This window comes from Capra hircus, chromosome 21 (assembly GCF_001704415.2).
Source record: "Capra hircus breed San Clemente chromosome 21, ASM170441v1, whole genome shotgun sequence".
In the NCBI taxonomy this organism is placed as follows: Eukaryota; Metazoa; Chordata; class Mammalia; order Artiodactyla; family Bovidae; genus Capra; species Capra hircus.
Window position 1 is genome coordinate 60069612 of NC_030828.1, and position 71441 is coordinate 60141052.

At 47.9% G+C, this 71441-nt stretch overlaps 1 protein-coding gene across 1 annotated transcript; it reads left to right on the forward strand.

Annotated features, from left to right (window-relative positions):
• Nucleotides 2525–58749, forward strand: LOC108638480 (translation initiation factor IF-2-like). Its single transcript, XM_018065932.1, has 6 exons — nucleotides 2525–2549; nucleotides 3043–3266; nucleotides 3308–3451; nucleotides 3669–4008; nucleotides 4270–4611; nucleotides 56266–58749. The coding sequence occupies exons 1-5, from the start codon at nucleotides 2525–2527 to the stop codon at nucleotides 4449–4451; spliced, it is 915 nt and encodes a 304-aa protein (XP_017921421.1). The 3' UTR covers nucleotides 4452–4611; nucleotides 56266–58749.

Below are 71441 nucleotides of genomic sequence, written 5' to 3' on the forward strand. Positions count from 1 at the left end.
ATCACTTTGTCTTTTCTTCCAACAATAGTATTTGGAAATCCCCATAAGATGGGGTTTATTAATTCAAAATAAAATTGCAGGTCTAATGATAATAGCGATCAGTCAGTTCAGTTCAGTTGCTCAGTCGTGTCTGACTCCTTGCAACCCCATGGACTGCAGCACGCCAGGCCTCCCTGTCCGTCACCAACTCCCGGAGTTTACTCAAACTCAAGTCCATTGAGTCACTAATACTATCCAGCCATATTATCCTCTGTCGTCCCCTTCTCCTCTGCCTTCAATCTTTCCCAGCATCAGGGTCTTTCCCAAGGAGTCAATTCTTTGCATAAGGTGGCCAAATTACTGGAGTTTCAGCTTTAGCATGAGTCCTTCCAAGGAATACCCAGGGCTGATCTCCTTTAGAATGGACTGGTTGGATCTCCTTGCAATCCAAGGGGCCCCCAAGAGTGTTCTCCAACACCACAGCTCAAAAGCATCAATTCTTCCGTGCTCAGCTTTCTTTATAGTCCAACTCTCACATCCATACATGACTACTGGAAAAACCATAGCTTTGACTAGATGGACCTTTGTTGGGAAAGTAATGTCTCTGCGTTTTAGTATGCTGTCTAGGTTGCTCATAACTTTTCTTCCAAGGAGCAAGCATCTTTTAATTTCTTTTTTTTTTTTCTTCTTCTTCTTAAGCCTGGCAGATAAAATAAGGAAATGGTTAGAACATGGATTCAGGGGTCAGGGAGACCACGTTGCAAATCCCAAGTCCAATTATTTGCCAGCCGCCTGACTTTAGGGAATGTATATAAATTTTCAGAAACTCCTTCAGAGAAGGGTTGGGGCTTCCCCGGTGTTTCAGTGCTAAAGAATCTGTCTGCAATGCAGGAGCCACAGGAGATGTAGGTTCGATCCTTAGGTCCCCTTGAAGATCCCCTAGAGAAGCGCATGGCAACCCACTCCAGTATTCTTGCCTGGAGAATCCCATGGACAGAGGAGCCTAGTGGGCTACAGTCCATCGACTGGCAGAGTCAGACACTACTGAGGCAACCTGGCACACACGCACGCAGAGAAGGGTTAATGAGGTTAAAAGGAGCTCTTATAGATAAAACCCTTAGTATTAATACATGGCATGAGTTAAGCCCTCTAAAGATGTCCTGAGGAAGACCCAGAGGACAGAGGGCTTATCTAATTCATCTTTGCATCCTTGGTGCCCAGCATTCTGCCTAACCTCCAGGGGACACTCCTGACAAATTTAGGGGGGCGGTTCCTGCACTGCAGTGCAGATGGACTTCATGGAAAGATGTGGCCCTTGGGACTCACGAGCTTCCTCAGCCTCAACGTGTTCATATATTCCCCACCTTTACTGAGAAACGCGTGAGGAATAACAATATGATGCAGAGGAAGCCCTGCCTATTGCCTTCTTGCTCCCCTCTGCCCCCACCACACACACACTGTAAAGGATGAATGTGCTGGCTTTGTCTTTGACACAAGCCAATTATTTTTCAGATCTTTGTGAACAGTGAATGAGATGCTCGAACTGTCAAATCACATTTCCCCACAGGCTGCCTTGTTTCTTGGAACAGGGGGGCCCCGGTACAGGCTGTGCATGGAATGTAAGCCCTGAGCCTGTATTTATTGTCGGCACTGGGCTCCCTGACCAAATCAGATGTCCAATTAGAGCTGCATATTGGAAAGTCTAGGCTGAAGAAAGAGCCAGCTGCCAATATGGCACCAGGAAGCAGTCCTTCTGGAGTTTCTGTGGACCAGCTGCCAGGCTGCCACCACCCATAGAAACTGATTGGAAAGTCAGAAATGTTGCTCTCAGTTGCACTGGAAGATGCTGGATCTCAACTGTGGGGCATGGGCTGCGATGCCAAGTGGTTTTCTCAGAAAAGTGCTGCCTTTGGGCTTCTGTTCCATTATTTATTTATTTATTTTTACTTATTATTTGCAGCTGTTCTGGGTCTTCCCTGTGCGTGTGAGGGCTTTCTCTCGTTGCAGTGAGCGGGGGCTACTCTGCAGCGGTGCAGGGGCTTCTCTTGTTTCAGAGCATAGGCACTAGGCACGTGGGCTCAGCAGTCACGGGGCACAGGTTCTATTGCTCCACGGCATGTGGAATCTTTCCGGACCAGGGGTTGAACTCGTGTCCGCTGCATTGGCAGGCAGATTCTCAATCACTAGCCCACCAGGGAAGTCCTTGGATCTCTGTCTCTTAAGATACAGGATGGGTGTGCAGGGTTTTTCAACAAGAGTTAATGGCATCTCAGTAATACTCACGATGATGATGGCAGTACTAATAACTAGGAAAAGTCTTGTCACAGGGCCAAAAAAACCCACTCGGGGCATGGTATTTTCTAAAGCCCCTCAGGGGTGGGATCTTCCCTGGTGAGAGCCCCTGCTAGGATGTGGGCACTTTCTCCGACGGGGAGATCCCTTCTCCTCTGTGGGTGAGCTGCCTCTTTCTCCTGGCAGGCACACCAGAGAGGACAGTAGGGTGGAAAAGGGGTATGGGCTTGGTCCAGGAGGGAAGGCAGCAGAAATGAGGTCGGAGGAGGAGGAAGGAGGTGAGGCTGCCTGCACCTAGCGGCTGAAGAGCAGCAGTGGGGATGTGGGTGCTGGGACATCAGGAGGCCTGGGCTCTGCTTGCTCTGAGGCACCCAGTGGACCTGGACAAGTCATCTGTTCCACCTGGGAAAGCGGTTCCTGCCTGCGATGAGGTCTTTCACAAACTCTTGCCCACTTTCCCTGGCTTTGGGATGAATTTTGGGGGCCTCCCAGAGGATCAGGCTGTAGCTTTACAGCTAACACGTGTTCACATTTACGGTGCACTTTAGGTGTTAATACTTAGCTACCAGGTCTGTGGAGGAACACAGTTTTGTGAAAGGTGGGAAGTAATTTAGGACACATTCCGCATAATGCAGGCAATTGGAGGGGCCCCAGATCTCAAAATAAGAAGGTACCCCAAGTCAGATTAAAGGGCCCTCCCCCAATGTCCGCAACTGGATACAGGGAGGGGGCAGGGTGGGGAACTGCCAACACCGAGCTTGGTTTGAACAGCACGAAGCTGTTCCCTGTTCCCGACATCTGACATCCTGGGTCATCTGCTGGGCGTTAAGGAAGGAGGAGCTGAAAGCAGCGAGCTGAGTGACCCGGGCTTCCAAGAGGAAGAGACAGTCAGCGCAGCGCAGGAGCAGAAATCCAGGAAGGAGGGAGAGAGACCAGAGGAAGGAGGAGGCTCCTCCTCCGCCCGCGTCCCCCAGGTCCCCAAGTATGACACGTGGGTGGGAGCGTGTTGCACACACCCACGCGCCCACTGCCACAGTCCTCGCGTGCCCGGCCCGGCCCTTGTCTGAGCGCCTTCGGGCGCCGGGTCTCCACGGGCCACGTCGCCGCCACCTGCTGCTGCAGCCCTAGCAAGGGGAAGGTGCATCTCCGCGGCGCCCCCCTCCCCATCCGCCCCAGCTCGGTGCGGGCCTTCCCCCACCCCGCATCCTCCAGTGCCGGGCTGTGGACGTCTTCCCTGGGGCCCCCTCCCCAGCGCAGAAGGGGAGGCGGAGGGAGGAGCTCCGGCCGCGGCCACCCGCCCCCCCGCACCGCCCCCCCCGCACCCCTCCCCTCCCCTCCCCTCCCCTCCCCTCCCCTCCCCTCCCCTCCCCTCCGCTCGGTTGCCGCAGCCCCGCTAGTCGCGCGCGTCAGCATGGGCTCCCCGGAGCGAGTCGCTAAGTAACGGGGGCTGGCTCCGCAGACCCCGGGCCGGGGAAACCCGAGCGCGCGTCGTCAGCAGCGGCGCCGCGGGGCGGGGACGGGGGCGCACGGGCCCTCCCCCATCCGGGCCTGCGGACCGGGGCTGGCACGCCGCCCGCCTCCCCGGCTCCCTTAAACCCGCGCGGCCGGTCGCCGCCGAGGTGCCCCTCCCCTGCAGGGACCTCGACGCCGCCAGCCCTTCCCTCCTTCCCAGCCGGTGCGCACAGTTCCGCGCGCGGCAGATTGGGCACCCCGCGGCCGCGATCGCCGTCGTCGCCGGTAAGCCGCTCTCGGGGACCTGGGCCGGGGAGGGGAAGCGAGATGGAGGTGGTGGGGGGAACGGCCGCCGGACCGGCCATGTGCTAAAGTTTCTGGGGCTCCGTGCCCCACCGGGCGGGCGCGCAGAGCCGGGCGCAGCGGCGCGGTGGGTGGGGCAGCGCGGTCCTGCCGGGCGCCCGCCGCCCCCGGACCCGCGGGGCGCAGCTCTGCGCGCACTCACGCTCTCTCTTCCTCTCTTTCCCTCCGCGCCGCCTCCCCGAGGTCCTCCTGCCGAGCCCCGCGCGGGGCATGAGGAGCCCCGGGGCGCCGCCCGGAGACAACCCGGCTGCGCGCACACCTCGCCAGCGGCGGACGGGGACATGAGCCGCGCGCACGGGGTCCGGCGCCGGGCGGCCAGCCCCAGCAGGCGGCGGCCAGCGGATCGGCCGTGCCCGGGAGAATGAGGCGGGAGCCGGCGGCCGCCTCCTGGTTCTCCACCTCGTCTTCCTCTTCCTCCTCCTCCTCTTCGCCTTCCTTCGGCTTGGGCGCCCCGGGCTCCGGCCGGGCTGTGGCTCTGCTGCGTGCCCCGCGCGCCCCCCCGCCCGCCTCCGGATGCGCTGCTCGGTAAGCCAGGCCCTCCGCCACCGGAACAAAGCCCCTTTGCCACGGACCCCGGAGGCTGCCTCTGAGCCCCTGCCTGGCCCCCACTCGCCCAGAGCCTGCCCGCGGCGCTTCCGATTGAACCCCTGTATTCTCCCATTCCCCAAGCCTTGCCTGGAGGCCGAACACTGTCGGGCTGCATTCGAGACCTGGTGCCTCCCTGGGCCATCAGGGAGGTGGATACGGGCTTGACACGCAGGCAGGAGACCTGTTTGGTCGAGATAATGACATAGGCAACCTGGGTTCAGTCTCATCATTTGTGGGAAGGAGACGACTCATATACAGTGACCTGGAAAAGGGTGTCCAGGCTGTGCAGGGCAGGGAGCCTCCAAACCACCCGAGGAAGTGGGTTCCCCTTCTTCTCTGGCTCAGATGAGGAAACTGAGGCCCAGGGAGGTTGATGACTTAGTCAAGGTCACAGGGCCGGGAAGTGCAAACCAGGGAGACCACAGATTGGCAACCAGGGAGCTCTTTCCCCCGCTCCCTGGAGAGCTGATCCGTTTGTAACAAACACACCTGTCCCAGTACTCCCGCTACCTGCTTTTGTCTGGAGTTGCTGCGCCTGTGTGAAAATGCTTGTGCTGATGAGTATCTGCTCGAATGCCATAAATCGCTGGTGGCAAGTATGTTTTTATCCCTCCCTTCCTCATGCAACTGCTCAGCCTTAATGTGAATTGTTTAGTGCTCGGCCACTTCTGTTCAGGTGGGAGGAAGAGATGTTCCCCTGGGTGCTCTCTTTCTTTTATTCTTTTTTCTCCCAGACCACTTAAAGGAGAAAAAGGTGGGCATTGGGATCCTTCTGTGTGCTGCTTCTGCGCTGCATGTGCCTAGCACATGCTTGGCCTCAGAACTGAGTTCTGAACCTTTCTAAAGGGTGAGGGCTCATCAAGGCTCTTGCCCTGGTTGTGTAAGTCCTGGAGATGGTTACTTAACTGGCTGATCCCAGATGGCCACTGTGTAGGAATCAGCCCTGTTGGAAATTTCATCTTGGCTCATGTTTGCCGACCCTCCTTGTCAGCAGAACTTCCCACAGCTCAATCCAGAAGAAAAGGAGAGGGGGCTTTCATGTAGATTGGAAGCCTTGCTTGCTCCCAGCTCTCCGGTTTTGCCGCTCTTAACTGTCAGCTTAAGTGCACTTAGAGCGACCCTCAAGGGGGAAGCCACACAGAGTCGTTTGGTCCTCATCTGAATGCCGTGTTTAATCGGTTGAGTCAGCAAGTGTTAGACTTGGTTGTCTACAGGACTTGGATGGTCCTGGTGTCAGGGCAGGGAAGGGCCATCGGTTTCCCTGATAGTGAAATGTCAAGAGTTACACTGGGTGAACCCTCAGATCCCTTCCAATGAAATGATTCTTCAAGTGGGAGAAGGATGGGTCACAGGCCAGAGCTGAGGTGTGTGAGCTAGTCAGACACATACGTTTGGATGGATAGCTCCACACTGAATAGGTGTTGATCTCCAAGAGCAGGACGTAGTGCCCGAGGGAGCTGCAAAATTCAGGTTGCATCCACAGGAGGTGAAGCCCGGGCCGTGCTTTAGTGGATTATTTATTGGGCTAAAGCGTGATAGCTGTCAAACGTCCCAAGGTGCCAGATTGGGGTTACGGGGCAGGTTAGGCATTGCATTTGGAGAGATGACATTGATCTCTAAGAACTGATGGAATACAGCACATCAGTTGGATGTCCAGCCAGCTTGAAAGCGGCCAGCTGGTGAGCCTGGCTGTTCTTTCCAGAAGGAATCCATCGTAGTTGCAAGGTAAAACCTTCTCCGACTAACCCAGTAATGCCAGGAAATAAAGTGATTTTTAGACGCTCTTCTCTGCACTGTTTGCTGATTGTATTAGCGAATGGTGGCGCTTGCTTCAGCAGGTATTCAGAGGGTTTGTCACATGAAATGGGCCACAAGGCTGTTTAGACCTTGACTTAGTCTTTGCCTGTTGATTACAGCTAAATTCATCAACTTGACCTATGGGCTCTTAATGGAGTTGTCATAGGTCTTTTAAAGATCTGGATTAATGAACCTTTTAAAGTGTTACTGAATCTCCAATGAAGCAGGCATGTCCCACCTTTTTCCCCAGAAACTAAGCTCCCAGTGGGTTTTATAACTGTTTGTTGTTCACAGAACCAGAGCAGAGCTTTTATTTTTGACAAGCTCGCAGGGTCTGTGAATGGCAAGTAATGCGTCTTGTGTGGGCATATTAATCTCCCAACGTTGTGTGTTTTAGCGCCTCATGTCTAACGGGTGAGGTTTTGAATAAAAATGAATGCAGAGAAACAATTTTCATGAAGTTCCTTTTGAAAGTGATAATGTAATTATGAGAGAACAGGTTTTGTGTCATATATCATGCTGTTGCTACCCAAAGCCGAGTTTCACAGGAAAATGTTACCCTTGTTCCTCATCTATAGTTTTTAATTCATCAGTTCTCTCTGTTTTTGCTCTTTTTTTTTTTTTTTAACCTTCCTGGTGGGAAAGTGTGCGACTGAGAACAAAATCTCCTTTTTCGATTCTGCTTTGTCTTAAACCCATTTCTTTTCTGGAAAATCTCTAAAGCGGACCTCTTCCATACCATACCTATAATGGCCTCATGTTCAAATATATTTCAGTGCCTCCTGTTTCTGTTGAGAGGGCAGGAGGGGTCTTATCACAAATGAATGACAAGACGTTTTCTCATGAGTGTCCCATTTCTAACTGGAGTGTTTAGACCAGGAACTCTTGATTGGGGCTGACTAGCCCCTGCCTTGTGAGAACCCAGTTTGGACACTGTGGTACTTGTACAGGGTTAAGGAGGTACACAGGTACTTATGGGGCGGGGCGGGCGTTTCTAGAGAAAAGAAACATTTTCTAGAGGCCAGAAGACCTGGGAATTATTTTTGACTCTGATCATTGGCTTTGTGACCTTGGACGAGTCATCCCCGTTCTTGGGGTCTTCATTTACGTCTGTGCCATGAGCTTGTATGTTTATGTGTCTCTGTGTCCCTGGGCATGTGTGTATATTAGTGCCGGGAGGTCCTCTTCAACTCTTAAGCCCGAAGAGTCTTCGGAATCTAGATGCAGCTGGTTATTAATAGCTCCAGAATGCTCTGTGCTTTAAGGTTACATAACGTTTCCTATTAAACATCCGTATAAACAGTAAAGAATGGGCCATTACAAACAATCGTCTTGATTATCCTAAGGGGGAGCACTACCCTGAGTATGTGATGAAACAACTTTTCATCTCAAAAACAGTGATGCCAGTTTCCCCATCAGGGCGCCTTGTGGGGTGGAGTCTCGGCACGCATCCGAGAGGGCTGAGCCAGGACCCTCTCTAGGGTCCCTGTGCCAGGAGCCGCAGGAGCCCTTACGTAATTTGGGCCCACGGAGTATGAGAAATGTCACTTCTAACTGTATAGCTTGAGGTCCAGGGGCCGTGGAGGTTTCTCCGTAGTCTTTTCAGGCTGTTCCTGGAAGGTAGGAGGGTAAGTGTGTAATTACCGTTTGCAGTTGTTTTGAAAATGGAAAGTACTTTAATTAGAGCCTTGAATTCAGCTGAAGCTGAGAAATGGTGAGAAGTTTGTCGATTTGGCAGTGGTGTTTTTGCTGGGTTCCCTGGGCAGGCTGGCTTGTCACACTTAAGCAGTCTGCGGTCAGAGGTCAGCATTCCTAGCGAAGCTGCAATTGTTGTCAGATAAAGAGGGTGGAAGAAAGGAACCACCAGTCTTTACACATTTATTCCTCCCGACTCTGCTGCAGAGTAGATCTTCTGAACCCCTGTTCTAGATTCAGAGCCCGAACTCAGAGAGCTGCAGTGTGTCACTCAGGGTCACACAGTTGTGGAATGGCAGAAAAAAAGCACAACTTCAAGGGCTGGGGTTGAAAACACACCCCCGCCCTTGCCCCTCAGACTTCATTTCCATGGGTGCTGCAGTGTGTCTGGAAACCAAGTTGTGTTTTTCTTGTCGAATTTCCAAATAGCACCATGACACAGAGAGAGCATGAAGCTCTGATGTAGGTAACGTGGGTGGTGGTGGGGAGCTATCCAGTTCTTGAAAAGACTTCTGCATTCAGGACATCGAGTTTCTTTTAACTCTGTGTCGAATGTATTAGATTCGAAAGATCATTAGAAGTAAGTCAAGTATTACCCTATCAAGGTTAGAGTTGGTGGTTCTTTGGAGGAAGCTAAAACAACTCTGTAGATCCCATGTCACCCTGGGAGCGATCACAGGCTGACACGTGGGATATTTTGAAAGGCAGTGCCAGCGTGCACCTCACAAAAAGGGACACGGACTAAAAGTTATGTAACAGAAGCTTCCGAAATGAGTATGACTCCGGTTCCAGGATGCCACATGGGTTAATCCTCCCCCACACGACAAAGGAGAGAAGGAAGTAGGAGGAACATGTAAAGGTCCACCTCCAGCTCTTAAGAATTTCCAGGGCTTGGAGGAGGGAATGTCAGTTTCAAGAACTTTTCAAGCCCTGGAATAGAGATGCAGTTGTAGCCAAAACTTGCTGGAGCCTGCAGAAGCCCACCCACGTTAGTATAGCTGTTGCCGTCTTTGCTGATAGCTCCACAGATCTGGAAGAGTGTCATCCATACCCAGGACAGGAGACTCCAGAATCCCATCTGCAACGCACAAGTTTAAACAGTTGCTAAAGGGAGCTCGTTGAAATCACCCATCCTTACATGCTAACAATGATACTCAAGCTGACTGTCTTCACCAGCAGTTTAAATTCCTTTCAGCACCGATTCTGGCCTTGCCCACATCAGAGCAAGTGATGTCTTAACAAAAAGGACCCTCCCTCCATCTCCTCTGGATTCCTAAATGGCTTATATGCCAAGAGCATCGAGATTTGTGGTAGGTGATTAATGAGAAAAAAGCAGACAGAATGAGTTGAAAAACTCAATTGTGATTCATCTGTCATCGGTAAAGTACCAAAATGTCTTAGCAGCCAGCACAGTGTTTTTGATTTGGTGAACTAGAAATTACATGGTTTGTCCCCAGTGAGACCCATAGAGATCCACAGACCCATCCTGGGTATGGATGACACTCTTCCAGATCTGTGGAGCTATCAGCAAAGATGGCAAGGTTTTACCCAAACCTTGAGTGAACAGATTCCTGGTAGCTTCAGTTCTGGGCCCGATTTTTAGTATATGGTTATTCAGTGACAGAGAATACAAAAGTGGCACTAGAGAGGCTTTGGAGGGCGAGGCAAGAAGGCAGTAAAGTCCCTGGCCTCTGATTGGTGATTCCTACGAACAGTTATTTGGGTCCCAGTAAGTAGAAATGATTTAACATCCATTTCCAGCATCGAGAATCACGGAATAAATTTACTAAAGAATTCTAGATGTCTCATGCCATCTTCGTATGTGGCTTGTGATAAGTGTCAATGAAATCTTACATGGGGTTAAAAAGGCTGCACCTTTGTAAACCCTTCTGGTAGACTTTGAGGACTTGTCTTAGTATTTGCTAGGCTGAATGCTTCTGCACTCAGCATCGTTGAAACCAGAATCACAGGTCAGATAGGCTGTTGGGGAGGGTCTGTGTATTCTCACTTGCTTCAGTTTCTTAATAAACTGTGATGAGCCACTCTGTATGCCTCATTTAGCACCTCCAAGCAGAAGCACACATAAGGAATGCCCAGGGCTTCCTGTTTTTTCATCATCCCAGCTTTTGAGCCTGTATCTGCTAATATAGTCTGAGAGCCTGACCAAGACTGTCTCATTCTGCCACAGATAAAGCACGCAAGTCACATGGGCCTCAACATGCACCCCTTTCCCCATTGAAAGATTCTTGATTTTTTTAAAATTCAGAATATAGATGATAATGACAGTCACCATCTTTTAATGATTGATATTAAAAAGTCTTTTTTTAAATAAAGTGAATGTGCCTTGAGAGCATCGTGCCTAAACTGGAAACAGTTTATGAGCACATGTTCCTATTAACTTGGTGAGAGGGCTGTAATGAAAACTTCTAAGAGAGTTAGCCTGGCTTTGCAGTGCTAAAACTCTAAAGACAGACATGGAAGCTTGCATTCTCCACCTGCAAGGCAGAAGTGGAAGGATAAACTTGTTCACTATAAGGGAAGGCTGAGGCTTTTCACAATTCTACCGAGATAACATGGGTCCGAATATCTCTGCAGATGCTGAGGTTGCTTCTCCATGAGGTCTGGTTGTCCTTGGCCTGCTCCAGGACATCCCTGTGGAGTTGGAGAGCTGCCCTGTCCATCTGTCCAGGAGAGTTGCCATCTCTTCCATCCCGTGTGCCTCTCTGGTCCTGCTTGATCACTGAGATCCGCCCCCATCCCTCTCCCATTGGACAGGCATTGATCATCAATGGCTGAACAAAAATCTGTTGTACACCCGCTCTGTCTAGGCACTGCTGGCCATTGGGGCCAAACTGGTAGACGATGGATAGCTGGAGTATATCTATGCATGGCTCCTGTGAGCCTGGGAGGGCACCCCTGCCCATCTGTAGCGGAGCAAGGAGGCCAGGGAGGAGGGCCCAGCCTGGGAGTCAGGGGGACTACTTGTCAGCCCGGCTCCCCCTCTCATCTCACCTGGGCCCTTGGGTACAAGCCTCCATCCCACTCTGACTCTCCACTGGCTGTTAAGTTCAAGGATTGAGTCATAACGTAGGGTTTTTACCAAGTGGGATACAGTGGAGCCACTTCCATGAAAGCATCTGGGGAGCTTACTAAAATACAGATTCCTGGGTCTTGTTGTGCACCTACTGAGTCAGAACCTCAGAGGGTAGGGGCCCAGAATCTGTATTTTTAGCACCCTCCTGGTAATTCTTAGCTCAGGAGCAATAAGCAAGTGAGAACCCCTGGCTCTTGCAGGTGGTTGATCACTCATGCCCCTTCCTGCCCCCAAACACCTAGAATACTGCACCCGACTCATACTGACCTGTCTCTCCACCTCCACCCCGGCTGCTCTTATCTCTCTCACAACCTTTTGTTCTCCTCCCCTGCCACCCTCAGCAGTTTGCTTTCCAGCCGCCTGGGGCCGGAGGGAGCCTTCTAAAGGATCCTGGTCTCTGCTGGGAGCTCGCCAGTGTCCCCGAGAGCACTGACAGGGGCTGTCTCCAGGGCCCTGCACGACCTCGCCTGCCCCGCCCCTTGCTTCTCCCCTTCTAGCCGCACACTGGCTTCCATGCTCTTCCTGAAACCCTCACAACTGCCTGTTACTCTCCAGGAGCCCATGGGACCTGGGGGCTGGAGGAGAAGGGGGCTCAGCAGGTGGGGAGCAGCCCTGATGAGCTGCCATGCTCCGTGCCCCCATGGCTTTGAAACCTTGTCCAGGTGATGCTGTCATGCTCACGGGGCCAGTCTCAGCTTCCGCCACATATGCATTGTTTTAGGAGCAGCCCTTTAACTCAGAGCACCATATTATAGGGTGATTCATCCCTGATGGGGTCATCAAAGTGGGTCTGGAGTTCTCTTCCAGAGGAATTTTTCTAAAAAGACCCTGATTCCATTCCTTCCACTGGGCGAGATGTTTCTTCAGCCACAGTTAATCCTGGGGTGGGGGCTTGCTGTCCCTCCTCTTCCTTCCAGAAACATGCCCAGAGCACCAGCTATGTCCAGGCACCATTGTAGGTCCCCCATAAATGGGAGACGCAGCGGCTCTGGCGTCTGCTTGCTTTCATCTCTGACACTGGCTCTTGCTTTCATGCAGATGGAACAGTGAGGCCTGGGCTGGAGTCCTCTGGCTTCCATCTTCTACCAAGGAAGAGGTGGAAGGTTTATCAGAGTGGCTTTCTTGGGGTCTGCATGAAGCAAACCACACTCAGAAATATTGTGTGCTGAGTAGGAGGGAGAGATGGACCACTTTGTAAGATTTGTCTCCAAGCAGAGCTGAGTGCATGACCTGGTATAGAGACAGAAGATATAAAGATAATCTTAGATGGGTTAACACACAATGTTAATTCAGGGTCCCTTGAAGCCAGTCTGTGGCAGTATATCGCTTGAAGAAGGCCATGCAAACCTCAGACCCTTCTTGGTCCTGCCCACAGTAGGTGCTTTTCCTTGAATCTTGCGGAAGGAAGCATGTTCACTCTTAGCATCCATCTTGCACATTCCTGCAGTGGACACAGGGACCAGGCTGTCACTAAGAGCCCATCAGGAAGGATGGTGTGGGGATGGAGCCTGGCAAGATGCTCTTTGTCTTCAGTGGACTCAGAGACCGTTGGGGAAACGTGTGACTATCTGTAGCTAATTAGAGTGGTTGATGTGCACTGTGAAGGCAGAGGTGGGTTTAGATGGGGGAGGGTGGGGGCCATTTGCCATGAGTCTTGAGAGACAAGTAGGGATTTGTCAAGCAAAGACGAAGCCCAGAGGCATACCAGGCAGGAGGGAAGAGAAGAGCAACGGTGCAGAGGCTGGGCCATTGCAGGTAGATGAGCAGGTGATGCAAGGCTGTAGCATCGGGCTGCAGGAGCACAGGTGAGTCAGTCCTGGCCCCGTGGGAGTGTGTCTGGAAGACTGGGTCTCACAGGTGATGGGAGCCATGGGAAGTGCTTGAGCGAGGGTGTGGCTTTTAACCAGATAGCTGGTGATCCTGTTTCACGCTTCCTTGATAAAGTCTACATTACAGTGAAGGTGTGTAGAACACACAGACGTATAAAACGAAGACATTGTCTCTGCGGGATGAGTGTGACTGTCTGGATGAGCGTGACTGTGACCTGCACCCTGCTACTGCTATGTATCTGTCGAGGGATAGATACGGTCTGGCCCCACTGCCCAGACCCCAGCTCCACCGACCCTGCTGGACGGTAGGGAGAGGGAGAGCGAGGTAGCCGCTGGCTGCGGCACTCGCTGCCCAGCCATCGTGGCCTCCAGCCAACAGGAAATGGAGCGGGCAGTGTCCCAGCCTGATTCACTGAGCCATGGGTCTCCCCGCGACTCTGCAAGTGCATTCAGGCTGCTCCTGGCCTAAAAACGATGCTCCCAGACCTACATCCACAGCTGAGAGAATCCAGGGTGTGTGTTTGCCGGCTGGCCTCCCTGAGCTCCCTCCAGCGTTGGACTCGATGCATGGGAAGAGGGTCAGTGTCAAGAACCCAAGCCTGTGCCGAGCTAATCGTTAGCCTTGAAATTGGCATCCTTGGCAGGACGGGTGACTTCTGCAGAGCCAGTGGAGTGGGCACAAGGCAGAGGGTCCCAGGGGTCACTAGTGAATGTGGTTGTGCCACTTCCATCCTCCACCTTCTTGTTGCTAAGAGAAGGAGAGGGAAATACAGAGCGTGTCCTGTAGGCCAGCGGGCAAATTCTTAGCTGTTTCTGGGGAGTTTGGCCCTGGAAAAAGAGCCTTCCCTAGGGCAGGCTGACTGCCAGATCATGCCAAGGGCAGAGCATCATGGGCAGTTTGAAGAACTGCTGTCCACTGGCAGGCTCACTGTCTGGGAATTTGGGCTGGGGGAAGGGACACAGCTCCACCCTCTCAAAGGCCCCATTTGTAGGTCAAGAAATAGAGACCTAGAGAGGTGAAGCAACTGGCCCAAGGTCACACAGTGGGACTGGAGCCCAGCAGGGCATCAAATCAGTCTGGAGCCGGTCATGATCTTTGAAGTTGGCCAGTGCCCAGGGTTGGCACAAGTCCACTTGGAAATGGACAGTTTGTACTCGCGCTGCTTTGCCCCCAACCAGTCAGGAAGGATGTGGCCTTCTCCTTGCTCCTTTGCCTTTCCTCTTGGAAGCCAGGCCCAGAGTCAGGGTTCTGGGAAACCCCAGTTGGAGGGGGCAGGGAGTGACCCCCTAGGTCTCTGGCCCTTTTGTGGTTCATTGCAGTTCTGCAGCTTGTGTGGATATGTGACTCGAGAGAATGGTATCAGAGCAAATTAGAATGCTTCTCAGGATCTGGGCATGCGTAGCACTGAGGCTGCGGTCTGTTTGGAGCTCGGGGTATCTGGAAAAGCCCCATCAGTCATCCAGGAAAGCCTGCCACCCAGATTCTCCAAGTTCCTTGGATGTACCTGAGTTTAGTCCAAAGCACCCTTGGTATCCCCATCGGTGTCTCTGTTCCTGAATGTCCAGCACCATGGACAGAGCTCTCTTAGCGTTGGAGTAACTCCAGGCCTCTTGGGGCTGAGTGAGGGGTGCTGTGTGGAAAGGGACTTGTTTGATGAGCTTCTGTAGCAACCTGGCTCTCCCGGCTGTGTTTTGCCTTATCAAGTAGGTGCTCCCAAATGCGTGAGAGCTGATTGATGGCAGTACTGCCGGCTGATTTCACGACAGTAAAACCTTCAAGGCTTTATTAGGCAGATATATAAGTACAGTTCCCGTTCATAAAATACATCCGTCACAGCCCTCAGGAACGTGAAGGAATTGTTTGCAAACTTTCCCAGGTTATTACCCCCAAACTTGTTTGAATATATGTATTAGATAAATAATCTTGGGAGGCCCGTGTGTTACGGCAGTTTGGGACAGAAGTAATCTACCTGCTGGCAAGTGTCACAGGTTTCACTGCCTTATTTATACTTATTTTTAACGAAAGAAGAGAGCAGAGCTAAAAAATATTATCCTCTTGTGGAGGGAGGCTAAATGTTTTGGAAAATGTCTGAGTGCCATGCACATAGGCAGGGTGATTATTTTGAAGATGTTTTGAGTGTCTGACTTTAGTTCCTCTGCTTTTCTGGTCAAGAACATAGCCCCTCCCAGATGGGAATGGCGGTTCTTCAATGAGATTTTTTAAAGTGCCTTTTACAAAACTTTATTATTTATGGCTGTGCCGGTCTTCATTGCTGCACGCGGGCTTTCTCTAGTTGAGGCGAGTGAGGATGATTCTCTAGTTTGGTGCTCAGGCTTCTCACTGGTGTGGCTTGTCTTGTTGCAGAGCAGAGGCTTTAGGAGGGTGGCCCAGTGGTTGTGGAGTACAGGCTTAGTGATCCCATGGCATGTGAAATCTTCCTGGATCAGGAATGGAACCCGTGTCCCTTGCATTGGCGGGCAGATTCTTCACCATCGGACCACCGGGGAAGTCCCATCAATGAGATTTTTGATTACTGGCCCAGCCTCTTCCGGGGGGCATGCGTGTTTTACTTGAACCTGTTTTCGGAGTCAAGCCATGCAGAATCTGAGTCACAGTGTGTTCAGTTTGCCTTAGTCCGTCAAGCCCCGTTTCTCTTCTGTACAATGGTTGTAATAACAATGCTAATCATAGCTTTTACATACTAGGTGCTTAGTCTCGGTGGAGACTGCTAAATGTCTTTCCATGGACTATTTAATCTGAGCAACAGCTCAAGAAAGCAGTTACTTTTATCATTCCCATTTTACAGATGGGGAAACTAAGGCTTAGAGATTGCTGCCTATAAAACATCTCCAAATAGTGGCTTTTTAAACTTTATTTTTGCTCAGGAGTCTAGGGGCCACCTGGGCTCAGCTAGATGGTTCTTGCTGAAGGCCTCATGTAAGATTGCAGTCAGGCTGTGACTATGGCTGGAATCATCCAGAAGCTTCCTCGCTTCCATGCATGGCACTGGGCCTGGAGGATGCACACAGCCTGGGGGTGTGGGGGAGGGAGCTGACACAGCTGAGGCTCCTTGGATCTCTGGGCAGTCTCTCCACATGGTCTGTCCAGCAAGGCAGGCCAGGTCAGCCGGGACTTCCTACAGTGGCTCAGGGCTCCAGTGCGCATGTCCCAAGAGGGCACCCAGGGGTGGGAGGGCTGTCTGTATCTCCCTTTTATGGTCTTGGAACTCACACAGCGTCACTTCTGGCGTAAGGTGTCCCTTAGAAGCAAATCACTAAGGCTGTCCACATCGGGGCCCCTGTTGAAGGGAATTACATTGAGGAATTTGGGACACGTTTTAAGCCACCGTGGAGAGCTTGGGTGGCTTGTACAGGTGGTGGTCTGTGGTCGGTGGCTGAGTGGGGTATGACTCAGGCGATCAGACCCTGAGCACATCTGGTCATTCCGCTGACATTTACAAACACTGACTGCCTTGCTTTGCGGGAAACTGGAGCTCCCTAAAACTCTGTACCCTCCTGTCCGCCTTCCAGGCATCTTCCCTGAAGAAGCACACAAAGCTGCTAAGAGTCTGATGTCTGCTCGTTGGTTCAGAGAGGCGCTGGTGCAGACCACGTGTCATCACCCCTCTTCGCCGCCTCTTTCATCCCCTCGCCTCCCTCCCCTGCACCCAGGCCTCCTGCTCATTTTCACCGGCCCTTTTGCCTCCATGGGCCTTTCCGCCTCAAAAAGTATTAAAAGTTGTATCTCATGATTGAATTAATGTCACGAGGAATACTTTTGTATTATGTATTGTAACATTTTCTTCTAAGTACAAAGTGTATTTTTTTCCTTCTCACTTTAAAAGAGATGGAAACATGTTCATGGGTCCTCAGCCCTGTGCTCGCTGCATCTCGTGGAGAAGTCAGACCTCCCTGCACCTCCTTCCCTGCCTCCTTTCTCTCCCAACCCCGCCCTCCCATCGCTCCGTGTCCTCTCCTCTCTTCTTCCCCAGCCTCCACTGCTTCTCAGCTGACTCTGCAGGCCGTTCTCCTGCCTGGACCATGATGCCCTAGGTTCTTGTCTTACATCCTCTGGGCTGGAACCAGGACTGAGAACAAAATGTTTCCGATGGCTCTGGGCCGCCTCTTTCACCTGGTCCTTCATTGGGGATGGGCCTTGCTTGTGAGAAGGGACTTAGGCAGAGGCTTCTTCCCCATAAGCCCACGAGCAGTCACCCCTGTCTGGTTCTGGTTTCGGGCTCTCTCACTTGTTTTCCCGGAAGATTTAGAGAGATAACAGCACAGACAGATGAGTTCTCTAGGGGCTGTTCCTGGGGAAGTCCTGCGTCTTAATTGGCACATGGGGTGGCAGGAATCAGACACCCCACCCCACCCCTATAAGCAGGCTTATAATTATCCTTCCATCCACCCAGAGACTTTTCATTGAGCAGCTGCTCTGTCCCAATAGGACCCACCCAGTGTCTGCCCTCATGGAACCCAGAGGGGTAGAAAGACGGAAAAATCAACACGTGGATTATTATAAGCCCTAGGAGATGGTGGATAAGGAATCGGCATGTCATGGAGATCAAAACAAGAAGTGCAGTCTGGCCTCACAAAGGAGAAACGGTCACGGAAAAACCATCAGCTGTCAGGACGCCTCCCTTCCGCCTGTCGGGAGCCTGGGGTCTCCCTTCGCCCTGTCGGGAGCCTGAGGTCTCACCATCTGGCACACCCCTCCTGCTCCCATCTCTCAACTCTGGCTTTCTCTTCTGTTCCTCTGAGCTTGTGGCTCAATCGTGGTCATCCCCAAGGGGCAGCCTCAGCCCTATATCTGCATGACCTCACAACTCACCCCTCTCCTTGGGGGCCTAGATTCCCAGGAGAGAAGCTGAGTAGCCTGGCTTTCAGGTGCGAGCCTTCTGGTCTAAGCACCTGTGGCTGGGCCGCTGGAGTCACATGGCAGGGAGAGCTGACTGTCCTTACATGTAACTGGGATGGTCCCCAGGAAGCGTGCGCGGAGGGGAGATTTCACTTCCCCATTTCATGGTGTAGGGTTGCAGTTGCTAGCCTTTTGATGTCCGCAGGTGGGGAAATTTGTTTAATCAAGGGATCAGCATGAGATTGCCAAATTCTGATCTGCTCTCTGTTAGCATTCTCAGTTGATGAATACTAAGGAAAAAAATAGGAAGACTCTACTATTGGAATTTCCAAACAGTATTTATTTTTCATTAATTCGCTTAATTAAATCTAATTAATTAACCAATCAACATGTTCTTTTTGTTGCTAAGATCTTGGTCTCCTTAATGCCCGTGGGTCCCCCTTATCTGGTCTGTGGACTCACACTGGGGACCCATGGGCATTAAGGAGCCTGTAGAGGTCACTTGAAAGTGAAAAAAAGTGAAAGTGTTCGTCACTCAGTTGTGTCTGACTCTTTACGACCCCATGGACTATAACCTGCCAGTCTCTTTTGTCCATGGAACTCTCCAGGTAAGAATACTGGAGTGGGGTGCCATTCCTTTCTCCAGATCTTTCCGACCCAGGGATTGAACTTGCCTCTCCTGCACTGCAGGCAGATTCTTTACCATTGAGCTACCAGGGAAGCCTCTGAGGTCACTTAATGATAGTGACATGTGCTGGCACTGGGCTCAGGGCCTGACATGCACTATTTAATTCCGAGCCTCCCGTAGTCATTGTTATTGCCTCCACCTTGTGCGATGGAGGAAATGAAGCTCAGAGCCTTGTCCGGAGTGGCACAGATGGCACAAAAAGGAGTGAGATTTGATTCTAGGTATTGACTCCTTAAAAAGGGTCTTTCTGGGTGAAGGTGACGGACGGTCCCGTCTATAACAGAGGGAAGCGTGTGATACGGGTGAGCTAACACGATGAACACGCTGCTCAGAGACTAACAGAGCTGCCCTGGAAATCTCTGCAAAGAGGTGTTTCCTTAGTCAGCCCCTGAAGGATGAGAAGGAAGCACTGGCCCGAGGAAGGAAGCATGCTCCTCAGGTGGGGGATGGACGCAGGAATGCGGACGCAGGTCTGGGAGAGCACGGAGAACCGTGACAGTCAGAGCCGGCCCAGCGTGGAGTGCACAAAAGTGACACCAACTAGTCTGTGATTTAGAAGGCCAGCCCGATTGGTAATGTGGAGGTGGAAGCAACATTTGCAAACGAGAAATCCTTGCTGGAAAACACTTCTAAATAGAGCAAATGTTTTCAGTATGCGGAGACACTCAGATGAGTCAACTGATTTTTGAAAATGCATTCTGGTGAGAGAGCTATACTGAGTTTCACTTCCCTAGAGGGCAGCCTTGAGAGTAACGTCGACTTTGAACATTAAATTCCCTTCTTGGAGAAAACCACTGGCTTTTAGAACAACTTCCGCTTTGTTCCATCTTGTTACTGTTGTGTTGCTAAGTTGGGCATGACTCTTGCGACCCCATGGGCTGCAGCACTCCAGGCTTCCCTGTCCTTTGCTGTCTCCTGGAGTTTGCTCAAGTTCATGTCCATTGAGTCGGTGATGCCATCCAACCATCTCATGCTCTGACTCCCCCTTCTGCCCTCATTCTTTCGCAGCATCAGGGTGTTTTCCAGTGAGTCAGCTCTTCAAATCAGGTGGCCAAAGTATTGGAGCTTCAGCTTCAACAGCAGTCTTTTCAGTGCATATTCAGGGTTGATTTCCTTTAGGATTGACTGGTTTGATCTCCTTGCTGTCCAAGGGACTCTCAAGAGTCTTCTCTAGCAGTTTGAAAGCATCAATTCTTCGGCATTCAGCCTTCTTTATGGTCCAGCTCTCACATCTATACATGATTACTGGAAAAAACATAGCTTTGACTATACGGACCTTTGTCAACGAGGTGATGTCTCTGCTTTTTAATACACTGTCTAGGTTTGTCATAGCTCTTCCATGAAAGTCTTGTAATTCATACAACCATTTTGTTCATAAAGCCCATCTCGGGCCTGGTTGAATTTTGCAGCTCTGTGGGTGGATGGGTGGTGCTTAATGGCCTGAAATGACAGATGATGAAAAAGGCTCAGACTGCCTTGGGAGCATGCCCAGAGGGTCACACGGGTGGAGCAGGAATGTGGACCAGGGTCTCTGTACTGCCAGGTCTTACCCCACGGATGACTTCCTACCGCGCTCACAGCCCTGTGATTCTGCACAGCACCTGCACGTGGGCGGGGCTTTTTGATCTGGCTGCTCCTTTGTCCCATGTCCTTGCTGAGTGCTTAGTTTCCTGGACTGTAGTAACAATAACACAAGCTAGATGGCTTAAAATGACAGAAATGCATTCTGGAGGCCAGAAGTGGAATCGCGGTGTCAGCAGGGCCACGCTCTCTTTGAAGATTTTAGAGGAAAACCTTTGCCTCTTGCAGGCTTCTCGTGATTGCTGGCAGTCCTTGGTGGTGTTTGGCCTATAGCTGTATCGTTCCAGTGTCTGCCCCCATCCCATGACGTTCTCCCTGTGTACCGAGTGTCCCTGTACCAAACGTTCTCTTTTCTCTTATAAAGACACCAGGCTTTGGCTTTAAACCCATCCTAACCAGTATAGGGGCTTCCCTGGTGGCTCCAGTGGTAAAGAATCCACCTGCCAATGCAGGAGACGCAGGTTCGATTCCTGGGTCAGGAAGATCCCCTGGAGAAGGAAATGGCAACCTGCTCCAGTATTTTTGATTGGAGAACCCCATGGCCAGAGGAGCCTGGTGGGCTACAGCCCAGGGGGTGGCAAAGAGTGGGACACGACTCAGTGACTAAGCAACACCGGTCCAGTGTGGCCTCATCCTAACCTGAGTACATCTCCAGAGACCCAAATCAGGTCACAGGTACTGGTGGTCAGAACTTGAACTTGTTTTGTTGAATTGTATCTTTGGGGGGAACAAAATACAATCCATCTTCTGAGAGACTTCCTGGGTGGCGGGGTCTCTAGTGGACCATGTCTTCAACCAGAAGGTTCTATGAGTAGTCACTTATCTCTGGCCCAAGGGGGTCTCACCTGCCCCCTTCTCAGGTTGACTTGGCACATACTCCTGGAGAGTCCTCTGGCTCCTGAGTTAGGATGGGGCAAGAAGTCAGCTGCTGCCAGCTTAGAGCTCACGGGGACAGGTTGTGCCTTTTGGGCATCTGTTTGGGATGCTGCCAAAGCCTGGATGTGGTGAGTGGGTGGCAGCGTGGGCACGCGGTGTATTGGAGGATGCAGGGCGGCCCGGCTGGCTTGAACATCCTTCTTCAGGGCACTAGACGGCACCTGGTGCTTGCTCGGTCTGGGTATCATTCTGACTTCAGGGAGACCAAGGGGCAGCTATGTCTGGGGAGGTGGCTCAGACCTTCGAGCTAGTCTGGTTCTTTCCCCACCAGTTCACAGACATCTTCAGGGCAGGGGCTTCTATTTTCCCTCCAGCACAGCTTTGGATGCGTGGGATCTGCCACGTATTTCAAACTCAGTCACCCCATGGCAGGCACTGGGGGCCCCTGAAGTGGGCAAGTCTCTTTGCTTCGTGCACACTTCAGGGCTGCTTCAGGATATGGTGAGCTGGTGTATGTTCATTGAAACCCCACACTTGAGAAATGTCAACTCTGGTCATAATGTAGGAGATGTTTGAGGAGAAAGTGGCAGGACTTGATTGAAGAACAGAGCATTGTCAAGGACGGCTCCTCACCATCTGGCTGCAGGGATGGGTGGGAACAGATCTGAGGAAAGGATTGGGGGTGGGTGGAGTTGGCCCTCTCGTAAACTTGTTGTATTTGCAAGTGGAAGCATGGACATGCCCGATGCTCTAGATCTGTCCAGTCTGCAGCAACTGTGGCCCACAGGGTGGGAACATCTTGTCACTAGAGGAGACCAGAGAGAGGAGGATAGGCAGGGACCCTGTGTGTGTGTGTATGTCTGTGTGTATGTCTCTCTGTGTGTGTGTCTGTGTGTAGTCAGTTGCTCAGTCGTGTCCAGCTCTTTGCAACTGTATGGACTGCAGTCCACCAGGCTCCTCTGTCCATGGGACTTTTCCCAGGAAGAATACTTGAGTGGGTTGCCACTCCCGCCTCCAGGGGATCTTCCCAGTCCAGGTACTGAACCCAGATCTCTTGCATCACTCCCATTGCAGGTGGATTCTTTACTGCTGAGCCACCAGGGAAGCAGGGAGCCTTTAGAGAGTTCTAGAAGGGGTCTTCTGCCAGGACCTGGAGGAGACCCAAGAGGAGAGAGGGCATGGGGTGGGGGCCGTAGGGGAGTTTGGGCAGGAGCAGTCTGTCCTGTTGGTAGCAGAGAGGGCAGCCTGGGATGCTTAGGTTTGGAGGATGGGAATTTCGGGTCTTGGGAGATGGAAGTCTGGGGCAACCTGAGTGGGCATGGGTGGGGCAGACCTGAAGGTACTGCCTGCCTGGCCCTTTAAGGAAGAGGGGCCGACAGGAAGAATCCAAGTGGCCCAGGACCCTCAGCACAAGGGCCATGCTCCACTAGCTCCTTGTAGCTCTGACAGCTTGGAGCTGGCTTCCCCCTCGGTGTGTGGCCCTGGTTCCGGAAGCTGCCCGAATGCACCCTGAGGGCAGGGCTGTTTCTGAAAGACCACAGGCGCAGCCAGCAGAGCACCAGGTGCGCCATACATGGGCACACTGAGAAGACCCGTTACCCAAGGCCGCGTGCCCAGTCCCAATCCGCAACCTCAACCGCCTGCTAGGACCTTCTGGAGAGTCCTGACGCCTGGGCCTCCTCATTTTTCATTTGATGCTGTTCAGTTGCTCAGTCGTGTCTGACTCTTTGCAGCCCCGTGGACTGCAGCACGCCAGGCTTCCCGGTCCGTCACCGACTCCCCGAGCTTGCTCAAACTCACGTCCATTGAGTCGGTGATGCCACCCAGCCATCTCATCCTGTGTCGTCCCCTTCTCCTCCTGCCTTCTGTCTTTCCCAGCATCAGGGTCTTTTCTGCTTTGCATTAGGATTCAGCTAGTCTGCAGTGGGGCCGGGACAGCAGTCCTTGAGAAAGCTCCCATGGACACTGCCTCCAAGGCTGACATGTGAGACCGGGACTGACTGCGGCTCCACTGCTGGGCCTGCTTCATCCTCCAGCCTGAGGCCCCGCCTTGCAGACGTGATGTGTGTGGTGGATTTAGCACAGTGCCTGGTGCCCAGACACCCTTGTGCCTGTTGACTCAAACCAGAGAGCCAGTCGACTTTCCTGGCGGCGTAGTGCTTCAGTGTCCACGCTTCCATTGCACGGGGGCATGGGTTCAATCCCTGGTCAGGTAACTAAGATCCTCCATGCCATGCAGGGCACAACCAAAAATTAAGAAATAAATTAAGATATGTTTTTTCAAAAGCAGAGAGCCAATTTGCCACGCCCAGACTGGGCAGACTCTGCTCAGGGAAACGGCAAGTTTCTGGAAGAGGGAAGAGGGGCAGCTTGTGCGGGGTGGTCCCGCACTGGGTCAGTGGGACAGGAAAGTGTTTCAGGGAAGAAAAGCTCATGTCCTTGGACTTGGTGTCCTTTTGGGGTGAAACAAATGCCATTTTGTCAGAACTTGTGTGCTTGGGATTAGGCACCGCAGTTCCCACTAATGAGCTGTCATTGAGCACACACTCTGTGCCACGTCTGTGCAAGGAGGGGTTGGGGACCCCTAAATGAATTAGTTTAGATCGTCACGCCCTGATGGAGCCCAGTGGGCTTTGGGCTCCCTCCCCGGGCCGCCTGAGATTAGAGGAGGGACGGAGGCAGTCTAGCTTCGTGAGGTTCAGGGTTTGCAGGGCCTCTGTGGCTTTCATGCTCATCAAAACATTTTTTTTTTTCTGAGTATAAACTCTTCCAGTCGACAGAGGAAGAAGGCTTGGCATCAGGCCCGTGACCTTCTGCAGGTGCTGAGCTGTAGGTCTATAGATTGTTAGGTTTTTACATTAAAAAAAAATCCCTAAGGCTGTGCCTGAAAGAGCAGGCTTTTCCACCAGTTGACCTGCTTCTTTTTGTACCACTGCAGAGCTTCAAGAGCTCTAAAGAGAGGAGCCTGCCTACCGGCCCCCCTGGCAAGCTGCTGATGGGAGTGGAAGGGTGTACAGCCAAGGTCTGGAGGTATTTAGTGATGGGCAGGATGGGAGGATCCAGAGGCCAGAAGCATCCTCATTCGAAGAGCTCTGTTTGAGTGCCTGGGGACTGTGTGGCATCTCCACTGGGTGGAGCATTCGTCCATGTGTGCCTTCTCCTGACAGCTTCTCTTTGGTGGCACTGGGCTGGAGCCAAGGGCAGAGTTGGATGAGGCAGGCTCACCCTTCTGGGAGTCAGGTCAGAGAGCGGCATCTCTGGATAATGGTCAGAGCTCAGACCAGTACTGAAACCAGAATAAATTCCTCAAAGAGGGCAGTCTGGGCAGGAAGAACTGGGGAGGGGAGAGTGCTAAGTCAATTCAGTCGTGTCTGACTCTTTGTGACCCCATGGACCATAGCCCACCAGGCTCCTCTGTCCATGGGATTTTCCAGGCAAGAATACTAGAGCGGGTTGCCGTGTCCTTCCCCAGGGGAATCTTTCCGACCCAGGGATTGAATCTGCGTCCCTTATGTCTACTGCACTGGCAGGTGGGTTCTTTACCTGGAAGCTCAGCTCTAGGCAAAAACGTGTTGGGACCTGGCAAGGACCAGTGGGAGGGGCAGGCCAGACCTGGGGCAGGAAAGACAGATCCGCATGCAGATTTGAGCTGATGGGAGGAGTATTGGACCCCAGCCCAGCTCTGTGTCCACAGAACTGGATTCCAGCAGAGCATGCGTGGGCCTGTTTTTGGTGCATGTGTGTTCACGGGTGTAGGGTCAGGGCCTTGGAGAGTTGCTGTAGGATGAGTCAAGCCCAGATCCAGGCACTGGCATGATGAAATCAGCCAGGCAACTGTGCTCTGCCACGTAGTTACCATTGTAGCCTCACAGGAGGTCCCAGGAGTCAGCCCCCATGTCAGAGTCATAGGTCACTAAACCTCACACTTCCACAAAGTGAGACTTACTGCATTTTAGCAATGGTTTAGAATCCCTACAAGGTCCCATCAGGGATTTAGCCCACCACTAGGCCTAATGTGAGAGGGGGGAGTCTTTGGTGAGGAAGGCTTCCCAGAGAGAAGGCTGGAGGGAGACTCTACTCTTTACACTCCTAAACTGTCTGCAAACTATATAGCTCTCTACTGCCGCATTCGATCAACAGCAAGTTGTTGTTTGATCAACAGAAAGTATTTGTTTTTCCAAATAATACAGACACAAAATAAGTCTACAGATGTTTTGGGGGGCCTGGGAACTTTAAAAAACTTTTTTTCCAACTTAATATTCCATTGTATATATGTACCCCTGTTTCTTTATCCGTTCATCTGATGATGGACACCTAGGTTGCTTCCATGTTCTAGCTATTGTAAATAGTGTTGCAAAGAACATTGGGGTAGCATGTGCCTTTTTCAATTTCTGTTTCCTCAAGGCATATGCCAAGTAAGTCAGAAAGAGAAAAACGAATATCACGTATTAACAAAAAGATATGGAATCTAGAAAGATGGTACTGATGAATCTGTTTACAGGGCAACAGTGGAGACGCAGACACAGAGAACAGACTTATGGACACGGGCGGAGAGGAACGGGGAAGGAGAGGGACGAATGGAGAGAGAAATGTGGAACCGTATACACTGCCGTGTGTAAAATATAGACAGTCAATGGGAGTTTGCTGTATGACTCAGGGAACTCAGATCGGGGCTCTGTAACAACCTAGAGGGGTGGCAAGGGGTGGGACGGAGGCTAAAGAGGGAGGGGACACTTGTGTGCCTACAGCTGACTCACGCTGATACATGGCAGGGTCCAACACAGTATTGTGAAGCAATTTTCCTTCAATTAAAAATAAGTAAGTTGAGGGGAGAAAAAAACTATTTGCAAGTGAGGTTCAAATAGCTCCTCTAGTGCTTTTATTTACTTATGTATATAAATGTCTTCCCGTTACCCTTCCATGACGCTTCCGTCTCCACGTTTTGGAAGTTGAGGTTATCAGTGTCTTGCCATTCTTCCGGCCTTTCCTCTCAGATTCAGAATCACACGCCTTATATGGTTGATGTTACATCGGGCTTGTTTCTATTTACCTCCGGTCCTGTATTTTCTGCCATATGCTTTGTTGTAAATTGACTTTAAAAATCAGAACCGACAGGTGACTTAATGTAGTAATTGCTCTATCAGAAGTGTCTGATGTTGGGTTAAACCATGTCCTGGGGTTCCATTGCTTCCTCCAAAGATCAGCTTCACAACCCCTGGGTCCCTCATGGCAGAATGTTCCATAACAGATTCAGATGGATTGTCTTTGCTGAAACTCCGTCCACTGTTTAAAATCGTGCCATATTTTTGTTCGGATCATGACCTTATTATGCAGGGTTTTGTGTTTTGTTTTTTCCTCCTCGCTGGAATTTCTCACTGTCTTTCTTTTTCCTTCTTGCTTTATCTGCATTTATTGTATCTTCGTTTTTTCATACTCTCCCTATTGTTCATGCCACCTGCTCTATTAAGCCTCTCCCGGTTTTTTTGTTTTTTGTTTTTTGCTTTTTGTCCTCTCAAGACGCTCTCTGTTTTTGAAGCAGGCTGCTTCCTCTGCATGTCTGCTCCCTTGAGATCATCTGGGTTTCCCTTTACTGCTTTCCAGGGTTGGGGTCTCCTAAGAAAAGATACTTGGAAATTAAACTGAAAATATCTATATTTTATACTCACACTGAGGGCAGACTTCTGGTTCAAAATCATTTTCCTAAAGAATCTGGAAGATTTTAGAGCTTTCTGCCTTGCTGATGAGAAGTTTGATTCCAGATCCCTTGCAGATTTTCTGTTGCTGTTCAGTCACCAAGTCGTCTCTGACCCTTTGCAACCCCATGGCCTGCAGCACACCGGGCTTCCCTGTCCTTTAGTATCTCCCGGAGTTTGCCCAAACTCTTGTCCTTGTTTCGATTATGCCATCCAACTATTTCACCCTCTGTTGTTCCCTTCTCCTGCCCTCAATCTTTCCTAGCATCAGGGTCTTTTCCAGTGAATTGGCTCTTCACATCAAGTGGCCAGAGCGTTGGAGCTTCAGCTTCAGCTTCAGCATCGGTCCCTCCAATGAATATTCAGGGTTGATTTCCTTTAGGATTGACCGATTTGATCTTCCTGCAGTCCAAGGCACTCTCAAGAGTCTTCTCCATAACCACAATTCGAAAGCATCATTTCTTCAGCACTCAGCCTTCTTTATGGTCCAAGTCTCACATCTGTACACGACTACTGGAAAACACATAGCTTTGACTACATGGACCTTTGTCGACAAAGTGATGTCTCTGTTTTTTAATATGCTGTCTGGGTTTGTCATAGCTTTCCTTCCAAGGAGCAAGGGTCTTTTAATTTCATGGCTGCAATCACTGTCCACGGTGATTTTTGAGCCCAATAAAATAAAATGTCACTATTTCCACTTCTTCCCCATCTATTTGCCATGAAGTAAAGGACCAGTTGCCATAATATTAGTTTTATGAAGTTGACTTTTAAGCCAGCTGTTCCCCTCTCCTCTTTCAACCTGATCAAGAGGCTCTTTAGTTTCTCTTCACTTTCTGACATTATAGGCATATTTGAGGTTGTTGATATTTCTCCTGGCAATCTTGATTCCAGCTTGGGCTTCATCAAGCTCAGCATTTCTGCATATAAGTTAAATAAGCAGGGTGACAGAATACAGCCTTGACGAACTCCTTTCCCAGTTTTGAACCATTCTGTTGTTCCATATCTGGTTCTAACTGTTGCTTCTTGACCTGCATACAGTTTCTCAGAAGACAGGTTAAGTGTGAAAGTGTTAGTCACTCAGTCATGTTCGACTCTTTGTGACCTATAGACTGTGGCCCACCAGGCTCCTCCATCCATGGAATTCTCCAGGTAAGAATACTGGAGTGGGTTGCCATGCCCTCCTCCAGGGGATCTTCCCAACCCAGAAATTGAACTTGGGTCTCCTGCATAGCGGGCAGATTCTTTACCCTCTGAGCTACCGCTGAAGCCCCATCTCTTTAAGAATTTTCCACAGTTGGTTGTGATCCACATGGTCAAAGGCTTTCATGTAGTCTGTTTCCCGCTTTTCTTTCCTGGCAGATGTTAGCAGTTTTTCTTCACCCTTCACATTAATGCACTACATGAGGATACTCTTCATTCATTCATTGCTCTGGACACTTAACGAACTCTGTAAACTGAAGACTTGGTCCCTTAGCTCTGGGAGATCATAATATATTTGATTTTTAACATATCTCCAATCTGTGTCCATTCTGCATTTCTGAACCCCTTACTTGTTGCCTCTTAACCCTTCCAGAATGGATCAAGGTATTTCCACATTTTTTCTTCTCGTATTTTCTTATTTATTTTTTTTTCACTTTCTGCTATTTATTCTAGGTTTTGTTGATTTCATTTTCCAGTCCATCTTTTAAAATCATTTTTTAAAAACATCTTTGCTGAAATATTTTTAAATCCTAAGGGCTTTCCCGTATTCTCTGCTCCTTTTCCTGGTAGGAAATCTATTTCTGTTTCTGAAATCTATTTCAGAATCTATTTCTGTTTCATAACTATTATTATGCTGAGTGGTAGGATATGAATTAAAAATTGTGATTTCTTTATTTGCTTTAACCCATGAGTTATTTCTCTCCTCTAAGGTCAGTTGTTGTGTTTGCTTATCTGGATCTTTCTCTCATGTTGCCCATTGGCTCATGTGCCTGTTCATCTGGGGTTGAGAAAAGTCTAGCAGCTGTTGTAAGTTTCTTCCCGGGCAGATGAGTGATCAGACTCAGAAAGACTGAGGAGCCGGCCGAGGTCCCACAAGGAGGAAGAGCGCAGCTGGTGTACCCAGCCCTGTGCTTTCTGATCTGCTCTTTGGTGAAACTTTGTTTCTTGGTAGCTGAGTGCTTCTTTCTTTTCATATATGACTGACCACCTCACCCCATAAAAAGGTCTGTATCTTTCATGTCTGGATGCCCTGCCCTCTGACTTCCATCCGTCTTGGAAGTGCTGGGACTCTGTCAATGTCAGTTACGCTCTTCCGCCACCTCTGACTGTGCTGATTGTACTTGTGCCTCTCAGACCGCGCAGACTGATTTAGGGTTTGGAAACACAGACAGCAAATTTAGGGCATCCATCCCCGTGCTTTATAACGAGTAGGTCTTCAGTACCTGTTTTTCAAGAGACTTGATTGATTTTAGGCCCAGACTCATTCACTTTGCTGACTCTCGGAGCGCTGGCATTTTCTGCTAATAGTAGGTTGTGGGAGAAGGGTGGCATCAGTGTGTCAATAAGCAGAGGAGAGATTTGATCCTCAGAGCCCTAGAAACACCAGTTCTAAATGAAATGTTGCAAATGCATCAGCTTTTCTGTAACTTTCCCCTTTTCCGATTCAACAGTTTTCTTTTCCATTTTTAAAAGGGCAGAGAGAATGTTAGGGCAGACAGAAGGACTATAACAAATGACCCCAAAATGTACTGTCTCAGATACCCTGGAAGTTTCTCTCTCATGCATAAACAGTGCAGTGGGTGTTCCTGGTGGGTGGACAACTCTCCTCCAGGCGGCGGCGTGGGGACCCAACTTCCCCATCTGGGACTTCTCCATACTCTTAAGACCTTCTCGCCATTTGTCCCAGGCTGGAAGAGTAACAAAGAGCGCAGCTCGACTGCTCCACCTCCCAAAGCCCTGGCAGGCATCACTTCACTCACATCCGGTGGTAAGATCTCAGTCACATGGCCACACTTCACTGCAAGACGGATGGGAAATGAAGCCTGGCTGTGTACCAGGGAAAAGGAGACCTTGGACTTGGTGAGGCAGTCAGCAGTCCCCTCCAGAGTGGGTGTTGTGAGCCATCCTGGTGATTTGCTGGAGCCCCACCCATTCCCACAGCGTGCCAAGCCCTGTGCTAGGTGCTGGCCATCCAGAAAGAAGTAAGACGCATTTCTCATCTGACCAAGTGTAGCAGAAGAGGCCGAGGGTAGTCAGAGCATCAGTGAGATGCAGCATGCCTTGTGCAATACCGGGGAGAGCAATTGGCCCAGCTTTTCAGCAAAGGAGGAAGAGTTATTTCTGCTGGCAGATGCTGGTGGCTTCAACAGGTGCCTGGCTTTCTGATCCCAATCTACTCTCTCATATATTTCCCGACTGAGGCTATTGAATAATGGGATGCAGGAGCTGGAAGCAGCCCCACAGATTGTCTGGTATCTTGTCCACCTCACTTAATTTAAAGATGGAAACAGCGAGACTTGCAAAGAGGGAGTGGCCAGCCTCAGTCACACAGCTGGGCAGGGGCACTTCCCCCGCCCTGCTCAGGTGCAGATGCTTGCTTCTTTTCCTCCTTTTCTCTCATTTCCTTTCTGACTGGGGTCACATTTCCCATGCACTTGTCTCTGCTGCCCCAGGGGGAGGTCTGCTTGAGTTCCTTCTGAGTCCCATGGTTTTGTCAGGGGGACATGCAGATCAGTCCCGGACTGGTTGCTTCTCCCAGACCCCATGTCCTTTCCCCAGGTGGGAGGCCTGCATAATCCACTCCCAGGCTCCCTGCAACCCCAGAAAAGACCTGGGTCCTCCCTCTTGGGACAGGAGACCCTCTCGTTGAGGAGGCCACGTGGGCATCCCAGTGTACCAGCGCCCCCTAGAAGGACTTCTAGGTGCCCAGGGCTTTCTGCCTGCATAGGGAAGAATTCAAAGGAGTTCATGACTCCAGATAAGGTGCAAAATTGGGAAAATGTGGAGTAAACATTAACCACGGGTACTTTAGTTCACTTACCCTTCTAGGGAGAGCTTGCTCCTTAGCATGTTCTGACTTGTGGAGAGGACGCAATATAGTTACTGACAGGAGATTCACAGGAGCCCTTCAGCTTTGGAAGGTCCTCAAATCACAGGGGATCTGAGATGCAGGCATGTGTTGGCAGCTTTTGGCTGTTCCTTGACAGTTTTTGTTTATTCTGCAAATGTGTATGGAGTCTTTCTGTAAGTGTAGAATAGTGTTAATTACAAGGGGTGGGAGGGGGCAGTCTGCCCTCAGCATGAGTCTCAGCCTCTGCGCACAGTGAGAGCTGAATGTTACTAGGTGAGGATGGCAGGACGTGGCTGAGGACAGAGCCGGGGCCAGAGCTGCGGAAGGGAGAGTCCTGTTCCAGGGTCGCTGGGCCCCAGCGGGCGGAGCCCAGGGCAGTGGAGGAGTCTGCCATTTGCAGCCTTGGGTTCCTGTTTATTTTCCTTTTTTTTTTTTTTAATTGGAATATTTGGGAGCTTCCCAGGTGGCCCTAGCAGTAAAGAACCCGCTTTCTAATGCAGGAGACATAAGAGATGGAGGTTGTATGTCTGGGTTGGGAAGATCCCCTGCAGAAGGGCGTGACAACCCACTCCAGTAATCTTGCCTGGAGAATCCCATGGACAGAGGAGCCTGGCGGGCTACCGCCCGTGGGGTGGCAGAGTTGGACACGACTGAAGTGATGTAACACGCAGGCATAGTTGATTTACAATGTTGTGTTAGTTTCTGGTATATAGCAAAGTGATTCAGTTATACATACATATATTCTTTTTCATGTTCTGTTCCGTTGCGGTTTATTACAGGATATTGAATATAGTTCCTTGTGCCATACAGGAGGACCTTGTTGTTTATCTGTTTTATCGGTAGTAGTTTGTATCTGCTAAAGCCAGACTCCGAGTTTATCCCTCCCCCACCCTCTTTCCCCTTGGGGAGCTGTAAGTCTGTTGGATGCAGGCTTCAGACGGAGGCTGCCTTGTGTACAGGGCTGTGCTAGGCATTGAGTCGGGGGCCTGGCCACGGTGCTCATCCATGTCAGCTGCTCCCATGCAGGACATGGTGCTCAGGGTCCCAGGCAGAGAATAGTCCCGGAAGGGCAAGTGGTGCTGGATTTCTGACCACCTGTCAGCATCTAACAAAAGGCAGTAAGAGAGGGGCAGCACTGCCTTTAGAAGCGGTGAACCCATCTGTCCCACATCCCCATTTTATGGACAGACAGTCTCGTAGCGGGAAGTTCTGGGCTGTTTTATGTGCAGATAGACAGGACTGAGGGCGCGCGGTTTACAAGTGCTTTTCTTGAATTCCTTTCTCTCTCTTTTTCGGCCTTCTTTAGCATTTTAAGAGCGTGTTTTCCCCCAGCCTTTTATCTTCAGCGATCATTTATTGATTCTCTCTTTTATTTTCTAACATAACATTTGAGATGGGTAGGAAGTGATTCAAGGAAGAGTTCCAAAAGGCATGTGCTTAACAGAGAAAGGAGCACAAGCTATCGTCTGGCTGGTGGAAAAACTTTCTGACGAGAGCGATTGCTCATAGGAGGCAGTGATTCCTGCAGCCCTGAGATGTTCCAGAAGAAATCTTGGCACCCCTGTGGGGAAGATATTAGAAAAGGGGTTGAGTGACCAGGGAGTGGTCAGATGGGAAGACCCCTGATGTTCCCGTCTCCTCTCCCCCATGTGAATCACAGACAGGGAATCCTGCTCATGCATTCAGACTTCTTTCTGCAGATGTTGCCTGAGCATCTTCTGGGCACCAGCCCCCATGTAGACGGTGTCGGTGTCGGAGATGTCAAGGGAGCCAGTGTGCTTGGGTTGAGTCAGGAAATAGAAATTATGCAAATATAGATACTTCCTTGGTGGTCCAGTGATTAAGTCTGTCTTGCAAGTCGGGGGATGCGGTTTGATTCCTGGTCAGGGAATTAAGATCCCACATGGCCCAGAGCCACTAAACCTGCACGCTGCAACTAGAGACTCTCTGCACTGCAACGAAAGATCCCGCATAATGCAACGAAGATCCCACATGCCATGACTGAGACTTGAGGTGGCCAAATAAATAATTAAAAAAAGAAAGAAGGTATGCACATATAGACTGTAGGAGTTAATCTGATAGATTCGGGCTCACGACAGTGTAAGGGTTGATGCCCCTGGATCCTGCTGTCATGGACAAATCGTTTACCCCCCAGTGAGCCACAACTGTCTCATCTGGAAAGTGGGCACTTATGCATTTGTTTAAAGCAACTTATGGAGTCTCTTCAATTCACTTGACATTGTTCTTGGCACTGGGGCTTCCCTGGAGGACAAGATTGCCTTCATGTGGCTAATCTTCCAAGCGAGGAAAAAGAGGAAGAATAAAAAATAATATGCTTTCAGGTCATGATCAGTACCTTGAGGAAAATAAAGTAGGTGTATGAATGAAGGGTGAAGAGGTAGGACCTTTACAGATGGCGTAGCCAGGAAGAGTTCTTTGATAGCAGATTATCGGAGCAAAACTTGAATACTGTAGGAGCAAGTCAGCACAAAAGTTTGGCCAAAGTGTTTGACAGAGAAAATGTCAAGTGCAAAGGGTCTAGGGTGGTATCTTCCAAAAGGGTTGAGGGTGCAGTTGGTACAGGAAAGACGAAGAAGGAGAGTAGGGGGAGTTTGATCAGGTAGGCAGGAGCTATATTATATATGTTTGGGGGAGGATGAGACCTGATAGCTAAATCCATTAAAAAAATTTTTTCCCAGTAGTTTTAGACATGCATTGCATCAAAATTGTAACCCTTACTTCTCTCTGCATGTGAGTAGCAGCTTCTTCAGAAAAGCTATCATTCAGACGGATGTTATTTCCAGCGAGGACACAAACACCCTTGGAGCATCCATATGCAGAGATGGGATTTTGGTATCTCAGTCAATGGTAAACCCCACCCAGCTGTCTGGTCGTGTCAAGAAAAAAATTCACATTAAAATGCAAATGCTCCTGAGAAAGTGAAATGTTGATGGGTACAACCCTCCAAAGAAAAATATTCATTAAATACGGGCTGTTGATCCACAGCTAGCTGGCTGAGCTGTTTGCTCAGCAAGACCTGAGTGCTAAGAAATCTCAATTACAGGCACTGTGCTGTGTCCTCCGGAAACCCCAGGACCTCCCCCAGGGGCATTGAGAAATGGGGACACACAAGTGCTGGGTAATCAGGAGATGGGGTGAGGAACTCACTTCTTTAAAGCCGTGGTCCCCAACATTTTTGGCACCAGGGACCAGTTTCGTGGAAGAGAATCTTTCTGTGGACTGTGGGGTGGGGGCGTGGTGGTTTCTGGATGATTCATTACATTTATGGTGCACTTTATTTCTATCATCATTACATCAGGCATTAGATCCTGAAGATTTGCGGACCTGCTTTAAAGGACTTTCTGGCCACATCCTTTTCATATGCTAGTTAAACTTCTCAGTCTGGACTGGGGTTGGGGGCAAAGAATGGAGACTTTTGCTTCCATGTCCCCTGCAGGAGGAAGGGGTCCACATTCCTTCACAGTCATTTCAGCTTCTTCTGTTCCTCATCGATCAAGACCTTCACTTTGAGTTTCCTTAAAAGGATTGTCCTCTCCCTTGTGTGATTTTTTGGGGAGATTAAGGAACATACATTTTCTCAGTTGTTGTTGTTTGGTTGCTAAGTCATGTCTGACTCTTTGCGACCCCATGAACTACAGCACACCAGGCTTCCTTGTCCTTCACTCTCTCCCGGAGTTTGCTCAAACTCATGTCCATCAAGTCAGTGATGCCATCCATCTGTCTCATCCTCTGTCATCCCCTTCTCTGCTTGCCCTCAATCTTTCCCAGCATCAAGGTCTTTTCCAGTGAGTCGGCTCTTCGCATTAGGCAGCCAAAGTATTGGAGCTTCAGCTTCAGCATCAGTCCTTTCAATGAATATTCAGGGTTGATTTCCTTTAGGATTGACTAGTTTGACCTCCTTTGCTGTCTAAAGTGATTCTCAAGAGTCTTCTCCAGCACCACAATTCGAAAGCATCAGCTCTTCAGTGCTCAGCCTTCTTTATGGTCCAGCTCTCAACAACACTTAGCAGGTAGGTATTCCCATCATATTTTGTACACCAGGAAAACTGAGGCTCAGAGATGAATGGAGGGAGGGAGGTTTGTGGCCTTTTGCCAGGAAGCAATAGAACAGGGTACTTGGGGGTGTAGGCTTAAAGCCAGATGTGTGTTCAGATCTCTTGACACCTCCCAGCTGTGGGACCTGCTTTGGGATGTCCCTTCCTCTCACTGGCTTGACTTTGCTGCTTGATAAAATATGATGACAGCACTTCCTCCTCTGTGATTGTTACGAGGGCTGAAATTGTCCATGGATGTGAAGTGCCCAGAACACTGCCTGGCCCCTAGGAAGGGCTCCATCACCCCATGTTCCCCTGACTGACCTCTGGGTGTCCAAGGAGGAAGTGAGAGATGATGGCTTAGCCAAGCAGGACTGTCCAGGTGAGGGGCAGCCAGACTCGATACCCTGAGTCCCTGCTAGGTGTCTGGATCTATTTGAACTCATATCCGTGGATTTCAGAATGAAGCCCCCACCCCCATACACACATTGGACACAGATCTCAGATATAGCCAGCTTGGTCACCCAGTTCTCATCTGACTCCCTGGGAAATTATGACACCCACTTTACAGATGAGAAAACTGATGTTCATGATCTTTGCTATTCTCCCAGAAGACAGTCTGCCAGTTTAACTATCTGCTGTAATCACTTGCTGTTACTTGAAGAAGACAAGCTTCTTTCTCCTGGAGGGTTGCAAACAAAAGCCTCTTTCAGCCAATGTTATTTCTTGCTGCGGCGCCGTCATTGTTGTTCCATCACTAAGTAGTGTCAGACTCTTTGCGACCTCATGCAGCACGCCAGGCCTCCCTGACCCTCACCATCTCTCAGAGTTTGCCCAAGTTCATATCCATTGAATCGTTGATGCCATCCAACTGTCTCATCCTCTGCACAACCAGCCAGAACTAAGTGGCTTGAAATATAAGTGGTTATTATCTCTTAAGGCTCTGTGGGTGGACTGGGCTCGATGGGGCAGTTTCCACGTGAGGGCTCCTGCATTGGAGTCATGTGGTTGGAAGGTTTCTCCACGCAGACGTTTGGTACCTGGGTGGGGTGGCTGGCACAGCCAGGGTTTTCACCCTCTCTTTCCTCGTTCCTCTCCACAGGCCAGGATCGGGCCTTTCTGCAGCAGGCAGTCCTAGGGATGTTGACCTTCCTGCAGGGCACCTGGCTTCCCCCAGAGTGCAGTGTTCCAGAGGGTAGGAAGTGGAAGCTGCCAATGTCTTAAGGCTGGACCCAGAAACTGGCACACGGTCACTGCCAACTGTGTGGTGTCACCCCAAGGGAGGGGACGTGGGTCCGGCCCTCCAGGGTAGAGCGTGTCAGAGGCTCTGTGGTCATCTGTGACCCACCACAGCTGGGGAAGAGGCTTTTGGCAGATGCTGTGGGCTGTGGATGTGTTTGGCAGCTCACTTCCGTGTAATATGGGTTCTGCTAGTTGCCTGAGAATAGATCTGGGATCTTGCCTGATACACCTGGAGATATGCTGCTTGGCCTGAGTGGTTGGCTAGGACCTGCATCTTTGGGGAGCTGGGAAAAAAGTGGTCTGGCAGACAGACTGAGGCCGGGAAGCAGTTGGCATTGGGGGTCTGTGGGACGCTGGTCAGTGGGGTACATGCCACAAGATGGGCAGGGCTGAGGGGCAGACGGGCCTCAGGAGCAGAGCGCCAGCCGACAGTCAGCTTCTGGAGCAAAGCAGTCTTTCCCTGGAGGATGGGGACGGACATGAAGGTCAGCAGCCCAGGCCTGGGGTCACCGAGCAAGCTTCTTAGATGGGAACTAGGAGCTGCACTCAGGCAGAGGCCTGGTTCGAAGTGCAGTGCAGGTGGGTGCTGACCAGGGGCCCCATAGTCAGTCTGGAAATGCAGACTCTGAAGTGACTGGAACCTAGGGCCCTGAGACTCAGCCCCTGAGAGGCGGAGGCCTTGAGTCCTGGGTGCTCCTGAGAAGCAGGGCACGAGTTGGGTGGGGTGTCTGCAGAGGGGTGGGGGAGCTGAGAGACAGCCCAGTCTGGGACCTCTGCAGGGACTGACTGTGCACCCTTTAGGACCCCAGCCCTGGCTGAGGACATTCAAATGGGCCACAAGTTCCCTTCAGTTCTGGAGCTCCTTTCACCAAGGATCGGTGCCCTTCGCAGCCCCCACTGGGTGACTGACACTTTAGCAGGGCTTCCCAAGTGGCTCAGAGGTAAAGAATCTGTCTGCAGTACAGGAGATGCAGGAGACGCAGGTTGTCCCCTGGGTCGGGAAGATCCCCTCGAGATAGAAAAGGCAACCCACTCCAGTATTCTCGCCTGGGAAATCCCACGGACAGAGGATCCTGGCAGGCTACAGTCCATGGGGTCGTGCCCACACACACGCCACAGACAGTTGTGTAGGGCCCGGAAAAGGCCTGGTGATCTGGCAGAAGCAGTTGTGAAGTAACTGAATGATGATGCTAAGCATTGCCTCTTAAAAGACTAACTTAGACTTACAGTTGCGGAAGCAGCACAGAGTTCTCCTCCCCCAGCTTCCCCTCAAGCTCACGTCTTGCGTGGTCAGAGTGCAGTGAGCAAACCCAGGCAGAGAGCGTCGTACACGGCTGCTAACTAAACCGCAGACCTTACTCTGATGCCAGCAGGTTTCCCACGAAGGTTCTTTTCCTATTCCAGCGTCCCACCCAGGATCCCACATCCCTTAATTGTCCTGGCTCCTTCGTCCCCTCCAGTCTGTCTTTCCTTGTGCTTCATGATCTTGGCACTTTTGGAGAGCACTGATCAGTTATTTTGCAGAATGACCCTCAGTGTGGGTTTGTATGATGTTCTGAGGTGGTCCATTTTTGGCAGGGATCCCACGGAGGTGATGCCATGTCTTGCTCGCTTCCTCCTATCAGTGGCTCATAGTGTCCGTGTCTCATGACTGGTGATATTGACCTTGGCCACCTGTTTAAGGTGCTGTCTGCCAGGCTTCTCCACTGTCAAGTTCGTATCTTTCCTTTCTGATTAATAGATGTCTTGAGGGAGGTACTTTACCCAGAAGACTAAGCAAATGCTGTTTCTCCCTAAATTTTCACCCATTAATTTTAGCTTCCATCAATGTGTCTTTTCTACAACAGTTATTACTGTAATCTTTGCCTAATGATAATTTTCTGTTTCCTTCTTTATTTCTGCCTTTATTACTTGGAATTTTACTGTAAGAAAGAACCATCTCTTCTCCCCCATTTATTTGTTTATGTGGTTATTTATACCTGTATAGACCCCTGGATATTTACATTATCCTATAAGCTATGATTTGTTACTGTGGCTATTTATTTTCTTGCTTACGTTGTTCCAGCTTTGGCTTCATATTAAGAACACCTTCAGTTTTGCACTTGTGTTTTTGACCAGCCCCACTCATTTTTTTTTTGTGAGCATTTCTTTATTTTTTTCAAGTTGTAAGATGTTCAAAGTTATCTTGTATTTTCCTTTCCCAAATCCTGCGGCAAGCCGCTTCTCCAAGGGTCCTGGTTCCTTTCAGTGGAGAATGGTGTATAGAAACCAAGATCTGGGTGTTGGGTGTGCTCACTGCTACTGAGGTGTCACTGCGTTTAGACCCTCCGAGGGACGCAGCTGGGAATTACATGGTGATGCACTAACACATGAATATATCCTCATCTGTATTTCTGTATCCACCTACCTGTATGTATATTAAAAACCATAAGTCGATCTTGATAGCTCTAATTCTGGTTCAACGACACAAGGTTCATTTAACCTTCCCTCCTTTCCCTATTTGTAATTCCTTTCTCCAGCAGTGAGAAGCCCAGTTCTCATTATCTCAGATACATGTATTTAACTCCAATATAGAGTAGTTTCAGAATTGCTGACCCACATCCCTGTGAGAAATGCGTTTACTAAGTGATGACAACACCTTCTATCCTCAGTACCACACTACACATTCAAAAACATGGTTTTCCAAAGCCTCTGAAGTTAACGCTTTTCTTTCCCACCCTCTTCAGTGTGGTTATATTATTTATTTATAGCAATTTGGTCCTTTTGTTAGCGTTGACATCCTATTTTGAGTTTCTCTCACATCTTGGTCGTTTTTAGTTGCTTTTGTGTGTGCGTATGAAGATCATATGAAACATCACGGTGCTTCTCCGTCAGATCTGAACCAAAAGATATACTCGGAGACATGTCACTCCCTCTTCATCCCTGCCAGTCTGATCTCATCCTTGACTTCTCTCTACCCCTTTCTTACCTCCTCTAGGTAGCCCATCTCTTTCATTTCTAATTTAGCCTTTCTGTATTTCCTCTGTACTGATGAGCAGGTTGTATATCTTATAGCCTCATTCTTGAGTGAATTGCAGCATTCCACTCTCACTGTTTGCTTTTCTCATTTAACCGTAAGTCCCGGAATGATCTCCAAATTAGTTCGTATCACTCTTTTGCCCTCCTTCTTTACAGTTGCATAGTACTCTACTATGTGGCTATACCAGAGTTCATTCAGCTCCCCTCCTGTGTCTGAGTGTTTAGGTTGCTTATCACATTTTTGCATTTTCCAATGATGTTGCATTGAATAAACTGCATGGATATTTTTGTAGTGCTGGGCAATGTCTTCAGAGCTCTGTCCAAGGAGTGAGCTTGCCAGCTTGGCAGATAAGTGCACATGCAGTTCTACTGGGTGTTGCCAACTTTCCTCCAGTAAGCTTTACCCTCCACTGCTGGAAAATATTTGTTTCTTGAAAGTCAAGGTTTGTGTCCGTCTTGAATTGATTACAGATGAGGACTGGAGACAGAGGATAATGTATTTAAGGTGACACAGCTCATTGGGGGCCAAACTGGAACTCAGATACAGCTCCCCAGAGTCCCCACCTCTTTCCCTACTTCCTGCTTCTCCTGAGAATTGGGAGTGGGTTCTCCTGGCAAGTGGGGTCCTTGGCCCAGAGGGAGTAGTAGGCAGGCAGGTGTGATCTGGCTGGTGGGGTTGTGTCTTGTTTTCACTGCTGAGTTTAAGCAGTCTTGCCCTGGAGCTGCCTGATGATCTTAGGGAAGTCTAGGCTAATATAATGCACTCTTCCCAAAACTAAAAAGTGTACTCTCATCTGAGTGAGAGAAAGACTGATTCAGTTTAGCTCAGTTCAGTTCAGTCGCTCAGTCGTGTCCGACTCTTTGCGACCCCATGAATCGCAGCACGCCAGGCCTCCCTGTCCATTACCAACTCCCGGAGTTCACCCAGACTCGTGTCCATCGAGTCAGTGATGCCATCCAGCCATCTCATCCTCTGTTGTCCCCTTTTCCTCCTGCCCTCAATCCCTCCCAGCATCAAAGTCTTTTCCAATGAGTCAACTCTTCACATGAGGTGGCCAGAGTACTGGAGTTTCAGCTTTAGCATCATTCCTTCCAAAGAAATCCCAGGATTGATCTCCTTCAGAATGGACTGGTTGGATCTCCTTGCAGTCCAAGGGACTCTCAAGCGTCTTCTCCAACACCACAGTTCAAAAGCATCAATTCTTCGGTGCTCAGCCTTCTTCACAGTCCAACTCTCACATCCATACATGACTACTGAAAAAACCATAGCCTTGACTAGACAGACCTTAGTCGGCAAAGTAATGTCTCTGCTTTTGAATATGCTGTCTAGGTTGGTCATAAGTTTTCTTCCAAGGAGTAAGCGCCTTTTAATTTCATGGCTGCAATCACCATCTCAGTGATTTTGGAGCCCCCAAAAATAAAGTCTGACATTGTTTCCACTGTTTCTCCATCTATTTCCCATGAAGTGATGGGACCAGATGCCATGATCTTCGTTTTCTGAATGTTGAGCTTTAAGCCAACTTTTTCACTGTCCTCTTTTACTTTCATCAGGAGGCTTTTTAGCTCCTCTTCACTTTCTGCCATAAGGGTGGTGTCATCTGCATATTTGAGGTTATTGATATTTCTCCCGGCAATCTTGATTCCAGCTTGTGTTTCTTCCAGTCCAGCATTTCTCATGATGTTCTCTGCATAGAAGTTAAATAAGCAGAGTGACAATATACAGCCTTGAAGTACTCCTTTTCCTATTTGGAACCAGTCCCTTTAGGGTTAGTACAGGGAGCTGTTTTTTTCTGTTTATATCAGCATTTAAACTTTTCTCACCTTCCACATAGTAAACTAAGCCTCCCTTTCATCAGCCTTCAAGGTGGGAAAGAAAACAAGCCCAACTACTGACGAGGGCCCCCATATCTTATTATCTGGACCCACACTCTCCTTGACCACACGAGTGAGCTGAGTGCAGAGAGATTTGCCCTGGCCCTTCCCCAGGTTAGGAGCAGGTAGGAGCCTGGTCCCAGTCTGTCCATTGCTCACTCTGAGTGCAAATGGTGTCGCCATTTGTAGATGGCAGACAAGAGAAGAAAGATGCCCTGGGCTTCCCCAGGCTCCCTTGAGTCCACCTTTTCATTCATTCATTCACGTGCTATTTCAGTGCACTGAGCACCATTAGAACTCCAGGTCGGGGAGGGCTGGGACACGGAGATGAACCAGACTCAGGAGCTCACAGTTGAGTAGGGTAGGACCCAGATAAAGCGATGGTTATAGAATAGGACTGGAGATGCTCAAAATGCAGTCTGCAGTGGGCCTCCCGACATCAAGAAGGGATCCTTGGAGAGAGGCTGCCAAGTATGCTGAACCTGAATGGATGAATGGCAGTTGTCCAAGCTGGGAGGAGAGTGGGCAGATGCGCTGAGGTCAGAGAACATGGTGGGAGTTAAGGGGAAGGGGCTGTAGGACCAGAGTGAGAGGCATGAGAGGGAGGCAGAGGATGAGCGGTACTTTGCCTGCTGGGTTCGATCCTGACTCAGTTTTTGAGTTCTTTGTTTTATTCACGGCCATATCCCTAGTGCCTAGGGCAGTGCCAGGCATGTTGTAGGTGTTCAGTAACTATTTTGAGTCTCAATTCTGTGTCTCTTAAAGGGGACAAGCACTTCTTTTTGCTGCTGCTATATCCCAGTACTTTCAAATAGGGCCTGGCACACAGAAGGTGCTCAATGAATATTTTTCACGTGGCTGACAGGCTGGATGACAATATAGAGTTTGGCCCATACCTTGTACTTACTGATTAGCAGCTACGATTGTTATCTTCTTGGTTAGCTAGAGAAGTAGTTACTGGTCAGGTCGTGATGGGTCTCATGTGCAGATCCAGCAATATCTGTCAGTAAAAGACAATGATAATGATGATGTAATAGAGGAGAACCTTTGTATTTCATTACAAATTAATCACTAAAGGGATGATGCCTATAAGCTTACATTATACCTAATGGCCCATCTCTGGGAACCCTGTCTCCCAGGTAATGAGCATTAAGCTAAAACAACTTTGTTTAGCTCACAGGAAACCTCTTGGCCAGGCCCGCCTGTGAATAACTGCAGGAAGGAAAAAACTAGCACATCCCTACTGGAGGCTGACCAGAACCAAGAAATGTTTGACTTTACTTCCTCCCCTCTTGGTATAAAAGAAGCCCAAATTCTGACTCAGGCAAGATGGTTCTTTGGGACATGAGTCCACCATCTTTTCAGTCTGCCAGCTTTCCAAATAAAGTAGCTATTCCTTGACCCAACAACGTGTCTCTGATGAGCAGTACAAACTTGGACTCAGTAATGGTAATAATAACAATTGTAAACCTTTGTTGAGCAGGTTAAATGCTTTACAAATGTTCTTTCTTCAATGGCTCTTTGGAACCCTCGGGGTAAATTCACAGGTGTGTCCGAGCTGCCATCTGCCTTGAGTAGCATCTAATGAAGCACAGGCTGTTCTGTGGCTGCTTAGACTGGATGTGGGCACATGAGCAGGAGTTTGTCCTCTGGAGAACTCTTGCCCAGCTTCTGCAGAGGACCTGACCTGGATGCTGGGTGTCTGTGCCTTGGACAGTGCTTCCTGGCTGATTTCCTGAGGCAGAGCTGGAGGCCACCTGGTCCGAACATTTCATCTTGGAGAGCAAGTTGTCATTTTTTACTTACTGGGGTCTGATTTTAGGAGCTAAATGGGTTTTTGCAGTTTTTTCATGAAGTTTCTCTGCGTGCTTGTGCTCACGCTCAGTCTTGACTCTTTGCCACCCTGTGGACTATAGCCTGCCTGGCTCCTCTGTCCATGGGATTCTCCGGGCAAGAATACCGGAGGGGGTTGCCATGCCCTCCTTCAAGGGATCTTTCTGACCCAGGGATCAAACCTGCATCTCCCATGTCTCCTGCATTGCAGGCGGACTGTTTACCACTGAGCCACTGCGGAAGCCCATCTCAGGTATAAATAGTGTATATGTGTGGTTGAGATAATAAATATGAAACGAGCATCCATGTACTTATTGCATAGTCTGTGGAATAAATTCCAAAGCTCTTTGTGTGGTTTACAAGAGCCCCTGTACTGGCCGCTTCTTCCCCCTGAGACTTCAGCTGTCCCCAGACTCACCGGGATGCTTCATCGCCCCAGACTCACTGCATGCGGCTGTTCGCACATTCACCTTTTCTTTGCACCTGCCAATCTCCTAACGCCTAGTTTTCTTCTACGATGGGCTGAACTAGTCCTGCTAGCCATTCAGGTCTCAGCTTAGCTCCCTCCCATCTTCCTGGGAGAATTCCCTGCATGCCTCTCAGGTGAGTGGGGACTCCCCCATTGTGTGTTCCCCAGTGCCCAGGGCTCACATCACCATAGTGATGTTTATGGCTCCCCCTCCCTGGGTCATGAGATGCCGGAGGGACCTGGTTTTCTATTGGCGGATGCTCTGTGGATGCTTGGAGGATACTGATGGGAATCCTGGTCTCTAGGTTCCCCAGAGGATGCTGTGTTTTAAGTGACCACTGAGATCTGTTCTCTAGGGAGATGTCAGTGGTTCTTTAATGCTCTGGCATCATCCACTGGATTTGTCATCCAGCCTTTCTGAATGTCCAGACAAAAGCTCATCCTTGTTAAATAGGATGGAATGAAACTTCCTCCCCCCGACAATATAAAAATGTTCCTTGAGATGGAAAAACACTGGGAATTACAGCTGAGCCAGAGCTGCTCCTGGGAAGGTGGTCAGCGAGTCCGGGAAAGAATTTGAATGAAATAGTCTCTCCTTCCTTGCCTTGAATGAGTGGTGCCTTTTAGCATGTCGGGGAGCACAGATTTAGTCCCAAGACTGGCGAATTTCTGCTAGAATTAAAGGGTACCAAAGCCAGGTCCATGTGGCCTGAGTATCTCTGGTGGAACAAAAACACTGTGAGAACTTTTAACATTTGGCATTCCCACACGCTGCCACACCCCTTTCCCAGCTCAAATTCCAGCCCCCTCCCCACTTCCTTCCCCCAGCAGAGAGATACTGTCACAGAGAAGGCTGCCTGCTTTGTCCTTTTCACTGGTATAGTGAATTTTCTAAGGCTCTTAGAAAGACAGAAGCATGTGGAGTCTTCATGGTTTTATTTACACATATATGTGTTTTGAATATGAGGGAATATAAACAACGTGTGTTCAGTCGCTCATTTGGGTCTGACTCTTTGTGACCCCATGGACTGCAGCACTCCAGGCTGTCCCATCCTTCACTATCTCCTGGAGTGTGCTCAGATTCATGTCTGTTGAGTCGATGATGCTATCCAACCATCTCATCCTCTGCCGCCCTCTTCTCCTTTTGCCTTCAATCTTTCCCAGCATCAGGGTCTTTTCCAGTGAGTCAACTCTTCACATCTAAAATAACATAATCAACTACATGACAGAAAATTTAAAAATATTCTCCCCCCAGGCATTTTTCTCCTGTTCTAGTGAGGCTTTAAAACTATTATTTGGAATTCTAAGTAGGACTGAATTGCAATATCTTGTGGGTTTTTTTGCCCCCATCTCGTAGCTGGGGCATCTGCCTTTAGGCCACTTGGTCTTTTGATCCTCATTTTAAACTGCTGCGCAATGTTTCATAATCCTGTGAGGTTTTTTTTTTTCATTCCCTGTTTGCTGTTGATTGCCAAGTGGCAGCTGAAGGAAGATGTGTGACTTACTAAGCAGATCTGAGGAATTGGGTGTAGAGAAGGGGACCATGCAAGTGAATTGGGGGAGCCTAGGACACCAGGACCCAGTGTGGGTCCCTAGGACTGCATCTCTCAGCCGTGTCCTCCTCTGGCAAGGTCACTGGCGTGGTAGACCTAGAGATCTTAGCTGGACTTCACAGCATCTTACAAAAAAGACAGAGAAATATGCATAGAAGGGGAAAGCAAACAATAGAAGTCAAATGACTTGTGATGCTACGAACACGTTAGCATTACCTTGGAAATCTGGTCAAAAATTGGGACATGAATCGTTTGGACAACAGCGTGAAGGGTGTGCATGTCCAGTTTGTGAACGATCTGAAGCTGGAGGAGAAGGACTGGGTAGGTAGAAGAGGTCCCCTGGAAGCTGAGATGGCCTCATGGGGTGGCTCCATGGGCAAAAGTCAGCCTGCTGAAATGTAACAGAGTCACAATACTCAGTCCTGGCTTTGGCTTCCAAACACTCACTTCGCTCGGACAGGAAGAGGTCCACGTGGCTCTGTAGCATGACGATTCCATAGCATGGTGTGGTGACCCCGAAGCCAGTGTGGTTCTGGGCAGCTTTGGTGGGTGTGCTGCCCCAGAAGGATGGAGGGGATAGCCCTGCCCCACCAGGCTGGGAAGACCTTACCTGGAGTACTGTTTTCCTCGTAAATGCTGTGATTTTGGAATGGGTCTTTCCAGGCGCAGGATCGTGATTAGGTGAGACTGCACAAACCAGTTAGAGGTGGGCGGTGTTTAGCTGGAGGAAAGGAGGCTCGTGGGGCCACTAGAACAAGTGCCAGTCACCATCCACATCATCATCATTAATCTCAGTAGTTCAGTTCACAGCCATTCTATTTAGTCCTACAAGCCGAGTATTAACCCAGAACAAGTGCCAGTCACCATCCACATCATCATCATTAATCTCAGTAGTTCAGTTCACAGCCATTCTATTTAGTCCTACAAGCCGAGTATTAACCCGCACCTTACAGATTAGGAAACTGAGTCTGAGAGAGGTGAAGCCGCTTGCCCAACTCACACAGCTGGGAAACCACAGAGCCGAGATAGGATGTCAGATACACTTGAGGGCTGCATTGTCATTTCTTCCCACTGAATATCACTTTCTCAAAACCTGAGGCATTGTTGCCTTACACAATCACCTTGGTCTTTTTTTTTTTTTTGGTATGGGATATAGCCAATTAACAATGCTGTGATGGTTTCAGGTGAACAGCAAGGAAACTCAGCCATACATACACATGTATCCACTCTCCCCAGACTCCCCTCCCGGCTGCCACATAACATTGAGCAGAGTTCCATAACATCACCTTGGTCTTTGCAGAGAGGGTGCCCCTCCTGGTTACAGAGCACAAGGATCCCCCTGAAATGTACACATACATATTTACATAGCACTCAATACTTCTAGTCTTTAGAACCCTGTGGATCTTTTTTTCTTAAGTTGTTTTAATGAATTCTAAATTTCTTTTTATTATGAGCTTTGTTTCATTAGTAAGTATTCAGTTGAAATAATTACTGAAATAATTCAGTTGAAATAATTACAATAATTAATTGTATTAATTATTGGATGAATAACAAAAGTCTATTTAGAAAATGTAAGGTGTAAAGAACAAGCAACCCTGTACCTACCTCCCCACTTAAGAAATATTACCAGTACTTCAGGGGTCCCCAATCCCATCCACTCCCCCTCTCTACTTGGTAGTAATCACTCTCCTGGCCTTTTGTTTTATTATTCTTGCTTTTCTTTGTAATTTTATCCCTGATAGATCAGTTGGTAAAGAATCCGCCTGCAATGCAGGAGACCTGGGTTCAATCCCTGGGTTGGGAATATCCCCTGGAGAAAGGAAAGGCTACCCACTCCAGTATTCTGGCCTGGAGAATTCCATGGACTGTATAGTCCATGGGGTCCCAAAGAGTCAGACATGACTCAGTGACTTTCACTCACTCACTCTATCTCTAAACAACTTGTTCAGTTTCCCCTGTTTCTGAACTTCATATAGATGGAAATATCCTTTATGCAGTCTTTGGCGGCTTACTTTTTAAATCTACATTGTAGCAATTTTTTCTTGCAGGCTGCAGCATTTCCCTCCTTTTCTCGCCATATAGAATGTATGAGAGGCCACTGTGGGTGGACATTTGTGTTGTTCCCAACACTGACATTGCTGTCTGTCAGCATTCTTGGTTGCTCTGGACATTGGTGCAGGTGTACCCGGGTATGTGCCCACAGGTGGGATGGTGGGTCACCAGGGTCTGAGTATGCTCATCTTTATAAGATGATAGCATCCTACCTTACAAAGCGACGGTGACCAGGTTGTACTTCTGCGTGTGCTCAGCCGCTCAGTCATCTCTGACTCTTTGCAACCCCATGGATGTAGCCCACCGGGCTCCTCTGTCCATGGAATTCTCCAGGCAGGAATACTGGAGTGGGTTGCCATTTCCTTCTCCAGGGCATCTTCCCAGCTCGGCAATTGAACCCGTGTCTCTTGCGTCTCCTGCCTTGACAGGAGGATCTTTACCACTGAGCCATCTGGAAAGCCCCGGTACTCCCGAAGCTGGTGAACAAGCCTCCCTGTTGCTTTACAGCCTTTGTCAGTATTGAATGGTTTTCTCTGATTTTTTTTACCTCTTGTCCATCATGGCTGTTGGGTAGTAACTCACTGTATTTTAATTTGTGTTTCTCTGATTACTGAGGTTTAACTTCTTGGTGCTTACTTACTGTTTTGAGAAGTGCCTGAACATGGTTTTGGCCCAGTTTTCTGCTGTGAGTTTTATCATTTTCTTCCTGGCATGACACTAACATGATATGCATGATATACTGTGTATATAGTATGTATATGTAGACACATAGTACATACACGTGTGTGTGTGTGTGTGTGTATATATATATCCCAGATTATGGTTTAACTAGGACATTTCTTTAATAAACAGGTATTAAATTTAATGCTTTCGAATTTCTTACTATTTTTCTTTATAGTTTGAACTTTTATGTCTCAATAAGGTATCCTCTGCCTCCGGGTCATAAAGATATTCACTTATATTGTCTTATAAAAGTTCTTAAGTTTTCCTTTTCTCAGTTGTCTGCAATCCACCTGGAACTGGTGAAATTTGGTTTGATTTTTTCCTATATGGTTACCCAATTATTCCAGCACTGTTTATCCAGAAGCTCATTTTCCCCTGTGATGAGCAGTGTCCATATATGTGTGGCTGTTTCTGTTCTTTGGACTTATTTTTCTAAGGGTTAACTCCTAAAGCCGTATAATAATTCATGATGTCTTATAAGGCAAGTTCCCTTTCCTTATTTTTCATTAATAAACAATTTTTCTATTATTATCTCTCTGCACTTTGATATACATTTTTGAATCAGCCTGCTAGGTAGCACCAAAGACCCTGTAGAAATTTTTGACTGAGGTAGCTCTGTATATACGTCACCTTAGGTAGAACTCCTGTTTTCTAGATATTGACTCTCACACTCCTTGAAGATGATGTGCCTTCCTTCTTATGGAGGTGCAACTTTATGTCTGTAAACTTTTCCTTTTAAAGAATTTTACATATTTTTGTTAGATTGATTTCTAGGTAATTTATATTTCCACTACTGTTGCGAATGCTCTCTTTTTGAGATAAACCTCTTTATTGAGATAAAATCCACAAACCACCGCATTCACCTCTTCAAAGTGTACAATTCAGAGTTGTGCAGCCATCGCCAAAATCTAAGTCTAGAACATTTTTGTCATGCCCCCCAAAATGCCTTTCTCATTAGCAGCTAACTCTCACTCCCCTCGCCCCACTCCAGCTCCTGGCAGGTAGGAATGAGTGAGGGAGTGGATGAATGAGCTTATGCCTATGCAGCTGGCTTCATGTCAGAAGTTGCCTAGTCCCCAACTTTCCTTTCTGTTTTATTTTGGTTCTGTTTTCCCCTCCTATCTCTGTTATTGGTCTCATTTTCAGCTAATCTCCCAACCTCTTTCATTCTCCTCCACTCCCTGGCCAGAAAGCTTTTCCCAAGGAAAACCATGTTCCAATCACGTCTCTCCGAGGAAACCCTCGGTGGCTCCCTTGGGAGTCCAGCTGCACTCCCAGCGCGATTCCTCTGGGGAGATTCAGGCTGATGACTCAAGCCCCTTGGAGGCAGACTTTGGGAATGCAGCTCTTGGGAGTCGGTGAAGGCCTCTTCCGGGCTCTCGGTTTGCTGCAGAGACCTCAGAAAGTAAACACAGTCGACCCGATTATTCTCCTCCACTTCCTCCTGAGTCAGAGCTGTCTTGGGTTAACTCAGGGAAGAGGCTAAATTAAGCCTTGAAACCAAGCAGCCTCCGTGACTGGTACTTTGTTTTGCTTGAGTGACCGTGATGATGGGTATTGGGTTTTAAGGGCAGCACTAATTGTGTCTCTTTAGACCGACCTTGGTGATCTTTTCCCTGCCTTGCAGAGACGGGGATGGCCAGACTCACACCCCGCCCCACCGCTCCCCCAACCCGCAGCACCCACTTACACATTCCTTCAGTGCGGTTTCCCCAAATGGCTGGTCCGTGCCAAGCCCTGTGCTTGGCGTTGGAGTTTCAAAAGCTTGCTCTCTGGCCTTTGGGAAGTCTGGCTAAGGGAACTACAAGAAGCAAGAGACCCATGAGAGAGATAACGTGCTTGGGTAGATGTCTGTCCAGGGCAGAGAAGGGAGTGGATGTCCCTTTCCCTTCTTGTGACCTCATGCAAAGGCCATGGAATCACCGAGATGAAACAAGGGGCCATCCTCGCACTCAGAAACAAGTGAGTGGATACAACCACTTATACCTTATCCCCTGGCAGTTCTCTTAGGTGGATGGAGCCAACAGGAAATGGCACAGATTTACATCAAAAGAAAACACTGCAAACAAACATTGACTCAAGTTAATACATGCAAACTGCAGTATTTAAAGGGAAGTATTTAAATGGATGATATTTCCCTGGAGAAGGAAATGGCAACCCACTCCTATATTCTTGCCTGTAAAATCCCATGGACAGAGGTGCCTGGTGGGCCATAGTCCGTGGGGTTGCAAAGAGTCAGGCATGACTGAGCGCCTGACACAGATAATGATATTTGCAGGTTGCTTTGAAAGGCACCCCCAAAAGATGGCTGGATAAGATGCAGGGATAGGTGTCTGAGAAAACAAATGCTGTTGTTCAGTAAGTCATGTCTGACTCTTTGCAACTCCATAGACTGCAGCACGCCAGGCTCCCCTGTCCTTCACTATCTCCTGGAGTTTTCTCATACTCATGTCCCTCAAGTCGATGATGCCATCCAACCATCTCATCCTCTGCCATCCCTTTCTCCTCTGCCCTCAGTATTTCCCAGCATCAGTCTTCTCTAGTGAGTCAGCTCTTCACATCAGGTGGCCAGAGTATTGGGGCTTCAGCTTCAGCATCAGTCCTTCCAATGAATACTCAGGTTTGGTTTCCTTTAGGATTGACTGGTTTGATCTCCTTGCAGTCCAAGGGATTCTCAAAAGCTTCTCCACCACCACAATATGAAAGCATGAGTTCTTTGGTGCTCAGCCTTCCGTATGGTTCAACTGAAACATTCATACATGACTACTGGAAAGATGATATGTGCCGCAGTCATCTCCGACTCTTTGCAACCCCATGGACTATAGCCAGCCAGGCTCCTCTGTCCATGGAATTTTCCAGGCAAGAATACTGGAGTGGGTTGCTATTTCCTACTCCAGGGGATCTTCCCAACCTAGGGATCAAAGCCACATCTCCAGCGTCTCCTGCATTGACAGGCAGATTCTTTACCACTGAAAAAACCCATAACTTTTTGACTACGAACCTTTGTCAACAAAGTGATATCTCTGTATTTTTAATACACTGTCTAGGTTTCTTATCACTTTCCTTCTTCCAAGGAGCAAGTGTCTTTTAATTTCACGGCTGCAGTCGCTGTTGACAGTGATTATGGAGCCCAAGAAAGTAAAATCTGTCACCACTTCCACTTTTTCCTCTTCTGTTTGCCATGAAGTGAGGGGATCAGATGCCACGATCTTCATTTTTTGAATGTTGAGTTTTAAACGAATTTTTTCACTCTCCTCTTTGATTTTCATCAGGAGACTCAGTTCCTCTTTGCTTTCTGCCAGTAGGGTGGTATCATCTGTGTATCTGACGTTGTTGATATTTCTTTTGGTGATCTTGACTCCAGCTTGTGATTTATCGAGGCTGGCATTTCGCATGATGTATTCTGCATATAAGTTAAATAAGCAGGATGACAGTATACAGCCTTGTCTTACTCCTTTCCCAATTTTGAACCAGTCCATTGTTCCATGTCTGGTTCTAACTGTTGCTTCTTGACCTGCATATAGGTTTCTCAGGAGGGAGGTAAGGTGGTCTGGTACTTCCATCTTTTAAAGATTTTCCACAGTGTGTTGTGATCCATACATTCAAAGGCTTTTAGCATAGTCAGTGAAACAGAAGTAGATGGCTTTCTGGAACTCCCTTGCTTTCTCTATGGTCCAGCAAATGTTGACATTTTTATCTCTGGTTTCTATGCCTCTTTGAAACCCAGCTTGTACATCTGGAAGTTCTCAATTCATGTACTGCTGAAGGCTGACTTGAAAGATTTTGAGCATACCCTTGCTATCGTTTGAAATGACTGCAGTTGTACAGTAGTTTGAGCATTCTTTGGCATTGCCCTTCTTTGGGATTGAAATGAAAACTGACCTTTTCCAGTCCTGTGGCCACTGCTGAGTTTTCCACATTTGCTGATATATTGAGTGTAGCACTCGAACAGCATCATCTTTTGTATTTTAAATGGCTCAGCTGAAATCCCATCATCTCCACTAGTTTTGTTCGTAGTGATGCTTCCCGAGGGCCACTTGACTTTACACTCCAGGATGTCTGGCTCTAGGTGAGTGACTAAAAGCAAGTATCAGTTCAGTTCAGTCACTCAGTCGTGTCCAACTCTTTGTGACCCCATGAATCGCAGCATGCCAGGCCTCCCTGTCCATCACCATCTCTCGGAGTTCATTCAGACTCACGTCCATCGAGTCAGTGATGCCATCCAGCCATCTCATCCTCTGTTGTCCCCTTCTTCTTGTGCCCCCAATCCCTCCCAGCATCAGAGTCTTTTCCAGTGAGTCAACTCTTCACATGAGGTGGCCAAAGTACTGGAGTTTCAGCTTCAGCATCACTCCTTCCAAAGAAATCCCAGGGCTGATCTCCTTCAGAATGGACTGGTTGGACCTCCTTGCAGTCCAAGGAACTCTCAAGAGTCTTCTCCAACACCACAGCTCAAAAGCATCAATTCTTCGACACTCAGCCTTCTTCACAGTCCAACTCTCACATCCATACATGACCACAGGAAAAACCATAGCCTTGACTAGATGGACCTTAGTCGGCAAAGTAATGTCTCTGCTTTTGAATATGCTATCTAGGTTGGTCATAACTTTTCTTCCAAGAAGTAAGCGTCTTTTAATTTCATGGCTGCAATCACCATCTGCAGTGATTTTGGAGCCCAAGAAAATAAAGTCTGACACTGTTTCTACTGTTTCTCCATTTATTTCCCATGAAGTGATGGGACCAGATGCCATGATCTTCCCTTTCTGAATGTTGAGTTTTAAGACAACTTTTTCATTCTCCTCTTTCACTTTCATCAAGAGGCTTTTTAGTTCCTCTTCACTTTCTGCCATAAGGGTGGTGTCATCTGCATATCTGAGGTTATTGATATTTCTCCCGGCAATCTTGATTCCAGCTTGTGTTTCTTCCAGTCCAGCGTTTCTCATGATGTACTCTGCATAGAAGTTAAATAAGCAGGGTGACAAGATAGAGCCTTGACATACTCCTTTTCCTATTTGGAACAAGTCTGTTGTTTCGTGTCCAGTTCTAACTGTTGCTTCCTGACCTGCATACAGATTTCTCAAGAGACAGGTCAAGTGGTCTGGTATTCCCATCTCTTTCAGAATTTTCCACAGTTTATTGTGATCCACACAGTCATAGTAACATGCTAATAGTGGCATTTAGTTGCTGAGTGTATGGGTGCTCAGTATAAATTTTTTTTTTCTGTATGTGAAAATTTTCATTTAAAACATTGGGGAAATGCATATGTGTGCTTGCCAGCAGAAATGTAAACGAATGTTCAGAATAGCATAATGACCTCAAACTGAAAGCAACTCAAATGCCCATCAGCAGTAAAATAAATGCATACATAGTGGGCCTGTTTATATAATGGAGTACTGTTCACAGTGAGAATGAACGCGCTAAGCTACACACAACATAACGTTGAAGGGGGAAAGACTCAAAAGAGGACATCCTGTATGGTTCTGTTTCCATAAAATCCATAAACAGGCAAAACTAGCCTGCTGCTGCTGCTGCTAAGTCACTTCAGTCGTGTCCGACTCTGTGTGACCCCATAGACGGCAGCCCACCAGTCTCCTCCGTCCCTGGGATTCTCCAGGCAAGAACACTGGAGTGAGTTGCCATTTCCTTCTCCAAAACTAGCCTAGGATATTAGAAATCAAGGTAACGGTTTTCAAGAAGAAGGAAGAAAAGGATTGAATGGAATAGGGAGCCTCCTGGGGTACTCGAAGGTTCTGTTTCTTGATGTTGGTGGCAGCTAACAGGTGTGAACACTCATCAAGTATGTTTAAAGTCTGTGCACCTTTCTGTTTGTGTATTACACATCACTAAAAAAAAAAAAAAAAACTGTACTGGCAAGAAAAAGAAAGAAAACCAAACATATCCAGCCTAGAAGCTTTGCCTAGCCAAAGTTACTTTTTTCCATTTAAGAAGCAATTTTAATTAGAAATTACATCCTGTATACAGGTGTTATTCCAATAAGTTTCATTCCATTGGCTAGGACAGAGTGGATAGCTCTGAAATGATGGAAGTCTTGCCCTGACCACTTTAGGGCGGTAGGAACCCACACTGAGTCTGCCAAGTAAACCAAAGTTGGGAAGGGAATGAGACTTCCCTTTAAGGCAAACATTTGTTCATTTGTGCACACGTGCCTGTTGCATCAGTTCCCTTGGTCTTCACTGTGTGTCTTTCCTTCACACAGAAATCTATCCACACACACTGTGTCCTGAATCCAGACTAGATTCCCAAGGTGTGACCTGGCCCTTGCAGGGGTTCATGTGCCCAGAGGAAGGAAGAGGCGTGCTGGCGTTTCACCTGGCAGCCACCCTCTCTGCCTACCTGGAGTCCTTTTTGTGATTCTTCTAATATGTTTGTCCTGAGATATCCTTTGACCCCTGAACTGACTTGTCAAGAGTTCTTCAGAGAAGCAGAACCAATGAGAGAGAGACAGAGATAGATAGATGGATAGATAGAGGTTTGTTATAAGAAATTGGCTCATATCATTATGTGTGCTAAGTCACTTCTGTGCGATGCTCCGGACCACCAGGCTCCTCTGTCCATGCGATTCTCCAGGCAAGAATACTGGAGAGGGTTGCCATGCCCTCCTCCAGGGGATCCTCCTGTCCTGCATCTGTTCCGTCTAACCTGCATTGGCAGGCAGGTTCTTGACCCCTAGTGTCACCTGGGAAGCCCCATGTCGTTATGGAGACCCCCGAGTCTTGGGATCTGCAGAGTGAGTCAGCAACCAGGAGACTTAGGAGAGCTGATGGTTTCATTTCAGTCTGGAGGCTGGCAGGCTCAATACCCAGGAAGAGCCTAGGTTTCCATCTGGATGCAAAAGCAGAAAACAGCTGATGTCCCAGCTCAAAGGCAGTCGGGCAGGAAGAGTTCCTTCTCACTCAGCCCTTTTTGGCTATTCAGGCCTTCGACTGCTTAGATGAGGCCCACCCACACTGGGCAAGGCAGTCTGCTTTGCTCAGTCTACCGACTCCAATGTCAGTCTCATCCAGCAACCACCCTCACAGGCACACCCCGAATCATGTCTGAAAAATGTCTGGGCACCCCAGGATCCAAGAATCAGTCAGATTGACAGAAAATTAATTGTCACCACTCTGGAGCCTGAAAAACCTTCTAGCTCGAAAAGACACAGCTGTCTAATAGAAGAGGTGCAGCCAGGGGCCCTGGCCTGGTCCCTGTCCCATCTCATCAAGTAGGACAGGCTATTGCTGTTGCCATCTCATACACATTAGTCATTTTCACCCCCCACGTTGTTTGAATTAGTCATCAGTGGAAAAGAAGGCTTCAGCTGCCCACCAGGCCCCCTGCATGGTCATGTTTATGATTTTAAAGAATAAATAGAAATATCTTAGTTATTACAAAATACGTCATATATGTCAGGCAATCTCTGAAACAGTTGAAAGGGTAAAGATAAAAAACGAACCTCCACATGCTTCCCGCACAGCCTCACAAATGGAAAATGACCAGTATACTGAAGGGCTTTGCTGCTCCTCTGAGGGGATTCCCGCTCTGTCCTTTCCTGTAAGTAGCCACTCTCCTGAATTCTGTTGGTCATTCTCTTGCATTTTACAAACACCAAAGTGTGTGTCACTAAGTATACTTGTTTGATGTGCCTTATATGAGTCTTTATGAATTGACACGTGCTGTGGGTGTTCTCTGCACCATGCTTCTTCATACGAGATGGGGCCTCATCCCCACCGTCGCGTGTAGCCACTGTGTGCTCATTTCACTTCCGTGTCATATTCTTTGGTGTGGACGTGTCCATCGTAGGAGCCACGTGTCTTTCTTCAACTCTTGATGCCTGTTTGGGTAACTTTTGGTCCTCTGCCTTCCCAGCTGAAGCTCACAGGGGCATTCCTGTCACTGTCTCCAGGTTCACAGGTACAGGGATTTCTCTTAGATGAACACCTAGGAGGTCAGCCCAGCTGGGGACTATCTCTTTGCTTCTCTGGGTAATGCCAGGGAACTTTCCAGAATGATTTTACCAGTGTGTGCTCCCCCTGGCAGTGATGTGGGTTTCTTATGATACTGTCCCCCTCTCCGCTCTCCATCCTCTCTGATCTCAGTAAATTGCCCTCCCTAGGTTCGGTCACCCTTGTTCACAGGGTGGCCAGTGTTTAAAGCACACTGTGACCATGATGCCCTCCTGCCCGCTTCATGCATGTGCAGGACTGCGCTTGTCCAGGGTGGGATCTAGTACGTGAACACGTGTCAAGTTCCCACTGCTGTGGGAGAGCCCACGGGCTTTTGTGGGACAACGGTGCAGCTGTCTGTCTCTGCTTCAAGGAAAATGACTGAAGCAAAATCCCAGTAGAATGGGTGGTGGCCAAGCTGAACCCCGAGGCCGAGCTCCTTATGCCAGTATCACAGTCTTCATCCTTGAAAGTGATCAGCCGTGCTCTGCCATCTCTCCATGGCCAAAGAGCAGTGCGTCCCAGGGTTTTCTCCATGAGAGATTTTTCGGGCCCACCCAACACCTAGTCCCCAGACATGAAATCACTCCCCCACCCGGTCTGCCAGGCTTTGGAGAGGATGCTTATAAACTGTCATTTTCTTGTGCTGCCTCTTTCCAATTGCAGATTAGTCTGGGGCGGAAGATAAAGACATTTGCCACCAAGATGGTAATCACGAGTGGAAATGACGAAGACAGAGGAGGCCAGGAGAAAGAGAGTAAAGAAGAGAGTGTCTTGGCGATGCTGGGGATTATTGGGACCATTCTGAATCTGATCGTCATCATATTTGTATACATCTACACCACTCTGTGAATGGCCCAGTGGGTCCTCAGGCCTCGGGATGGCCAAAAGACAGGAGGAGTCCTGTGTGTTGGCAGATCGGTGACCGGACACTGCGCCAACAAGCAGCCTTGACCGACACATACCGCCCAATCAGATGCACCTTCGAACTTGATAAAGGGTCACCAAAATCAACCAATCCTGCTGCAAGGAGCAGACACTAAAGCACAATGAATCCACCAAAACTCATTCACACAGCAAGGAACTCAACATCGTTGGCAGGGGACCCGAAAGGACGCTTGGAAAACCACCCTTTGACACCACCAGGGAGTGGATGGGTGCAAAGATGGGTTATCCCAGGTCACTAACGGATGTCACGTGTTCAAAAAGAGGAACAGGGGTGGACGCAGCTCACGGCAGACACAGCTCTCAGCCTGTCTCCCAGGACACATATTTCCTCCTAGCTCAATGAACTGTTTGGTACCAAAAAACCACAGGGACAATCTTTGACAAGCATCCCATTCATCAAAAGTGTCTAACTATTTGATACTGGGGAGATAACTTATTTTTTCTTTTTTTCATTGGCTTGATGTGTGTATCTGTTCATATCAAGGTTTATAAATATATATTTTTAATAAATGTGCTCTATTTTTTAGCATGAACCGAATATTTGGAGAAGCGCTCCTGGATCCATACAGCTTTCCTTGGTTTTACCTGCTGTATCTGCCTTAGACTGCAGCTGTTCTGTTGTGTAATCGCTCTAGTCCTCGTTCTCTCATCTGGAATCATTTCCCTCTCATGCTTTTCGACCTGGAGGACGTTTTCCCGTAAGACCAGCTGTGGTCTTGGTTGGTGCATGTTTTAAGATTGTCCACTGAGCGACTTTTTGTTGTTATACTGGAGATGTAAAACGGTCGTGGGCACGTGGACTGTGGATGTACCGTATCCTTACTGAGAATTATGCATGAACAGGGCTGAGTGATATAGATCAGCTTAAAAAAATTTTTTTACAAGGAATACCATGGAGGAAGGGCGCGGCTACATCTGTGGATCAACTATAGGATGGAGTGTTCAGCTTCTCATTGGCAGCATTATTTCATTCTTGTGACCATTTGTCGATGAGATTTGATTCTAATGGCCACATGCCATGAAAGATGGGTGGGAAGGACAAGGCGGGGAAAGCTCAGCGTTAGGGGCATAATTCCCATAGTGAGCCTCCTGGGAGCCTTTGCAAAGTAGGTGGGGGTGTAGATGATACTCGGACTCCCCTCCTGTAAGAGCTCACCTGGCTGTTTCAGGCTGAGAGCACACCCCTGCAACAAGTGACTTTTCAAGAGCGCTAGAAGGGGATGCACCGGTCACCCTAAAAGATTGCCACATTTCTTCAAGCTCCTGGTTTACACCCACATGAAGCTACTTCCTCCCTGGCAGGGGCAGTTGAATCAGGATGAATGTGCCCTGTTCTCCTGCCTGCCTGAGATGGGCCTTTCACTGGCTGCAGCAGCATGGCCTTATAGAGAGGGTAGTGTTCCTTCTGCCAGTGCCAGCCTTGCCTGTGGGCTAAAGGAGCAGCAGGCTGCCTAGGTGGAGTCGAATGATGTCCAGGAGGTCACCGCCAGGTCTCTCCCTCCTGATGTCGTGGTGTCTGAAATTTCACCCATAGAGAGTCACTTCTTGGACTGTGTTAAAGACCAGGCTCTTTTTAAAGCAGATGCCCCGAGCACCTGGCCCTCATCAGGAGTCTTCTCTTCCCCACCAGGAGGAACGGAAGTCGATGTGTGTTCAGGACATACTGTGTGCTAGCCACCGTGCCAGACCCTGTATTCCTACAGTCATTGAATGCTCACAGGAAATGAGCTGGAGAGTCTCTGTCCCACATCATAGAGGAAGAAAGGGGAACTCAGATGGGGAAACTTCCCCGAGGTCAGGTAGCTGGTAGTGGTGAGTCAGAACGCAAATTCCCAGAGCTGTCTGATTCCCTAGCCTGCTGAGGGGCATCAAATGCTGGGCAAAGAGGGAATGGAGAGGCAGGGACTGGCCAGGAAAGGGCCCGCGGGACTGGATGCACACCCATGGTTTGCCGAGGGCCAGCTCTGCCCCCGCCCTCCTTCCCTCCTAAGAATAAATAACCCCTGGGAACCCCTTGCATCCTGGCACAATGCTGGCCACGTGAGGACTTGAGGAGGGAGGCCAGGAGGAGGCTGCTTAGAAATATAATGGACTGTCGCGGGAGGGAGCCACCTCACGGGTTCCGTGTGGTTCTAGAAAGACTGTGAGACTTTTGAACAGTGAACAAAGTAAACAATAAAGGTGCAATGGAAAAAAAAAAAATCTATCGATGTCCTTTTTCCCCCCACAGCGTCCTGGTAGTTTTAAACCTTCACGTCATTCCTTTACCTATATATATTTTTGTTTTATTTTATTTCAGATTTTTTTTGATATGGACCATTTTTGAAGTTTTTTCAGTTTGTTACAATGTTGTTTCTGTTTTACCTTTGCTTGTTTTCCTATTTTCTGTTTTTTTTTTTTTTGGTTGGGAATCCTAACTCACCACAGGGATCAAACTCACACCCCGTGGATTGGAAGGTGAAGTCTTAACCACTGGACCACCAGGGATGTCCTGATTTTTTTTTTTTTTTTTAAGCAGACAAATCTGAATGTGACTCTGTTCCAATGAAACTGTTTTGTTTGAACTGTGGAAGCCCCAGTGATTTTTCAAGTGTACTAATCTGAAATTTATTGAGGGGAAAAACTGCCTTTCCGATTCTCTCAACAGCTCCCCAATGGTCCTTCTACACTGTCCTAATCCACAGCCTGGAAATAAAGCTGCCCGTTCAATGAATGCCAACCCGAGTGGCAGCGCTCTCTCCTGTAGAGAGAGTCTTTCATTTCTGCCCTCATTTAGCAAAGCCCAAGAACACGGACTGGGCAAACTCATAGTTTCTTCCATGATCTCAAGGCGTCTCGTGGGGATGTGATGGGGAGGCAGCTGGTGGCCCTGGGGCTTAGTATGCCAAGCCCAGCCTTGGCACGAATAGCAACAACCCAAATGACCAGCCCGAGGGCTGAGACTTCCCACCCATCTTCAGGGACCCTCACAACAGCCGTGAGATGTCCATGCCTACCCCGTCTCACAAGATGAAGTGTGTGTGTGTTCACTCACTCAGTTGTGTCTGACACTTTGCGACCCCACGAACTGTAGCCCTCCAGGCTCCTCTGTCCATGAGGTTTCCCAGGCAAGAATACTGGAGTGAGTTGCCATGCCTTCCTCCATGGGGTCTTCCCCAAGGATCAAACCCACATCCCCTGCATTGGCAGGCTGACTCTTTACCACTGAGCCACCTGGGAAGCCCTGGAAGATGAGGAGAAAGGCTCAAAAAGGCTGATCGACTTTTCCAAGGTCACGCAGCTCGAAACCAGCAGAATCATACCTGTCCCACTTCTGTGCCATCCACAGACCTTGAGTGGCCCAGGCTGTGGGTCTGAGCTCTGCTGGAGTCTTTGGGCCAGTCCGGTCACGTCACACAGGTTCCCACTACACCTGCCTCTCCTGGGTCATAACACAACTGGTCTGGCCAGCATGTCTAAATCAATGCCTTTGACTTCTACCCCAGAAAGCAACTCGGAAAGCCTGGGTTCTGGCAGGGGAGGGCCAGGCACCCATGGCAGTATGCCCCTAGTGGTTTGGGGCTGCAAAGTGCTTGCCGATGGCCAGAAACGGCTTGGGCCTGACTTTCATCTGCCTTATATGATCGATATGACCAGCTCTGTGAGCCTCAATTTTCCTCATCTGTCAACAGGGGGTGCTAATAGCCCCCAAGTCTCATCAGGAGTTTTAACCTCATTTTTATTGATACAGAAACTGTGGCCTGGAAAGGTGAGTTGACTTAGCAAAGGTTCCCTGGTGGCTCGAATGGTAAAGAATCTGCCTGCAATGTGAGAGACCCAAGTTCAATCCCTGAATTGGGAAGATCCCCTGGAGAAGAGAATGGCCACTCACTCCAGTATTCTTACTGGCGGGTTCCACGGGGTCTCCAAGAGTCGACTGAGCAAATAACAATTTCACTTTGACTAGGGGACCATGGCGTCACGTGGCCAGGGGTCCAGAAGCTGCTACCTTCACCTCTGCAGCCAAAGAATGTCACTTAAACCCGCATGTCATTGTTCATGTGTGTGTGTGTGTGTGTGTGTGTGTGTGTGTGTGTGTGCTAAGTCGCTTCAGTTGTGTCTGACTCTTTGCGACCCCATGGACTGTAGCCCCCCCAGCTTCCTCTGTCCATGGGATTCTCCAGGCAAGAATACTGGAGTGGGTTGCCATGCCCTCCTCCAGAGCATCTCCTCAGCCCAGGGATCGAACCCATGTCTCTATGTCTCCTGCATTAGCACACATGTTCTTTACCATTAGGGCCACCTGGGAAGCCCTGGATATGAGTACCATTTACTAAAGAAACACTGGATCAAAACTTACATTCACATTGCTTCTGACAAACACCTCTGTGTGTCTAATGTGGGAGCAGTTCCTATCTGTCTCTTTCTCTCCCACACTCCCCTCTCACTCTCCTCCTCTCTCTCCGTCTTTCCCGCCCTCGGTTCATTTCCCATCCCTCTCCACCTCAAAACCCCAGGGCCCCAGCTCACCGTCTCTCACTGTTGCCATCCCTACACTTAGTCTAAGGGCTCCCTTTTTCTGTCAACTGCCTGCGGACCACCAGAAAGCACCCCCCCCACCTCCTTGTTTCACTGTTTTTCATAGAGACAGTCTCACTGGCTGCTTAAACAGTTTCCTAACAGCTACTTTGGGAACCCAGACTGGCTATGATCATGTCACACTTTGGGACGAGAAAGTTCCAGAGGCCAAATTCCTGCCTTCTCTTTTGAGAGACTCTCCTGGAGTGCCCTGTAGCCCCACCCCCTAAAGGAAAGACCTCTATATGAGACGGCCCCAGAAAGATGCCCCTGTGGACTGGGGTACCTTCTGACCTTACTACATAATGATTCTTTCCTCTTGTGGGAAGCAGATGGAATGGACAGACTTAATATGTTGTTTGTAAACAAGTTGTACAAAACTGGGGGGTGCTTTTCATAGAAGGGCTACATGTTGCCATGAGAAATAAGATCACATAATATATAATTTTTTACTACAAGACTCGCTGTTAACAGGTGTGCTTATTTACTTTATTTCTATTAGACAATAATGGAGAATGCAAAATTAGGTAAGAGTCATGATTGAATGTCTCTGCAGCATGCCTCTCCCTACCTGGGACAGCGGCCTGCCAGGTATGCAGAGACTTGGCTCCAAATCCTGGACATCAACTCTGTCAGCTGCCCCTAATTGCTGGAGGACAGCACAACCCAACGTCCTGTTCAGATATTCAAAGCATCCCATCCACTCCCCAAGCTCAGCAGACAGCAGGAAGCCAAAGGGTAACAGCTGAATGGTTCTAAGGTACTTGGAAGTAGCTAGTCAGCAATAAAAGACAACATTTTAAACTAGTATCTGTCTCATTGGGACTGGGCTTTCCAGGTGGCGCTAATGGTTAGGAACCCGTCTGCCGATGCAGGAGAAGTGGGTTCAGTCCCCGGGTCGGGAAGATCCCCTGGAGGAGGGCATGGCAACCCACTTCAGTATTCTTGCCTGGAGAATGCCATGAACAGAGGAGCCTGGTGGGCTTCAGTCCGTAGGGTCACAGAGAATCGGACACAACTGAAACGACTTCACATGCAGCATGCGTTGAGACTAAAGGAATCAAAGTTAAATCGAGCAGAGGTGATCCAGTTTGCTCCTCACATCTGCCTGACCTGCAAGCTGACATCTTTTTCTAAACCAGGAAGATGCTTCTATCACAAAAGATCAAAAGCACAAACTGATGATCCACTGGTATGGACCAGCCACAAATCAGGACTCCTGAAATGCCTACAGGTCTCTGAATCTCTGGGACCTCCAGCCCAGGAAGTGTGGACTTCAAACACCTCCTCACAAACCTGCACATTCCAGGATAAACTAGTAGGTTCCTTTGGAGTTCATACATCGTTAGCTTAGCTTACCCCTTAGTCAGTTCCCAGAGACTGGTATTTATAATTCTTAATAGGAATCAGGGGACACAGCCCAACATGCTTATCCTTCTCCCGGTTGTATTACCTTCTCACCGTCTGAGCCTCTATTGTCCTGGCCTCTGAGACATTACCTGATCAGACTGGCCCTGCTTTCTCCTTGGTCTCTTTGCTTTCTGTTCTAAAGAGTCCAACTTTAGTGTTTTTAGTTCTGACGACTCTGCTGTAGAACTTGGGGTTCTAAAGTTCTAAAGATTCTGCCTCTGTGTTAAAGAGATGTGTGAACTCAGCTTCAGTGGGACACTCTGGTTTGATGTGAGCTTGGCCACCAGAGCTGAGCAATAAGTCTTTCCTCCCACACTTTCCTCCTGAAAAACTGGTGGATAATTCCGTCGCCTGTGGGTATTTCAGCAGTAAGGGTGAGCACCAATCTATTCCTCACCCCACATCAGGGACCACGCTCTCATTTATTTTAAGAACCGGGATGACCTTCAGAAATGGGGCTGGGGCTCAAAACCAGAAAATCTGTGAGTCCCAACTCTGCCACTGATTGACTATTGATCTTGAGATGGATCCTGAATATTTCTGAAAGACTATTCATTTTCCTGTCATGAATTTAATAAGTCTGATCTCTCAGTGCTGGTGTGTAGATTACATTTTTGTGCTGTGTACTCAGTCACTCAGTCGTATCCAACTCTGCAGCCCCATGAACTGCAGCCCACCAGGCTCTTCTGTCCATGGGATTTTCCAGGCAAGAATACTGGAGTGGGTTTCCATTTCCTACTCCAGGGGATTACATTCTTATGTAATAGCATTTTGGAAACTAAGGAATGCAAGCTTCTATTAGCTATTAATAGTTAGCAGCTCAGTCATGTCTGACTCTTTGCAACCCCATGGACTGTAGCCCACCAGGCTTCTTTGTCCATGGAATTCTCCAGGCAAGAATACTGGAATGGATTGCCATTTCCTTCTCCAGGGGATCGAACCCAGGTCTCCCACATTGAAGGCAGATTCTTTACTGTCTGAGCCACCAGGGAAGCCCATTAACTATTAATACCAGCAATTAAAAAACATGTCTTTAAAAATCTTTTCCCATTAAGGAATAACAATAAGGACACAAAAATCAGATTCAGTGGTATTTCAGAATCCTTTTCCTGACAATATTAAGTGATTCATTTCACCTGGGATGATGCAAAGGTCTATTTAATTGAAAAACTAAGTATTGGAGACTTGGAAGTGGCCCTATATTAAAATGAGAGTATAATCAGCTCTTCATCAGTAATTTGAAATTTTAGCTCTGTCTTCTACTCAAAAAGAATATTAACAGAAAAGTACTCTTTAGGAAGACAAAGGTATGTATGTGAATGTGTTGTGAACAGTATGGCAGGATGAGAAATTTGAAAACTCATGCAGACAGATTGTGCCCTGTACTTTAAGCTTCTGTATTCCAGGTACTCGGAAGAATCTCTGTGGAATGGATGAAGCAGATGGAGACCAGCCTCCAGCCTCAGTCAGATATGAGCATGTCCTTCCTCTGCTGGCTCTTTACTTTTCCAGGAGACAGAGAGACAGTCATGGCTGCTAGAAGAGGTCACCATAGCGCTTGGTCTCTGTGGCTCTTACACAGTGAGCCTCAGCTCGCTTCTGGGAGCCTCAACTCTCTTATCTATAAAATAGGATGCTGTCTTGCAAAAACTTGATCAGGTTTATAGCTCATGTGCCTAGCACATGTTCAGTGCCTAGCATGGGGTCTGGTACCCAGAAGGTGCTTACTGAGCCTTATTTCCCAAGACGTCGGAGTACAGGACTCCTCAGCTCCTTTGAAGCCAGCCTTAGTAACCATGTCAGTAACCAACCAACTAAGACCTGGTGCAGTCAAATAAATAAATAAATAACCACAAAATATTTATTTATTTGGCTGTTCTGGGTCTTAGTTGTGGCACAAAATATTTATTTATTTGGCTGTTCTGGGTCTTAGTTGTGGCATGCAGGCTCTTTAGTTGCGCCCTTTGGGATCTATCTCTAGTTCCCTGACCAGGGATCGAACATGGGTCCCTCTGTATTAGGAGCATGGAGTCTTAGGCACTGCTTGGTTGTAAATGGTCCCAACCAACCATTTCTTCTAACATGACATTCTAGACTCCTCTTGCAAAAGTGATCTTGCATTGAAAAGTGTAAGGAGTTGAAGAGTTCTGTTCCTTACTAGTTGTATGGCCTTGAGACAAATTATGTGTATGAGCACTTTTTTAGAGGCAATGATATCTGAATAAAGTCTCCAGGGATAGATAGTAACACCCCAAGACTTACGATTCCTCCTTAAATTTAAAGTATTTTTCATTTATGAAATATAAATTTAAATACTTTTATACATGAAATATATTAATATTCTAATTATGTCTTCAGTAATTTGGGTGCAGGATAATTTGGGTGTCTCATTCTAGACCCTCCATCCTGTTTCCTCTCCTCCTTTCAGAGCTGGTCTTTTTGGTAGACACCAGCATGGATATACTCACTGTTAGGGCTGATAGCTGTTCTTTTTTAGTTTTCAATTCCAAAACTAAATCCATAGTTTATTTGTCAGCATTAAGTTATAGAATAGAATTTGTAAGCACTATTTGTAAACATTATTATAACTATATTTACAATTCACATTCTAGGCATTTATACCAAGTGCCTTGTCATAGATATAATTTAAATATTCTATGCCAAACTCCTCTATCAATATTTATAAAGAAATCACTGCTGTACTATTTCCCTAATCTTGGCAGGATAACAAAAAGATGTTACTCCATAGACTGGAATATATAATATGACTATTTTTAGTGGTTTTGAGGAGATTTTCCTGGCAGTGACCACGTAAAAGAGCAACTTTCTTTTTCAGCTGTCTGTGTTCCCAACTGAACACACTAACCTCCTCTTTTGGAAGAGTATTTAATATGCTTCCCACTTTAGAAAACAAGATCAAGGAACAAAGAAACAGCAGACAATCTGAAACAAATTTCTACATAAAACTAATCTAGATGTTTGTGCCACAAGTCACGACGGATACACCAAAAGCTCATATCACAGCACTCTGAAACCTCTACGTACAGAATGGGATGAATCTAATCCTGGTAATCGTGAATGCCTCCGATGGATCCAACACTTTTAGTGCAAAATGAGAGAATCAGCAGAGCAAAGAGTTGGTGAAAAGCCACCCTAAGAGAGGGGCACCAAAGGTCCCCGTGGAATGAAAGCGTTTGGCGTGTTTGCTAACATGCATGTTGCATGCTTAGTTGCTCAGCTGTGTCCGACTCTGCTACCCCATGGCCTCTAGCCCGCCGGGCTCCTCTGTCCATGGGATTATCCAGGCAAGAATACTAGACTGGGTTGCTGTGCCCTCCTCCAGGGGATCTTCCCTACCCAGGGATCCCACATTGCGGGCAGATTCTTTACTGTCTGAGCCACCAGGGAAGCCCAGAGTGTGAAAGTGAAAGTAAGTTTTAGTCACCTGTTGGAGAAGGAAATGGCAATCCACTCCAGTATTCTTACCTGGAAGATCCCATGGCCAGAGGAGCCTGGCAGGTCCGTGGGGTCAAGGAGTCAGATGTGACTGAGCATGCACACATAACCACATACCAGAGGTCCCAGCCAGGGCAATGTGAGGAAAAATAAGTAAGAGTCGTAAAGGTTGGATCAAGCAAAGTAAGATCATCTTCATTCACAAATAATGCCATTGTTTGCATAGAAAATCTTATGAAATTCACAGCGTAACTATTAGAAATAATGAGTGAATTTAATAAGATTGCAAGATTTAAGGTTGATATGCAAACAATTTATATATGCCAGAAATGAACAAATGAAAAATGATATTAGACATAACATTACTGTTTGCATCAGAAAACATAAAATAAGCTTCAATAAGAAAATCTAAGCACTCACATAATCTACGCATCTGCATGAAGAAGCCACATGACACGGAGGGCTTCCTTGGTGGCTCAGCGGTAAAGACTCTGCCTTCCAACTCAGGAGACACGAGTTTGACTCCTGGTCTGGGAAGATCCCACAACCAAGGAGCAAAGAAGCCTGTGTGCCACAGCTACGGAGCCTGTGCTCTAGAGCCTGGGAACCGCAACTACTGAGCTCTCAAGCCACAAATACTGAAGCCCCACACACAATAGATTCTGTGCTCCACAACAAGAAAAGCTACTGCAGTGAGAAGCCCCTGTACAGCAATGAGAGAGTAGCCCCAGCTCGCTATAGCTAGAGAGCAGCCTGTGCAACAGTGAAGACCCAGAACAGGCAATAAATACATAAATAAAGAAGCCATGCAAAAACGAGCAAAGTAAGAATCCTGGTAAGTAGAAAGAAAGGCATAAAGGTGAGAGCAAAGTCAATGAAGCAGAACAGAAAAATAGGAAACAAAGTCAGTGAAACTAAAAGCTGGTTCTTTGGAAAGATTAATAAAATTATAAATCTGTAAGACTGATCAAGAAAAAAAGAGAGAAGACTCAATTTACTGGTATCAGGAATGAAAGGATATCACTATGTAGCCTAGAGACATTAAAATGATAATAATGGCATATTACAAACAATTACGGGCTTCCCAGGTGGTGCTAGTGGTAAAGAATCTGGAGAAGATGTAAGAGACTCAGGATCCATCCCTGGGTTGGGAAGTTCCCCTGGAGGAGGGCGTGGCAACCCATTCCAGTATTCTTGCCTGGAGAGTCCCATGGACAGAGAAGCCTGGCAGGCTGCAGTCCACGCGGTGGCAAAGCATCAGACATGGCTGAATCGACTTAGCACGCACGCATGCATGAACAATTACATGTCAAGAAATTTAACAACTTAGATGAAATGGATAAGTTCTGTAAGAGACACAAGTTGTCAAACGTGACTCAAAAAGAAATAAAAAAAACTTAAAAGCCTTATTTATATACCAGAATAAAGGAGGAGAAACATAAGATCATGTCTCAATGGACACAGAAAAACAATATGACCAAATTCAACACCCATTTGTGATAAAAATTATGGGCAAACCAGGAATACAACATAACTTTTTCAAAGTACTAAAGGATATCCATAAATAAAGACTATAGCTAAATGTATCTTAATGGTAAAAAACTGAATGCTTCCCTCCCCCAAATAATTGGGAACAAAATACTAATGCAAAAAAGTATGATGTCACTAAAAATAAATTCAAAAGTATATGTCAGGTCTGTGATCAAAGCAATAGATACTTGCTAAGAGACATTTTAAAGATTTAAATAAATAGACATTGTATATTCATGGACCCAGAAGCTAATATTGTTAAGATTTCAGTTTTCCCAAGTTTGACCTATGTATTTGAAACAATCTCTATCAAATTTCAGTAGGTTTTCTGGGTAGTAATAAACAAACTGATTCTAAAGTTTATATGGAAATTCAAAGGACATACAAAAACTAATTTTTTAGAAAAAGAGGTAAAGTTTGAGGGTTTACTTCCTTAACTTCAAGACTCACTCAGAAGCTGGAATTAACAAGATGTGTTGGTATTTGATGTCAAGAGCAACAAAGGGATCAATGGAACAACATAAAAAGCCAGAAATGAGCCCATACCTAATATGGCAGTTGATTTTTTCTACAAAATTCTAGTGCAGTTTCATGGGGAAATTAAAATCTTTTCAACAAATAATGCGCAATCAGTTGAATATCCTTATGGAGGGGAAAAATGAACCTTTACTCCCTGTCTAATACAAATTATTCAAAATTAACTCGATATGAGTGTAAGACCAATGAAAAAGCTAAACCTACAAAGTTTCCTAAAGAAAACACCAAGGGAATACTTCAGTCTTGAGATCAGCAGAGATTTCCCAGATGGGGCACAGAAAGCACTCACTAGAAACAGTAAACTGATAAATTCTACTTCATAAAATTTAAAACCTTTGTTCATCAAAAGACACCATTAGAAAAGTTGAAACAGACTGGAAGAAAGCGTTCATAATAATTTAATCGTCATCAGAATACACAAAGATCATACGCAGTTCACTAATAAAAACAGGGAACCCCATTTTTTTAATGAGCAGAAGACTAGAATAGAAATTTTATAAAGGAACATGTACAAATGAGCAATAATCACTTGAAAATGTCATTAATCATTAGGAAAATGAAAATTTTAAATGCCAACTACACACCCACATTAAGAATAAAGTTCCTGCATCTTATGTCTTCTGAGTTTCCAAAATATTTGCTAGCCCCTTTAAGATGTCAAGATGTCACCCACAGTGCAGGACTTAAACAGTTTTATCATGTGCAGACCTCATTACTCCTACTCTAAGTTCCAAGTGGTCATGTGTGCTGAAAACCATCCAAACTATGAGACTCTGGGAGCTTGAAGGAATCAGAAATTTTCCAGATAAGCTTCTTCCTTGTATATTTCAAACCTTATTTCTCCTCCTTTGTTAACCACATATTTCTGCTGCTGGGTGCCATAGGTTGTATTCATTTTAAGAATCTATTTCTGGCCTTGTACTTTTAGTCGTAATGCCAGCTAAGTCAGTTAAATGAGTGACAATTTCCCTGGAAACTCTGCCTGCATGAGTGAGCTATCAATAGCTTAACTGTATGTGAAAGGGACTGAATGACATAAATTTAGTCCACAAAACTAAAAATAAATGTGTCCCTAACTCAACATCCCTTTAGCCAGATACTAAATATGCTCACAGCCACTCCAATATTACCTGACCCAGAGGAAGGTATGATGGAGGGGAAATCAGATGGGAAAAAGACAGCAGTATTAATCAATTGTGGTTAAATATATTACTTTCACCAGACTTATGGCCCTGTGATGCATTCCTCGTGCCCCACCCAGAGCCTTGTTAAAAAGCATATTCAGATGTGAGAGGTTCTGAAATGGTGGCTTTGTTAGTTAATGGGGAATCTGCTACCAGATCTTGTAATAGATACCCACAATCTTGTTTGCAAAAACAGAATTCCTTCTTTTTCATGCTGCTCTGCTGTTGGTAGACATGATTGTAGTAGACATGATGTGAGGAACTGTCATCTTCTAAGTCCTATGTCTCCACACTCCCCCTTTCTCTTGACTGGCTCATGGTTGAGTCAATCAGAGTAACCTCCCATGTGACCGACTTCGAATGGTCCAAAACCAACCTATAACAATTAGACTAAAGATTAGGAAGACTGTTGGTGGCTTGAATGGCAAAGCAGTGACATCATCATCATCATCATAGCTAAAAGTTACTGAACACTCTAGTATTTGCAACACTTTCTGGAGTAGTTTCATATATCATCTACATTTTACAATTGAGAATACTGAGGCTTGGACAGATGAACAGATCTGCTAATGGGACAAAGTTAATAAGTAGATGAGCTTCAGTTTAAACCCAAGCAGATTGCAATGCTTAACCACTACCCTGCAGTGCTCATTCGATTTCTGGCTATGACAGGAAGCTGGTCCTAGAGACTGAAGCTTATGTCCAGTAAGATCTGAAGAAGAATAGGAGTCCCTCAAGCCTGAGTGCATCACTTCCCTTTCTGGGCTGAGGTCTTCAGTTCGGTTCAGTTCAGTCGCTCAGTCGTGTCCGACTCTTTGCGACCCCATGAATCGCAGCACACCAGGCCTCCCTGTCCATCACCATCTCCCGGAGTTCATTCAGACTCACGTCCATCAAGTCCGTGATGCCATCCAGCCATCTCATCCTGGGTCTTCCCCTTCTCCTCCTGTCCCCAATCTCTCCCAGTATGAGAGTCTTTTCCAATGAGTCAACTCTTTGCATGAGGTGTCCAAAGTACTGGAGCTTCAGCTTTAGCATCATTCCTTCCAAAGAACTCCCAGGGCTGATCTCCTTCAGAATGGACTGGTTGGACCTCCTTGCAGTCCAAGGGACTCTCAAGAGTCTTCTCCAACACCACAGTTCAAAAGCATCAATTCTTCAGCGCTCAGCCTTCTTCACAGTCCAACTCTCACATCCATACATGACCACAGGAAAAACCATAGCCTTGACTAGACGGACCTTAGTCGGCAAAGTAATGTCTCTGCTTTTGAATATACTATCTAGGTTGGTCATAACTTTTCTTCCAAGGAGTAAGCATCTTTTAATTTCATGGCTGCTGTCACCATCTGCAGTGATTTTGGAGCCCCCCAAAAATAAAGTCTGACACTGTTTCCACTGTTTCTCCATCTATTTCCCATGAAGTGATGGGACCAGATGCCATGATCTTTGTTTTCTGAATGTTGAGCTTTAAGCCAACTTTTTCACTCTCCTCTTTCACTTTCATCAAGAGTCTTTTTAGTTCCTCTTCACTTTCTGCCATAAGAGTGGTGTCAGCTGCATATCTGAGGTTATTGATATTTCTCCCGGCAATCTTGATTCCAGCTTGGGTTTCTTCCAGTCCAGCGTTTCTCATGATGTACTCTGCATATAAGTTAAATAAGCAGGGTAACAATAAACAGCCTTGAAGTACTCCTTTTCCTATTTGGAACCAGTCTGTTGTTCCATTAGGGACTTAAAAAAAAAAAACAGTTCATGTTTCTAGCAATCAAAAAGGTTCAACGTGAGACAACAGCCCAGCATCTCTTTTCATTCTCTTTCAGGGTATATGTACAATAGGATAAGAGCTAGAAAAGATAGAAACTTATTCTGAGATCCTGAGAACCTAAACCTTTCCTCTTGACCCTCCTTTGCTTAACACCTCTGATTGCAAAATGCTGATTTCCATCTTGCTTGGTGTCTTATGGTCGCTCCTCAGCATCCAAACCACTGACAGTACACTACGCACAGACTCTGGATTTGCAATCATGCATTGCACGGGAACCTTCAGCATCCTCTGGTTCACCCCTCCCTCTGTTTTATCGCTGGGGAGACAGGCTCAAGCAGGGAAAGTAATAGCCCAGAGTCATACTCTCAGGAGGTGTCATGACCACATGAGGACCGCCTGCCTCCCTAATGACACCAGGTAGAAGGGTCAGGCCTAGCACGGCTCCTGCCTTACAG

What these genes read in the sequence shown, in the direction of transcription:
- LOC108638480 (XM_018065932.1), top strand. Translation starts at nt 2,525, where the DNA reads ATGAGGTCGGAGGAGGAGGAAGGAG. An exon ending in GTCGGAGGAGGAGGAAGGAG is followed by an intron (nt 2,550 to 3,042) that starts GTGAGGCTGCCT and finishes TGGTTTGAACAG; the next exon opens with CACGAAGCTGTTCCCTGTTC. An exon ending in TCCCCAAGTATGACACGTGG is followed by an intron (nt 3,267 to 3,307) that starts GTGGGAGCGTGT and finishes CCACTGCCACAG; the next exon opens with TCCTCGCGTGCCCGGCCCGG.